The 72,089-nt window shown below is 40.2% G+C and overlaps 4 protein-coding genes across 6 annotated transcripts in view; all 4 read right to left on the reverse strand.

Moving 5' to 3' along the window:
• LOC129109776 (matrilin-2-like) overlaps positions 1–548 on the reverse strand; it is a 9,766-nt gene extending 9,218 nt beyond the window's left edge. Inside the window, exons 1-2 of the mRNA XM_054621908.1 lie at positions 422–548; positions 1–252 (exon numbers count right to left, since the gene is read on the reverse strand). The exon at positions 1–252 is cut by the window's left edge and continues 321 nt beyond it. Coding sequence (XP_054477883.1) covers positions 1–252; positions 422–548 — 379 coding nt within the window. The remainder of the gene's footprint in view (positions 253–421) is intronic.
• Positions 549–3,687: 3,139 nt separating this feature from the next.
• Positions 3,688–18,305, reverse strand: LOC129109899 (lysosomal-associated transmembrane protein 4B-like). 2 transcript variants are annotated; one of them, XM_054622048.1, is made up of 8 exons: positions 18,276–18,305; positions 16,320–16,438; positions 15,301–15,412; positions 12,678–12,751; positions 12,176–12,298; positions 11,936–12,034; positions 9,161–9,256; positions 3,688–4,848 (listed from the first exon to the last, which is right to left on the reverse strand). In XM_054622048.1, the coding sequence occupies exons 2-8, from the start codon at positions 16,413–16,415 to the stop codon at positions 4,768–4,770; spliced, it is 681 nt and encodes a 226-aa protein (XP_054478023.1). In that variant the 5' UTR covers positions 16,416–16,438; positions 18,276–18,305; the 3' UTR covers positions 3,688–4,767. The 2 variants fall into 2 exon arrangements, with proteins under 2 accessions (XP_054478023.1, XP_054478022.1); XM_054622047.1 differs by lacking the exon at positions 18,276–18,305 and adding an exon at positions 16,553–16,557.
• Positions 18,306–18,839: 534 nt separating this feature from the next.
• cep162 (centrosomal protein 162) lies at positions 18,840–45,786 on the reverse strand. 2 transcript variants are annotated; one of them, XM_054621434.1, is made up of 29 exons: positions 45,723–45,786; positions 44,608–44,709; positions 43,869–43,986; positions 39,032–39,172; positions 38,186–38,363; positions 36,434–36,519; positions 36,271–36,341; positions 35,183–35,213; positions 34,636–34,710; positions 33,650–33,856; positions 32,640–32,721; positions 31,367–31,643; positions 30,983–31,214; positions 30,528–30,673; positions 29,997–30,131; positions 29,681–29,812; positions 28,670–28,782; positions 28,382–28,481; positions 27,936–28,062; positions 27,633–27,796; positions 25,416–25,520; positions 25,066–25,302; positions 24,007–24,228; positions 23,501–23,801; positions 22,842–22,974; positions 22,616–22,757; positions 22,431–22,529; positions 21,644–21,778; positions 18,840–19,894 (listed from the first exon to the last, which is right to left on the reverse strand). In XM_054621434.1, exons 2-29 carry the CDS (start codon positions 44,665–44,667, stop codon positions 19,718–19,720), a joined length of 4,026 nt encoding a protein of 1,341 aa, XP_054477409.1. In that variant the 5' UTR covers positions 44,668–44,709; positions 45,723–45,786; the 3' UTR covers positions 18,840–19,717. The 2 variants fall into 2 exon arrangements, with proteins under 2 accessions (XP_054477409.1, XP_054477407.1); XM_054621432.1 differs by having other exon boundaries at positions 30,528–30,676.
• Positions 45,787–57,616: 11,830 nt separating this feature from the next.
• On the reverse strand, positions 57,617–58,512 carry si:ch211-198c19.1 (uncharacterized protein LOC100151013 homolog). The gene is made up of 2 exons (XM_054622226.1): positions 58,389–58,512; positions 57,617–58,302 (listed from the first exon to the last, which is right to left on the reverse strand). The coding sequence occupies exon 2, from the start codon at positions 58,289–58,291 to the stop codon at positions 57,764–57,766; it is 528 nt and encodes a 175-aa protein (XP_054478201.1). The 5' UTR covers positions 58,292–58,302; positions 58,389–58,512; the 3' UTR covers positions 57,617–57,763.
• Positions 58,513–72,089: the final 13,577 nt, after the last annotated feature.

The following is a 72,089-nucleotide window of genomic DNA, read 5'->3' on the forward strand; positions in this document are numbered from 1 at the left end:
TAGCGAGGTGCTTCATGCTCCTCACCGCCTGCTCCACCTCGGCCTTGGTAGTGTAGGTGTTGAGGGAGAACTCGGGCTGGACCACGCTGCCGTACTGCAGCAGGCCGACCCGCGTGGCGTCTGGCCCCACCTTGAGGAACTGAAGCAGGTTGACGATGAAGGCCTTGACCTTCTCGTAGTCGTTGGGGCGGATGCTTCGGGAGCTGTCGATGACAAAGATGAAATCCAGCGGCATGGCTTTGCAGGGGTTCTCTGTGATCAAAGACATGGAGGATTTGTGATCAGGAAACCATATGCTGCAAACTCACAGCTCAATCTGGGGTAATATCTAAACTAGATTCTAGAAAATGTTCCACTTTGTATCTTAGATAGTAAATACAGTTGGTATAACGTACATTTTGGTCACCAAGTGGTGACTTACCCGCTGGTCTGGTTTGGACAGTGGTCTCATTCCGGCCTCTGGTTGCGACGGGTCTGGGACGCCGTCTGTCTAGTCGGACTGCGTTACAGCACAACAGGCAGAAGAGGCCGAGGACCAGGGACCTCATTCTGATGTCACAAGATGTGACAACTGCAGCGTTAAGAGAGAGAAAGAGAAAGGAAAGCACAAGAGCAAGAACTGATAGAAACACTCCCACAATGCACTGCAAGCAGAGAACAAGTCTGCATGGAACAGCAAAGACAGAGACAGAGACAGAGAGAGGCAATAAGGCAAGAGGAAAATAGCAAACACAAGTACATGTGTTATTTTCATCACATCATTTTCTTTTTGAAAATGTTCCATCCACATCTAAATCTGCATCAAACACAATGACAGTCAATCCTGTTAAGTGTCTGGTGGTTGCCATGGTGTTTGGAGAACACCACAACTCTATTGCGTTTTGAACAAGGATGAATTTTGCCAAAACATATAAGGGTCAGACTAATAATCAATAATGTATAGCATTAAAATGTATTGTGCTGCTGGATCACCACCTTATTGTGAAATGCCATCAGAATAAACAAATTTGTGTGAGACAAGAAACACAAAAATACATGCTTGTTAATAAAAATGAAATGGGCTTAACAAATAACCACATGGAGGCGCTATTTAAACCAAAAATCTAATTCTTCTCCCTTTCCCCATGTGCCATCTCTAACTGCCTCTAACCAGCAGACAATCAAGCATGCAGGACTGAAAACACAACCTCCTTGTTGTAGGAAACTGATATAGCCACTCTGTAAGGTGAATAGTGAAATGCTACGTTTAAGTAAATGATGAGGGGTGATATAAATAGGGAGAACTTTCACCTCCTGCAAATTTGACCTCCTCAGTTTCAGATTTCACATTTTAGTACGTATCGATGTTACGCACACAGCATTGGTTTTCTGGCGCCATAGGAAAAAGCTCATATAGTGTGACTGTAAATGCAACATATTGACTTATCAATCTATTTCAGCATGCGTTTTGTTTCTAACGCATGTGGGCTCCACTAGAGAGTCAAGTTTTCCCATCTCCCGTCAAATGAAGTTGACAAAACTCTCCATGAATGAGCTTTTGGGTGTTTTTCCGCACAGGTGTTTTAAAGTGATTTAGGAGAGTCTGAAAAGAACCACATACTGTTTCCCTATCCAGTTCTCAGGAGAGCTGTTACATGTCATATCCGCTGCTGTCTGAAACCTGTCTGTGAGCGCTGTAGAAATAGCAAATATGTCCACATTCAAAAGCAGAATGACGTTGCATTGGTTCTGTAGGACAAATGTTAGTTCTAAGGCAACATGTAAGATGTTAGAACTTAAGGATTTCTTAATGGAGCTCTGAACGTCTCCCTCAGCTCTGTCCAGGTTGATGACACTGACCCGGGCGGTATACGGTAGCAGCTGACCTGAGACCTGCAGGGGTCACATATCCATTTCGCACCCCACAGAGCTGATGACCTCTGCCACACGTCTGACAGAGCTTTCTTCATCAGTTATCCATCAGTGTAACAAATGTACTATCTATTTTTTTATTTTTTTATTCATGAGGCTCTGGATCGACCTGTCAGAGGAAAAAAGGCTGCCTGAGTCAGTGTCCTCTAAAAACATACTTTTATTTTTTTAAAGTGACAAAGACCTGCGTACTGTACCAGAGTACCAGGCCTAAATGTTCTTCACTACCCATAAGTCAGTCCAGTATCCCTGTCATGTGTCGACAGATGAAAGATTTAATGTATACATTATTTGGAGAAAAAAATAATTTAAAACTAATTTAAAACTGATACACCAGTGGCAAAGCCAGCATTTGAAACATGTTATTATCCTTTAGGTTTTAAATATTAATTATTACAGCAATTTCACAAATTGTGTATGTGACTGAATTGGTGGGATTCCGTCACAGAGCAACCCCTCTCATGAGGGAAAGCCAAGACTGTGTGTTTACTACGAAACACGGAAACAGCGTGTACCTATCCGTGTTTTATGGGACCTGATCTCTGTTGTACTCATTCCCCGCCTTTAATGGCTTTTCATGATGCAAGTGATGGAAACTACGATAAAGTGCAACCTTAAAGTAAATACAGAATACAGGTCCCAGCTGGTGATTCCTCAGTTGTTTTTTTACCATGTGCTTTAAAAAGAATAATAAGTTATTCAAAAAATAAAACAAGTATGTTCCAATTATTTAAGTAGAATTGCAGTGCTCCGTCACTCAATAGACTATCAGGAAAACATATCTAAAACTACTTACCCCGTTATAAAAAGCAACAACTGCTGCGATCAAAGTTTCTCAATAAATCCCAGCACTGAGTAAAGAGAGAAGTCGCAGCAGGAAGAATCAGTCACTAGTAGGTCCAGACAGTAATATACATACATCCCAGCACTCTGTCTGATTCTGTCTGTCCAGACACTTGCATTGCTCGGCCCCTCACTCCATTCCTGTTTACTCCCCCTCTGACTCAACCACGGAGACGCCTCTTGTTCAGATCAGTAAAACTGTGGATTGTTTTACCTCAATTTATCTGTGACTGAACCTCTTTAATTTTACATCTTTAACATTTCATAATGAGATCTATGGCTCATGCTGAGTTTGTTCTCACATTAAAGAATGACAATTTACATATTTGTGATGTTTTCCATTGAGTGAAGCTGATATTTTTCTTGTTTGACATCAGACTTTGAACAGAGAGAATGTTTTTATTAGGTGTAAATGCTTAAAAGGTAGATGTTGTCCATTTTTCCCCCAATGTTGTACACAATGAGAAATTATTAAAGATGACCAGAATACACTGTTATAAAGCTGGCAGTTTAAACATGTTTGAAGGCTTTCCTGCAAGAGAAAATACATGTTTATTGTCCTGCAGTCTAACAGGTCACAGCAGCTGCCAAAGAGGTGTTTTGTTAATGTCAAGTGATGCTTGGATGAACTTCTCACATCCCTTTTGGAGCAGCTGTCTATGGAAAGACCTGGGAGGTAGAGTCATCAAAATTCTAACCACTCTGGCGTTACCTGCCTTCCACACAATGAGCACATTTACTCTGAACACAGTCACCTCTTACCAATAGTTTCCAGGGACACATCTGCCCTTTAGGCAACAGAAACATTTTTCTAACAAAACTTTGAATTCAGGCACACGCTCGTACCTCACATTCAAAATAAAACACAACCATCTGTCAGTGAAATTAGACTTTTAATACACAAATAAATGTCACATTCAGCAGCAGCCCTTGTGTGTCCTTGCACAACATTTTGTGGACCATGAAGCAGCCGGCCAATAGCTGCATCTGGTGGAGCAGACTTGTGTGTTTACACAGAACAGAAGTTCCCGTTGGTTTTGATTACAAAAACACAACCAGGGCCCGTATTTACTGAGCTCCTGGACGTAGAGAGGCCCCGATCCGGAGTCACTGCACCGGGTTCCCTCCAGCGACTCATTCATAGTTACATCGAAGAGCAAACTGATTCCAGATCAGCGCTACTTCTGTGCTTTCATAATAGATAAATAGCCTCCCAATTAGACTTTTCTTGTCATTCAGTAGAAACACACAGTTACATTTAAAAGTTATGCACAACTCAACACTCCTGATAACACAAAACAAATGGTTTGTAGTTAAATAAAAGAAGGTGATATGTTCAGTATACACTAGGTTGCTCTGTGATCATGTCAGAATACAGGCAAACACGTTTCTTTGGGACAACTTCCCGTCAAGGTGACACTTCACACATGGGTCTATGAAGGGCGCCCCATCAGAGAGAAAGCTATGAATAAAGGCAATCCGACCCTGATCACGAGCAGAGACGAGACAAACGGGAAACGAGCGACGATGGTTCCCTCGTCGCTCTGGGCAATAATATAATTTGTGCATAAGTTAGATATGACTATCAAAGGTAGCACAACAAAATACTATTACGGTTACACACACACACACAGCGTAACTAGAATCAATACAAATATATAGAATCTAAAACTTTCTAGTGCCTTTTTGCACCCAGGTTCAAATGCATTGAAATGCACATCACATCCGGAAACAGAAACAGAATGGACACATGGATGAGGAATAGCGAGAATATGAGCTCACCAATAACAGGAAGGGATGAGAGGTCACGTGGTGGTTGAGATGTGTGCATGTGCATACGTGTGCGAGATGATTTTGTACGCGTCGGTGCATGCATGGGTGTACTGGAATGTCTGTGAAGATACAATATATCCATGGATATAGTGTACACTGGAGAGGCAGTGTGGTGCATAAATCTTGCTGGGGGGGGTTATTAACAGAAAGGGCCCAGTCAGCAGGATGCTGGGAATGTTTTCATGCTGTAGCGGTGGAATACGGGGGAGGAGCCTTCTTGGGAGGGACGCTGACGCTGTCATCATACGGAGGCAGCAGCACCTGGGGATGAAGAGCAAAGAGGAGGAAAAACAGTTTTTGGTTGAATGAGTTGACTTTGAAAATGCAGGTACAAAATAAATAGTGTCAAATAGTATAACATGATACTCTGTCAATTGCTTTTGGTTTAAGTTACAACATATTACACCAGCTTTGTTGCAGTGTCAAACAGAAGAATTAAACAGTAAAAAGGGTACTTTGGATTAAAAGGGGCAGTGTGTAGGATTTGGTGACATCTAGCGGCGAGGTTTCAAATTGCAACCAACTGAAACTTCTATCGTGTGCAAAGCGTGAAGTAGAACTACGGTGGTCGACGCGCAAATGCGGTTTGTCCCTTCTGGGCTACTGTAGAAACACAGCGATGATTTTTTCTAATTGATTAACTGATCAAAACCACAGGATTTAACCAACACTGGTTCGATTATGTAACATTTACAAAGAACAGTACAGTATGTAACGCAAGGCATCTATATTCGTATGCCACATTTCATTAATTCAGAGAGAATTAAACTGGTGGACAGGAAGCACTTTGACAAGAAAACAACATACTACATTACATGAAAGGAATAGAATAAAATGGCAAACGTAAACCTTAAAACAGCAAGGTTTAATTAAGTACAATTACAAACTGAAGTGTTTTTATAGACTGTGTGACATATATTAGCGTAGTAGGGTGGTGTCAAAAAGATGGCGTATGATATATTATTTTCTTTTTGCCAAAGGTAGGATTGTCTTATTGTTGAGATAGCAGGGTCTTTATTTATTTGTATTGTATATATTTTTTATTATCTTCTTAATATACAAGTAACATTAAATATATTCCTTTTGTAAACGTCATTGATCATAAAAGGTGCATTTGACATATGCAGAGGACAACAATCATGCTTCTGTACTAGAGATTTTTTTCTACTTCACAATAGAACCTTGTCAGTTTTGAGAAACAGCGAAAAATTGTTTACTACTTATTTTGCGTCAGAACAGAACTGTGTATGTATTCAACTAATGGATGAAGCATGTGTGCGTTCCTCTGTTTTGGCCATTGTTTACAAATCCTCATGTGCTGTTTATTCTATGTTAAAATGATTGTTCCTTTAACATGGTAAGTTTGAAATCTGGGCTGATTTGAGATAATAGTTGGGAGGGTCCAGAACAAATATTTATAACCTTAGGGAGGGTTTTTAAAAAGTAAAACGTAAGGTTAAGACACATGCTGCAGGATTTTCATGGACCAAAAGATTAATTGAGAAAATAGTAAACAGGGAGGGAATAATGCAAAAAAAAAAAAAAGAAAAGAAAAGACTGTAGCAGCCTTATGACCAACCAAACAGCTTCCTTTCTGCTCATCTCAACCAGGAAGCAAGGCTGAGACTGTGCAGAGGCAGAACATGTCAGGTGTGACTCAACATTCTGGTTCTGCTGTTGACACCATGGCTAACAGAAATGTAGGCTCGCTCAGTGGTTCACTTGACTTCATATACAAAAACACCATGTGTCTGTCCTGTGTCTCCCATGTTTTAAACAATGAGTCATTGAGGGTTTTTTAGTCAATAAGGACAGACTCAGTCTTTCCTCTGAGAAGGTGAACCATACTAATCTTTAAAGGCTGACATGGACATCAGGTAATCCATAACCTTTAAAAGCCTCTGCTAGGGACAAGATCCTCCTACATGGATCAATGCCCCCTTGAACTAGAGTGACCTGTAATTGACAGAAACAACTATTCACCTAAGTCTAACTTTTTATGCAGGATAAGGAGCTTTAGCATCACTTTTTTAGCACCAAATCATGTATATAGCTATCGTGAGGTTATTTAAGACCGTTTCATAAGCTTTTAATCTTAAAACGAAACATTAAAAAGACAGTTTCTAGTCATCCAACTCATGGAGTTTTAGCATTAGCGTAAGCTTGCGTAAGCAAGCTACAGCAGATTAAATCTGCTAGCGCCAGCCGTCATTTCATTGGTTAGAAATTAAAAACCTGTAGGAAATCATAGACTAAATGTTTCAAAGATTACTAAGAATTTCGAATGGCAAATCTGCACCAGTTATCACTGTGAACTGCTTATGTCCTGAGCGAGAATGGCAAGATGGACAGTAAACCGACTTCTTTTGGCATTAGCATTAGCTTACTTTAGTTAGCTAAAGTTAATGAAATCTGCTTATTTCATTGGTGAGAAATAAGAACCCTGTGAGAAATCAATAACTTTTTTGTTTCGAAAATTACTACGAATTTCGAATGGTAAAATTGCACCAGTTATAACTGTGAAAGACTTATGGAACAGAAATATTGACGGTTGGTCCTTATTTTAAGGAGCGTGGCTCAGCAAACGGTTAGGTCATCACCCATACTAACCCCATAAAGAGAAATAATGCTCATTTTGTTCTACGAGGCATTTCAATGGTTACCTATTGTTGCTCCTTTATTGAAAATAAAGCACCTGACTGAGTGGGTATGAGTGACTGTTCTGAATGTGTGCAGGAATTTGGCTCATACGGAACCCATTAGTTGACCTTTGACCTAACTGCTGTATTAGTGATGTATAGACATGCAAGCTGCCACAAACCTGCCTGTGGGGAGCTCTCATTGAATACGTCAGGCTCTAAGTGAAAAACCATATACCTGCAGAGGTGAGTCTAATGTCAGGAAATAAAAGGGCAGTTTTTTCTTGTACTTTGAACTAATGACGTGAGTGAACTCCCGTTCCTCTCTTTATAGCTCAGGTATTTTACCCATCAGGATGTTTCTTAAAATCTCTAAACATTGCATAAAGCCACATGGTTTTCAAAGGTGTCGAGTGTGGTGGGTTGTTTCAAATTGTGTGGATTGTTGCACGCAGAGCAGGCTGAGGAGTGCAGGTTACTCAACTGTGAAACCCAACTTAGTAAGGTCAGCAATAGAGACAGATATTCACAGCTCCTGAAGTGTTCATGCTGAAAAACACTTTTCTTGATGGTCATAACAGGTCATTAGTGTTTTTGCTGCCTACTTTCTGTCAAAGTAAAAGTAGTTATAATAAGTGTGTGGGCAGGGGGGTAACAGCGGTCAGGGGGCCAGCGCTGAGCAACAGGACACCGACCAAGAAACACCCAGACGGAGCTCACTTACTGTGCTACTACCGTGCCTCCGCCACCATTATAATGACTTTCCCAGCGTGGAGCCCCATCTGTCTGTACAAGCGTGTCCAATCATCCATGCTAGCTTGTGGAAAACTTCCTGCTACTACAGCCCGTCTGTATACTTCCTCCCTCCCCCGACATGATGACTTTACAGTTGTCAGACTGCCCTGAGTTGTTTTTTTTCCCCCACAGGAATTGTTTTGTTGCCTTTGATCAGTTATTGTTTCATGTTGATGTCTAGATGACAATATAGACATAAAGTATAATTGAATGGACTATTTTGTAATATATTGCACACATGCACACAGTGATTCTTTTTTTTTCTCTTTACATTTAATCAACATATGCTGACTTTGATCTGCTAGTTAGACATTCTAATCCTTTTTGGAAATATTTATTTTAAAGTATTATTTCAGCTGTACACTGCGAGTGAGGAATGAGTGACGTCTTGTCTGTCTGTAGTATGCAACGGCTCATTGGGAAACATTATGAACATTTACACAGGTGGTCTGACAGGGGAAAAAAGTTGATAGAAAAACAAATTATTTCTTTTTTTTTTACTGTAGTGTGACTTCCCAGGAATATGAACAGCTAAATGAAGCCTAGAGCAAAGACTAAGAACAAATGTCAATGCTCTTCTATCTTCTGTTTAACTGATAAGTCTGGTGATGTTCAAATGTTTTCCTATTATCAACCAAACCAACACCAAGACCAAACCAACAACTTTTAATCCTAAAACTAACAAGTTGTGCCTGTGTAACTGAAGCCTGATATTTTTATTGTTCTGTGCCATAGAGCTCCGTTGTTGCCCAAAATCAATGTCAAATCACCAATGAGCCACACCGTTACACAGCACACATGTTCCCTTATTACCATGTACATGGAGGTTTATTTTTGAAAGCAATATCACGTACACTGTCCTGCTGCTATAAACACTCAGTGATGCACTAAATGTCAAACTCCTGTTTGAATTAAGTCTTAAAAAAACTACAGTGCCCAGCTGTTTTAGGAAACTCCTGGGGCTTATTTAAAAAAATACATTGACAGTAAAAACGAATGGGCTTGGGGCCAACACAACAGACAGGCGGGAGAACACTAACACACAGTTTTCCTTGGTTTTTAACAGGATTTGTGGACAATGACAAAAATACAGGATATGATATCGCCATCCACATATCAGCAGAGGATATGTGACTTACCGTGGTGTCATTGGTCGTGACATAGAGCAGGATTTCTGAAGCACCCCGGCCGCTCACATATCTATAGCAGTTCCACACACATGCTATCAGGTAGGCCTGAAATCAGACAGAAAGAGAACAAAATAATTTATTTGGTTAATGAGGCTAAGTAAACATATTAAGCTTCACATCACAACACACAAAGGGTTGTTAGCCACGCTAGTGCCACGGCTCTATGGATGGTTGGGTTAGTCTGTCCACCACTTTGGTCAAGACTGAAATACCTCAACAACTATTTGATGGATCGCCATAACATTTCGTACCGACATTCATGTCCTTCTTGGGATTAATTGTAACAACTTTACATTTTAGCACCGTCATGCGGTCAAAAAACTAGTTTGCCCAATACTTAAGATTATGAAACAATAGCTACAAAATCAATAACATTTCAATATGCCTCACCTGTATTCTGAGCTTATTAGCATGCTAACACGCTAAGTTAAGATGGAGAAAGTGGTTTCAACTGTGAGCATGTTAATTTAGTCTAGTTACAGTATATAAAGGCATCAAGTTAAGTAGTATAGTATTTTCAGGAAACCAGCTTTTCCCCATTCTAATGTTAAATAATGAGGTCATCTCATTCCCAGAGAAGGTGTGGTGGAAATGTAACATTCCTGTCCTACATTTTCGGTACAAAACAGACACAGAGGGCACCATGATAACATGCATCACGTAGGCTCTAATAAAAGTATGTTATTCTAAGAAACTCTCACTAACAGAGAAAAAGAACACATAAAATACAGATAACAATCCACTTGTTGAATTCAGAGTCTTTCTAAAGGCTATTCAGCACCTTACTTCAGGTTAGCAAAAAAAGTTCCTGTCATCCAGGAATCATCTGGTTCTCAACAGGGAGCTTGCTACTGAAACTCCCCGGCCAAACAACACCATCTGCTGAATCCATCCTCTGGCATCAACCAAAGCCAGACTGAGCTGCTATAGTAACCCAATTAAGATCCGTTTGAGAGAGAGCAGAGAGCAATCAATTTAGCTCCCATTCCACTGAGAAAACTGTGAGATAATGATGCTGATTGTGCAAAGAAAATATTTCCATCAGATTCTGGGAGTACTACATGGGGTTTCCAATGTAAAAATCTAAAAGTTTGTTTTATAATTTCAGACTGTACATTGGATTTTTTGAATGAAATGTTTTCAGTTGTCAGCAAAGCTCCATCATAACTACAACAACATATCTGACGGATTGACTGTAGTTACACAATACAAACCCCGTACAAATGAACTACACTGAGTCTACCACCATGCTAGCAGCTCTGTGAGGCTAGACTTAAACACAGCATTGCTTTGAGCTAAAGGCTAACGTCAGCATGCTAACATGCTAATGCTCAGGAGGAAATGTTTATTATGTTCGCCATTTTAGTTGGCAGACAGGAATGTTATTAGTTTTGCAGGTATTTGGCCATAAATCAAATAGGACAAATATACATTTTTACCTGATGATAATGATAGTAATAAAAATGTATGATATTACATTTATTCATATAGCACTTTAAAAACCAGACGTGTTAAAACAAAAGATCACAGAACATATCAATAACAACAATAGTTAAACGGTAAAACGAGATGATAAAAACACACAAATGGACGTATGAATACATACGTAAATCCAGACAATGCTTCACTATATATGAACATAAATGCATATACATACATAACATTGGGACCTTATAGAATGTCATCAAAAAATGATGATGGTGCTAGTCAGGGGATACTATAGTTATTACAATTTATTCTAAGGAGATCATGAATGTATCAATGGTATCAATGATAATTAATCCAATATTTGTAGATATATTTCACTTTAATTTACAACTTCATGGTGGTGCTGAAGCGAAACTTTAGGGGATCATCCAAGTGAGTAGGATACATCATCTGGGAACCAGGAATGTCTGTGCAATATTTTGCGCCAACCAGTAGATGTAAATGTTGAAATATTTCACTAGATAAGTGAAAACTTTTACTTGCTGGTGGCTGAAAAGTCAGTGGATCACCAAAGTCATTAGGATTCATCCTCTGGGTGCCAAGAGGTTCTGTACCATATGTCATGGCAATCCATCCAATAGCTGTTGAGATAATTAAGCCTGGCCCGAGAGGAAGATCGTCTGACACTGCCAGCCCTCGAGCTATGCTGCCTGGCTAAAGAGATACAAGTGACTGACAAGTAATTTGTGGCTGCGACATTAAATCCTTCCCCCGAATGTGGGAAAGCTGACAGCGACGAAGTACATATCAGTAGATCCCTTTCTACTTTCAGAAACGGTTTTACCCACGTATTTCACAGTCACTTTAACATGACAGTAGGAAATGCACAGGTGTAAATAATTTGTTCAGTATTGTGCAAGCTGCTCACTGTCACAGTATCATGGCTCACTGGGACACTAGTGCTTTTTTGAAACTATAAGTCAAAAATGTCTACGGGGGAAAAGCCTACTGGACAGCATCTGTTGTGCGATGCATGACTCAAAAGAAAAAAACTAAGATGATTTGAAAGTGATACCTTGGGGATCATAAAAATATTTGCTTAATACAAACAGTAAAGCCACATCTGGACAGAAAGTTAAATAAAATAAGCAGGTGCCTGTGTAACAATGTTGCATTGTACATCTTTTCTGTTTTAAGAAAATGTGTTGTGCTGCAAATATAAGCCTGGCAGGCCTGCAAAGAACTATAAAGTGCTGCTAAACGTTTGGTGAAGATATGCAAATGAAGGCGCATTACCTTGAAGCTGAGAATAGAACCGATGAAGAGCAGCACGATGAGGACCAAGCACACGTTACTGAGAGCAGCGATCTCCTCTTTGTAGGGGAAGTTATCAGGCTGCAGGGAGTAATGAAAAAACATAAGCAGCAGACAGTTCATTTTAAGTAAAAGGAGAACCGGTCGCTAGATAGCAGAGGCATCTGTAGCTGTATTTCGATCTATTTTTCTGCGAAGAGTAAAACATTTGAGGTTTCTCACCAGCTGCTGCAGGTAATCCTGTACTGTGTTTGGGTAAACCACGATGCTGACAGCGACCAGGGTGTTGAGTGCAAAGTCAAATATTTGGTAGCAGAAGAACGGGATGATCCAGGCTGCACGCAGCTGAAACAGAGATATGTGTTTTTTTTAGGTAGTTATGGTGATGTATTTATATGAGAGCAGTAGAGAAACAAGCTGAGCTCCTTGACCAACTCTGTGGACATAAATCAGAGCTTGAACTGGGTCACATACAGTGTTCAGGATAATAAAATTGATGGCGATGGTTATTGGATCCGTTCTATTTTCAAAGACTTCAAAAATAGATGTAGTGTAAGTATTTAAAGCAGTAGCGTGGCAACATTCATATCTTTTTCAAACAGTTTGAAAACCGTTTATGTTATGGAAATGAACACATGAAGATTCTCTGAACTGACAAACAAAATCAGCATTAATTGTAATCAGCAGCGCTGTGCGAGTATCGTCTTATGAATCATTAGTTTACCTTGTATGCACCATATGTTGCCATCCCACATATCAGTATCATCAGCAGAGAGATGGCTGAGGCGATGCACATGTCTGAGGCAGAGAGAGGAGAAGTTAAAAGTCAGAGTAAGGTCACTTTGGCTCCGGCAAGTGATTTGGATTTTCAAATCAAATTTGTGAAAATGTTCACATCATGTTAAGCTGAAAAACTAATTCTGCAAAAGAGATAAACGACAAGCCGCATCTGTCAACCAGACATGAATTAAGCTCTACGCTCCATGTCAGCCTGACCTCATATCAAAATAACTAATCATTGAGTTACATAAGCACAGCGCCGGGCAAATACCTACACACAAGTTTATGTGGCGGTACTGGGAAACATTGATCCGTCCTGTGACCCATTAGAATGCCATGCACATCTATAATGTGAAACCCTGAGTCACAGGATGATTCACATTTGCTCATAAAAGTGTATGAAGAGGCAATACACAGTATAAGCACGTCAAGTCGATACGGACACTCCTATAATCACTCTCCTTTTAGCTCTGTTTTTGGTCCCCACCAACTCCTGAGAGAAATGTATTTCACCTCAGCTTCTAAATGCTCCACTTTGTTCTATCTCAATAGAAACAGTTGTCTGCTGCTGCGGAAAACACAATATGGATACGTTCACAATGCAAGCTTTAGTGCAGTGGAAGCCAGCGAGTATGAAAACAAGGATGAGGATAAAGAGAGCCAAATGTTTAATGGTGTCTTTTTGTGGAGCTATGGCTGCTATTTCAGTACAGAGGTGTGTGTATGTGGATGCAGAAGAGTTGGGATTGTTATGAGAATGGCTTCCCGGTGCAGAATTGGGCCAAATATCGATCTAGACTGACATGAAAGTTGCATGGATTTTGATACGATTCCAGACTCTGTAAAAAGCAATTAATTCTGAGCTCTTCAGCGCAACCAAAGTTATTCTCCTGAGCCCAACAGTCAAATTACAAAAGTTCTTTGAAACTTCCACTGAACTGCAGGCTGCTGAACACAGAGCAGAGGCTGTAAAAATGTTTATAGTTAAAAAATAAAAATAAAAATAAAAATATATATATATATATATAAATATATAACACATGGAGCCTCCATTTATTTCTAAAATTGGTAACACATTTTATATACAACTTGGAAACAAGTTGTATATAAAGATTCCATTGTTTGATAATGTTTATAAAATAAAATATCAAAGAAATTCAACTTTTTTTAACTTTTTTATGATTAATACTAAGGTAACTTTTATCATACTGCAAAAATACATGTTTTAGTTTTCTCTACTTCTAGCCATGGTTGGGCCGTTTCCATAGAGTTGCAGGACTTTTATATGTATTATATTATATTATATAATGCAGTGAAAATCAAGGCCACAGAGAGAAAAATGTAACCGGAGCAAAATACTCCCGGAAAGTGCTTGGGGTTCAGAGGGTTAAGGACCAAATATGCAAGTGGCCCAAACCTGAAAAGATCAGATTCCATTTGATCTGAGCTGTTCACACTGTTATGAAACATAGCGATCTGTGTCTGATATGTACAAATAAAAATCGAATTCAGGCCACTTTTGCCTGCAGTGTGAGCGTAGCTATGAGAGCGGCAAACTATCTATTTGAAAAAAGTTCAATTAGTGTGACGTGGTACAAGAAATCAACATTTTGTCCACAAATAGCAGGGGAATATGCTTTGTCTGTCTCACAGCTTTATGTCCTCTTTTGAAAATGTGATGCTGTGACTGGCTGCTGTGCAGGCTTTGATGCTGTATTCAATTATATGTTTGAGCCAATGCCCGAAAAAAAGAACAACAAACAAAAGCACGGCATCAAACACATGCTGAGCTATTTGGCTTAAAATAAAATAAATATCTGATTTATTATTCAGCGGAATAAGCTGCATATTTCCAACCCCGTATGGAGTGGCAGAAGGTTAAAAATTCAGAGAAACACAAAATAGCTGTGAATACAGCTTGTTGTCTGTCAAATCGGAATATTCAACAACCCTAAATGAAATAAGCAATATCATAGTGTTCTTGTTCCTACGGACAGGCTGACTGTGTTCCTGATGCATGGTCCGGCCCAGCCTGCAGCATCATAGGACACCCTTATCCCTCAGAACTGGGACAACACAGTCCTTCCCAATCAGAGGCGACCAGCAGCGTGTGCTGCGGCCCACCTCCAGTCAGACTGGTCCAGTGTTCACTGGTCTGGTAGGCATGGCATTTTCAAAAGGCTCTGCACAGATGGACATCAGGCTTGTCTGTGGCTGTGGCCGTTTGGTTATAAAATAAGGAGGTGCTGACCATCGTCTAGACAAACATGTCATGTGTGAGGTCCCGCTAATAACTAAATAAATTGTTCTATTAGTCAATCGACAACCCTGCAAGCAGAGATGAAGTCATCTGTCACGGTCAGCTGTAGGAGATTCAGTTTAAGGTAGAACAAAAACACTGCAGAGGTTTCAGACAGAATGCAAACAAGCTGTTAACCTGAACAAATGTTATTATATGAAACAGAAACCTTCAGATAGTAGAATGCAAAAATAATAAGAACTACACAGCCAATAATAGTAATGTGAGGCCACATATAGTACATTTAGTGGCCCTCTGGGCTACTTACTGGCGTCATCCATGACATCCAGGTCATTAGCCAACTCAGCGCTGGTCAGGTGGTACTGCTCAGGATCACTGAGCGCTGTGAGCAGGATGAGTAACACCACGGCATTGATGAGCTTAGGGAGACGAGGACAGAAGAGGACATATGGGTAGATAGAGGCAACAACATGGACGGGGGGAGGGGGGTTAAAAGCAGAACGGTGAGCAGGAAAAAAGGCAGATGCTGAAGGTATTCTGACATGTCATTTTTTAAACATTTCACAATGCACATGTTAACACAGTGGCTCTAGAAACCCCAAACGTGATAAGAACTTTTCCTAGAGATGTGTTTAATGACATATCTGCAGTAAAAGCTCTAAATCCAGGCACATACATAAGGCTTTGTATTGGTCTGGCTGACGCAGCTCATTATGCAGATGACTCATACATCCCCATTGATCAGGTGAATGTAACGGAACATTCTCTGCAGTCAATGGGCCGGACACAAAAGCTGCTACCTGGAGAGGCCAAATGCTGATTTATTCATATGGAGGATTTTTCCACAAGGGGTGTTGGGTTTAGTTAACCCTCTCGTCTGCACATTCAGATAAACACAGGGATGCAGTCAAAAGAGTGTACATTTTCATGTTCTGATTAAGTAAGAACATGTTGGAAAATACCACATTATGAGTTATTACTTAAGGTTCCTTAGGGTAAGAACAATGATGTATAAAATAAAGGATGTAGAGGAGGATAAACCCATATGGAATTCAGTGACTAATGCTCATTTATATATACAGGAGGCTCCTTTATAGGCCCCTATATACCTCAGTACTGAAAGTATAACGAAATTATATCATTTCAAGATTAAAAAAGAAATTTAAACATTTTCTGTAAGTAAAAAAAGATCTGCTTTATAATGAGAATAGCACGCATGTTAACGCTGCACACATTCTGAACGCTTCCTGATGAAGTCATGTTCTCCTGCTGGTTTCTGGATGCCTCCACACAGACGGTGAGTGACGGACGATAGGCGGTGCTTACCATGTACCAGACCCCGAGGATGATGGTTCCTGTGCGGACATGGCAGCACAGGCAGCAGCTCGCGGAGAACCAGCGGTCCCACGGGGAGATCATCATCTTGTCCGCTTGTCTGCTCACAACTGCGCGAGCATTAAAGCGAAGAAGACGTTTATAAAAGAACGAAAGTGCGCGCGCTGCCCAGTCACGCCCGCTGAGCGTTGTTCCTCGTTAATGACCAACGGGCTCCGACTGACCTGTCCGGTGCTTATCACCGCGAGCGGCTTAACGGAACGGAGCGGCGTCAAGCTAGCGTCAGTGAAAAATGCGTTTTCCGGTTTCAAAATAAAACCCCTTTAATTAATTCGTGTTGACGTTGTTTAGTATGAAAAATGTTTAGGCATAACCACATTCCATTCTCTCATTTATGATCTAAATGCAATCTATCAATATACACACACCATTATTAGTTACTCTGAATCAGATATTGAACAATGTGTGTCTGTTGTCTCCAATATTGCATCATTGCAACTAACTATTAATTGATAACTCAACTATCAATTAATCTACCAATCATTTCCCAGATTAATCGATAGTTGTTTAGTCTACTACATGTTCAGAAATAGTCTGACATTGCCAATGAACGTTTCTCAGAATCCAGGTGAACCCGCACAAAACGGGGCCTGAAAGAGGCGTACGCCACTTCCCACGCAAACGTTGTGCACCTGTACGGGAACTCTGACACATGCGGTCGAACAGTTTGGAGACACACATAGTGGGGGTGTTGAACTGAAGTCAGATTGAACAAATGAAATGTGAGAGGCATTTCATTTCACTTCATTGCATATGTTACTTTAAATGACGTGTCTTCATCATAGACAGTCAAACCAGCAGTGTCAGTTGCGCTTCTAGTACTAGTGAGCTTTAACTTTTCCACAAGCACCTTTCAGTTGTAAAGAGACACAAACCAACCACGGAGGGAAAATAAACCAAAACAACCGACAGAAGAGGAACAAAATCACGTTAGCTGAGTTTCAAATCTGGCAGGAGATTTCAATTTTCGAGCAACTTTAATTCCCCTATTTTTTTGATGAGTAAAATCGCTGCAGTGAACATGAATTTATCCATTAATTTATGGTTTATTCCATAGGGACAGATACAACATACTGAACTCAAACTGAACAGCTATCCGATGCCAGTATCAGAGCTCAGTGGAGTCACCATGGTGACTGTCACACACTCTGCCTTCTCCACTCACCTCACCTGGAAAATGTTCACCACCTACACATGGGGATTGTGTCAACTAGCAAAGTCTGGAAATAAAACCAGGGCGAGGTCTCATACAATCACTCCATATCCTCATTATCAGTCATTATCAAAATAACAAAAGAAAACATAAATGAATGAATAAATTAAATTCCTGTGTGATGTTTTCCTATCAAACTTTCTTTATTTAAAGGACATCCAGGTAGGTGGATCCACTGATAGTAGTGGTCATTTTGTAAGCAATCAGTCTGATTGCTGTAAACATATAAATACTGTGGTGACAGTTGTAATGTGTAATGCTTGGACAATAGATGTAAATGGAAGAATTAGGAGGGAACGAGTTCCTCCTCTCGGTAGTTGGCGTGAATCCCCGTAAAGAACCATTGATCAGCAGGCTTCATAAGGTGCTTTGCATTGACCATTTCTGGTTGAATGTGGGTGTGTAGAGGACGGGATGTGAGGCAGATCCAGCTGCGCATATAAAGGTTGATTTGGGATTTATAAAACTGGCAGGCGTACGCAAGGTTTTATAAATCTGAATATTTTTTGGCATACGAACATTTACTCATTTGTATATATGCAAACATTAAGCGGGGATCCTACACACTGTTTTCTAAATGGAACCCCATTGACAGTTAAAGAAAACACAGTCATTAGTGTCAGAGGTTCAGCACACGAGGCAAAAGACAGTCCGAGAAAAGCAGAGTACATTACCAGGTAAAGAAGATCAGAGGGAGAAATTACTGGAACGTTTAAAACGGAGGTTCTAAGAATAACTGGCACAGATATAGGGGAGCACACAGACTAAATAATCCAGGGAGGAGGAGGGGTAATTAGGAACAGGTAAAGCTGATTAGGGCGGGAAACACAGAAGGTTGTCCGGAATGAGAAGGAGAAATGAGTGACAAAATAAAACAGGAAACCCCAAAGATTCAGGAAGGACAAAGGTAAGGAAGTACTGAATGTAATGAATGGTTTAGTTAGGAACGAATGGGTTGTGTAGTGTACGGATCAGCTGCAAGCACATCTCTCAAAAAGGTAGATAATAATCAATATCAGGCTTTGAGGTTGTCTACGGTGCATTTAAAACAACCCAAATAGCGACATTGAAATAAAGCCACAGTATGGCATGTCAAAAAAGTCATAAAATAGTCAAAGTATAGTACTTTGAAAAAATGTTGTCAAAGTCATACAAAAACCATAGAAAAGTATGTCAACAAAGTCATTGTGTAGTATGTCGAAAAAAATCCTGAAAAGTCATAGTATAGTATTGTTCTGTGTTGTTTTTTATTTATAATTTGGTTTTCTGCTATTATCCACAGAGCTCTTTCACCAGAGATGAGCTCATAAACATGAGGGAAACAACTCCAGCCTACTCACTTCACCCTTTTTATAGGGCTGACACAAGACAGACAACCATTCACACCTAAGGTTTGATTAACCGGCACAGTGTTTTGGTGATTCTTAAGATGAATTTTAAGATGAAACACATTTCACAACAGATTTTACCAGATGAAAAAACACTTACCCGTTAAACCAAACCAGAGGCAGGGGCAAACCCTGAATAAGCAATATGACTGTTTAAGAGTGGTGCACGGGTCAGGGTTTTTATTGCCCACACCCAAATGACCTGTTACGGGAGCCAACCCGCATGGCCCAACATGGAAACCAGCAACTTTATGCATTATAGTAGCATTATTGTCAGGACTGACTCAAGGGCAGTGACAGGCGGACTGGAGCACCGTGGCAAAAGGGGAAAGAGATGGTGAACGACTGCATGCAGTGTTTCTGTTAGTTATTAATAACTTACTCTGAACGCTGCGCTGTCACTTTTAACACCAAAACCGTGATATTTTACAGTAAGTTCAAGAAGACTGGCCCATCCCTACTGTTTAGCGTCCAGAAGAATGCAAATCCTTAATAAATACCCCCCTAAATCTTCTTACATAATAAATCCTGTGCATTAAGATTAGCTTACTTCAAAAGTTGACACCGTCAGTTCTATCACAGTTTGGACATTTATTTCACTTAATCTTAAATAAGTTACAATAATTTAAATACAAAATAGATACCAAATACAAAATATAAACAAAAATATATTGAAGCCTTATTTCTATTTGTATGTGTAAATAATAAGTCCTGCTGATCTGAAGGGGTTAGGAGTGGGGGAGGACCACTCCCTGTCTTTGGAGATGTCTCAGGATGTCCAGGATGGAGTCCAGCTCCAGACGGAAAGCCTCCAGCTCTCTGCTCTTGTCCTGAGCCAGACGCTTCCAGCTCTCCAGCTCTGACTGCTGATCGGCCTCTAACGTCTGCCACGAACACCCAATCATCTGCAGGGGGAGGGAGGGGGAGTTACTCTGTTCAGAATACTCTCCAGGGTCTTCAATTACATTACATTACATTACATTACAGTCATTTAGCAGACGCTTTTATCCAAAGCGACTTACAGGAAGTGTATTCAACATAGGTATTCAAGAGAACTACTAGTCACCAGAAGTCATAAGTGCATCTCCTTTCTTAAACAAGCATCTCAAAGCATAAGCCAGAGCAAAAGTATAGTGCAGAGGCAAATTACTACGAAAACAATAATTGCAACAGACTAATCCGAATATAATAAGTGCTACAAACTACTACGAATAGGATAAGTGCAGTAAACAAATACAAATTCAATAAGTGCAGCGAACTGATACGAATACAGTAAGTGCAGCAACTAATACAAGTGCAATAAGTCTACGAGGAAGGCTCAGGGTAGTACTTCAGTTTTCAGCCTGCGCCTAAAGATGGGCAGCGACTCTGCTGTCCTGACGTCAGTGGGGAGTTCATTCCACCACTGAGGGGCCAGGACAGAAAAAAGCTGTGACCGGGTGGATCGGCCGCAGGGACCTCTGAGCGACGGGGCAACCAATCGCCCCGAGGCAGCAGAGCGAAGTGGTCGGGCGGGGTGTAGGGCTTGACCATGGCCTGGAGATAGGAAGGAGCTGTTCCTTTCACTGCCCTGTAGGCTAGCACCAGAGTCTTAAACTGGGTGCGAGCTCTTACAGGGAGCCAGTGTAGAGAACGGAGAAGGGAAGTTGTGTGAGAGAACTTGGGGCGATTGAACACCAGACGAGCTGCAGCTTTCTGGACGAGCTCCAGAGGTCTGATGGCCGACGCCGGGGCTCCAGCAATTGTGTGGGCTAGTAGTAAATCAGGACTAAACTCATCAGCCATCTCACGATACACTGTCCATCTCTGACACTGTAATCTGCATCTGCCATCTCTGTCACCAGTAAGGCATCAGATATATTTGTTGGTCCTGTTCCAGTACAGTAACTTTAGTGGTGCTTGTTTTTCCCAGCTTTGGCTCAGCTGGTCTAGATTCGGTCATGTGTACTTTCTTTTCTATTCTGTCCAAATCCTATTGTGGGTGGAGCTTCTATTAATTTAATGATACTGTCGTATACAGTGCCCTGCAAAAGTATTCACACCCTTTGATGTTTTTCCTTTTTTGTTGCATTACAACCCAGAGTTAAAATAGATTTTTATTTGGATTTCAAGTAAAGGAACTACACAGATTAGTTGAAGTGAAATGAAAAAAAGTATTTAAAACTAAAAAGGGGGGATGTATTCACCCCCTTTGCTTTGAAGCCTCTAAACAAGATCTGGTGCCGCCAATTACCTTCAGAAGTTACATGATTAAATGGAAAGAATATGGCACCACAATAAACCTGCAAAGAGAGGACCAATACTCATGGACCAGGTTAAGAGGACATTAAAGAGACCAAAGAGATAACCCTGACGGCACCTGAAAGCTCTACAGAGGAGACTAGAGTATCTGCTCATGTACACATAACAGAGCTGGGCTTTATGGGAGAGTGGCCAGACAAAATTAAGCTATTGCTTAAATTGCATTTTAGAGTTTACCAAGAGGCATGTGAGAGACTTCTAAAGGGTTAAATTCATTTAGTTTTTCTTCCCTTAAGGTCCTATAATGTAAAATGCCTCCATGTGACTCAAGAGAACAAAATCAAAATCAACCCCCCAAAACTAAAGGTAATTTAAACATGATATATAATCATTCATTGTGCCATCATCTGTACCTGCTGCAGCTCCTTCTCTCTGTGCTGGTGTCTGAGCTCCATGTTGACGATCTTCCTCTCCAGGCCACACAGCAGCTTCACCTCTGGATTCTGAGCTTCTTTAGCTTCCTTCAGCTCCTTCAGCAGTCTGGTCAGCTGATCACAAAGCAGTGACTTATTGTTAACACAATGGAAACAATACAAAACTAAAGAATGACATTTTTTTTATCTTGGTTATAAAAAACTGAGCTCTATTGATTTCTAAAGATATGCTGTTTGAAAAAAATCCATAACACATTTTATGCCATTTTGCTGTGTACATCCCTGCATTGAAACTCAGGCATCCATTTTTGCATTTTGGAAGACACAGTGCGAGTAGGTTTTGGAAACATGTTCTGACTTTTGACTTACATTCTCAAAACCAAAATACCAAATTGTCCCAAATATTGATTTTCAATAGACATTCTTCTTTGGCTCTCTGAACCTGGTGGAAAATAATATTGCTAGCTCATGTTACATCTGCTAAAAAGATGCTGTTAATACAAGATCCCCATTTCATCACATTTCACTTTTCTTTGTCTCTATCTACTTTCATTGAAGTATGTTGCATGTAGTGTCTTCATTTTGTGAGAGCCTTGTGATGTGTATCTGGTGCCTTCATATATTTAAATTATGTTTTTGTGCATTTAAGAAATACTGCATGGTAAAATAATCCAGAGGATAAACAATAAGCATTTTTACATGATATTCTTATAAATCAATAACAAATGAAATGTTTCTGCATTCAAAGGGCTCGGGCTACCATCACCTGCTTCTGTAGAGCGTCCTCTCGGGTCCTGGATATTGCCAGAGCATCCTTAGATCCCTGAACCTCTTTCAGCTGGTCTTGCAAATGTTTCACTGTGATCTGCAGGTAAATGTGAAAGGTTGAAGCAACCGCATCATTTTGAGGACTTCCTGTTGACATGTTGTGACTAGTGAGCGAGCTCGTACCTCCTGAGTGTTGAGCTTATTGGCCAGTTCAGCAACCTTTGAGGAGGAGTGTTCCAGGGCATGGGTTGCACGCAGCTGGTCCAGCACCCTGAGGTGCTCCGCTCTCATGGAAGACAGCTGCTCTGCAGAGCGCTCCTTTATCCTAACAGATAACATAGAATTCAGCTAACTGATCTCATCCGTGCTCTGCAGAAAAATCAGTTGATGTGTTCGTACTGATACAGACCTGCACAGCTCCTCCTTGGCTTGTTCAGCCTCAGATCTTAACTCCTCCCTCTCCTGCTCACTCTGCAGATGCAGCAGCTCCACACGCTGCTTCAGAACCTCGTTCTCCTGCACCACCTCCGAGATGTGACTGCCTGTCAAAAAGATGCAGCAATAATAAGATGTGAGTGTTCAACTGTTCAAGTGTGAGGCTCCCTCAGGCGTAGTATGAAACACATACAGCAGTAAATATACTTTGACAGTTCAACAACAAGACTAGCTAGCTTTTCATCCACGTCATTGTCCCCAAATCAATATGCCGATTTTCATGAACAAATGAGCGGCTATGTGTGTTGTCGGCTGTAGCCTGAAGTAGTGAGTTAAGTAGCGAATGGGATTTGAGACAAACGCTTACTATGTGTGTCATTAAGTTCAGAGAGAGAGAGTTACTTCTTGCAGCTTGTGTGTTACAGGCACCACCATGTGGTGCTCAAAGGATGAGGCACTGAAGGACTACACTGGAAAGAAGACTTTTAAATATAGTATTTTTCATTTAATGCAGCCAACGCATTAATTCATAACAGTGAACGGACAGTTTAACTGGAACTACTTTGTAAGTGTCCAACGGACATCCTGCTGCCAATCAGAATCGAGTATTCGCCCAAATGTCCACATCCATACCTGCGAAGACGGTGGGCTGGTAGGTCTTCTCGTACTGAGCAGCTGGAAATGTTTCTTCCCCTGCTGCTGAAGCAGAACAGATTGTTTTGGCTGGTTGTCTCTTCGTCTCTGTAGAACGGGTTTCTGGTCGTGGGTTGGGGACAGACAGCAGGTTCCTCCTCTCCTTCTGCAGTCTCTCCACAGTGCGGCAAAGCTCCTGAACGGTCCGCGTCTTGGAGGCCAGGTCATTGTTCAGCCGCTCTATCCGGGCGCCAAATGCTGCCTCTGCTTGGCGCTGGTGTCGGCCTGGACTGGGTTGGGCCTGTGAAGGGAAGTGAGATTTCATTTTCAGCCTCTAGGATTTGCCTAATAATCATATAAAGACCAATATCTTACAAAGTCTGCAAAGAATCTCACATCTCTGTGAGTTGTGTTCTTCTATACACCTTGTATCGACACATCTCCACAGACCACACAGAGCTAACAGTGGATCTAAACTAGATAAGGTGATTTTGCATGTTAATGACCTGGGTAGCTCCTATTCCATCCGTGTGTTTGAGCTGCTGCTGTAGAGACTCAATCTGGTCCTGGAGACATTTTTCTTTCTCCTGATGGCTTTCCTTCACACGCTGCAACTCCTTCTCCAGTGTTCCAGGCTGAGATATCCTTTGCTCGGGCCCCGCTGCGTCCAGCTGCTGTTTCTGTTCCAGCTGCTGCTCCAGCTCTGAGATCTGCTGCTCATAGCGGAGCTAAACGGTGCACACAGACACACAATTTAATACTTTCTTAAATCAATTTGCAAAGTTTGTTTTGCATGATACTTTGATGCAGTTTATGACAATGTGTTTGTCCCTGGTGTACATAAATCTAGTTTTAAAATTCAGACAAAGAAAATCCAGGCACTAGAGATCAACTTGAGCAATTCATTGTAAAACCAAAGAGATGTTAATTGATTATATATATATATTAGTCTTACACATATTTTCTGAGGTAATATGCAATGTTTTATTCAGAAAAGTATAGACTGGCCAGTTAGCAGAAAAGTCTTGGTGGAGTGTGTAACGTTTGTCTCCACCCTCTGGCAGTGAGAGTGATTACAAAAAAAGATTTGCCGTAGTGAAGCCAGCATTAGGTGCATGCGCCAGAAAATGACATAATCACAGCATGCACGTTGTGCGTGAAGGATATGCAAGTGTCATGCACCTCTGAATTTTATAACTTGGCACAACTACTTCATTGATAAAAACACTATTTACATGTCAAAGGATTATACGAAGAATAAAAATTTGCTTTTAAAACAGGAGGTCTTAAAAATCTAAATTTCTCTCCTGCAGGAGGGCTCTTGGAAGCTTCTTAGGACTTTAGGCCACAAGCTTCTGCAATTCTCCTAGCTGCTGCTTCCTCACTATGGTCCCCCCCATACAACATCTTCACTGAGCATAGGTTACATGTGTGCAGTTTAAAAAGTGCTGTTTTAACAATAACTATAATACTATATTGATCTTGCATGGTCATTTTAATTGTTGACACTGAGAGATGACAACATAATATAGCAGTTATAACAGCTGTATTGACTTTAGCTTTACCTTGATCCTTTGGAACTGCTGCTCCATGGCCCGCAGGCCGCGCTTGGCCTCCTCATCGTGACCCTCCAGCTCAGCCTCCAGACGCTGGATCCTGCTCTCCAGCAGAGCGGTGATCCTGCTGGGTGGGGACGGCTTGGCGGCTAAATCCTCTTGACAGCCAGCCGCGGCTGCAGCGTAGATCAGAGCAGGAAGGGAGTTTGGGTTTCTGCGTCTTAGAATCTGCTCCAGCTCCTTCACCTGTCAAAGACAGAAAGACTCTTAAGAAATAATGGATAGGCATAAAGTGGAGGGGGAAGGGAGAGAGAGTGTAACAAGTGTGATAAGTCAGCTTGTTTGTTTGTGTGACAGACCTGTCGCTCAAGGTCCTGCATCCTCCTGGTGTCCACTGTTTTCTCTTTGGTCTTCCTCTGCTGCTCACTGCTTCTTTTGCCCACATCCAGTTTCAGTCTCTCTACCTGAAAGAGGAGACAAGCTGTCAATTCCAACACAGTAACAGCATTAAAACTGTTAAACGGCTTTCTGTCACACATCATAGCTGATACTAGAGCTGAACCATTTTTTTTTTTGGATGATATTGCAAATGCAATATGTATTGCAATATTAGAGTGAATCATTATTTTTACATCATTTTTTCCATTTTCATTAAAATCATTAAAATTATTATGGTGTCAATTTTGCTGGGATCTGTACCAAACAAAGGTGTTTTCTATAGTCTGTAGAATATGATGTGTAGGTCAGGACATCTCTGCAGCAACACAACACTGTATTTAAAAAAGTATTTTGACTTTCACAAATCACATCCTAGAATTTGAAAATTGTAGTAGGCCATATTGTGATTTCGAAAAATCTATTTTTTATGTTCAGCCCTTGCTGATACTGCAAGAAGTCACTTTCTTTTAGCAGCTGCAGCCTAACAAGCCCACATGGCAGGCACACTTAAAATTAGCGTTCAGTTATCATAAAAACTTTAGCTGTGATTGCGTGATACACATGGTTGTATATATTTCCAAGATACTGTTTTAATGCAAAAGCCTCTGTCATCTGTCGTGCTGCCATTAACTGTCCACATTGATGAGTTGGAACCCATGGTTCTGCCTCCAAAGCTGTGCTTGGACCGTTGCTTGTTTTTCATCTTGGCATGATGATGTGTCTTCTTTTAAAAAAAAGAAAAAGCTCCCTTGTGCCTCATGAACACTGATGAAGTTTGCATTCAGTATTTGAATGTCTCTACTGCCCTCTGCTGGGCAACACTGAAATACATCATACCTCTTCTCTTAGTTTTCTGTGTTGTGATTTAAACGTAGAATGGAAAATTCATGTCACATCGAAAAACAATTCATTGTTCTTTATTTAGTTATTTGAAATCTCCCATACTGTACAGCTCCTACAAACCCTTTAACTAGCCAGCATTGTTACAGTTTAAAGAAAAAAAAAAAACTTATTTCTGGTTGCAGTCCATGCTGTTCTTTATGACAACAGTTCTTTGTCTTTTTGAACCAACTTTTTTTTATAATTCTGTCCTACAGACAAAAGCATTTTTTAAATCTGTACACCACATCCCAAACACAAAGCACCACCACTCTCACTCCAATCTGGGTCATGTCCACGTATCAAGTAATATGCAAACAGAAATCCTCTCTCAGGGTGTGGAGAGTTCTATTACATTCTTTCTGACCACCACAGAGGAAATCGTGTGACAGTCATTTTGAATGAATAGGACCGTAGGTACAAGTTTGAGAGTGAGATGGGCATGCAACAGACAGTAGAGCTGCAGTTATGTGTGAGTTTAAAGCATGCTGTAATGTTGACAATGCACACAGCTGTAATGATGAAAACTAAGTCATATGACACAGGGAAGTTGGAGCTAAGTTTGTGGTTGGATTTAAAACTAAAACTGGGTGTTAAGTTGTTCTTCAAATCCATAATGTTTATGATTAATATGTCACTATTAATCTGTATGGAGGAGTGTGGTGAAACACTCAAACCTACGCATGTCCATACTAACAAATTATGCCACAAACCTGCAAAAATGACAACTTGTCCTTAGCACAATAGAACAATGATGATGGAACACATCACAAAGCAGTAATAGTCTTGTGCACGAAAAGGTTTTTTTAATTAAAAATATATATATTTTTTTTCTTAAAGGTCTATTGTTTTAACTCTGACAATTGTCAGGATCTGAAGGAACATTCTTTGGGGGTCCATTTGAGTCGGACTGATTTGTGGCTTTTCAAGTCCTTACTGTGTTTTTAACCCTGCACTGTTTATACAAGCTGACCCAGTAACTGAGCTTCAGATGTGATCCAGACTAGTTGATGGTGGATGGATACCGAAGGTAAATGGTAAATTGACTGTACTTGTATAGCGCTTTTCTAGTTTTCCGACAACTCAGAGCGCTTTTACACTACATGTCATCATTCACCCATTCATACACTGATGGCAGTGGCTACCATGCAAGCCATCTTCTAACTTAGCATTCACTCCCATTCACAAACTGATGGCAAAGCATTTTGGGTTAAGTGTCTTGCCCAAGGACACACCGATAAGAGGTAAGAGAGCCTCACCTGCTCTTTGAGTTGGTGGATCTCAGCTGTAGCAGCCTTCAGTCTGCAAGCATCTCTGTCCAGCAGCTCCTGGTTCTCAGCAAACCACTGCAGCTTCTTCTTCAGGGCTGCCACTTCTTCTCTGTGCTTGTCCTCCAATACCCGCATCTCAAAAGTTTTGTCACCTGACACATTCAGAATATGGATACACATTGTCAGTTAAACTAAAGATTGCTTACACATATGCAGTACAAAAGTCTGTAAGAAACTTGGTCTTTGGATTTATATTCTAAAATGCTGGCACTGTTCTGGATCCAGTTTTACCTGAGGCAGACACAGCCTGAGCTTTAGCTAGGTCCCTCTCTTTCTTCATCAGCTCCAGGTCGACCTCCAGAGCCTGCTTTTCTTGCTTCAGTCTGTGGAAGTCCTCAGACAGCTTGGCCTCATTCCTCTGCACACACAAACACATCTCTTTAGTAACTGAGGGGGCTGAAACAGAACTCAAGTCAGCGCTTAAGAAACAACAACATGTGCACATGTGCCCTCAGTAATGATGAATGAATGAACCCTTGGTTGTATAGATGTAATTGCAATCTTCACAAGTTGTATGGTAAAAAGAAGAAAGACAATGACTCATTCACTGTTGGTAGTTTAGAATATCTGAATGTGTACATGTAGTTCTAGTACATTCTGTAGTTAACTCTCAGTGTATGGGCTGGAGAATAGAATAGGTCACCCTTCTGAACGGTTTCAGTGACTGTGGTACCTACCTGAAATGTATTAAGTTGAGCTAACAAGTCTGTAATGCGTTGTGTGTGATCCATTAAGCACACATTTCCCACAGTCCTTGAGGTTTTACTCAGCTGCTCCCTGGTGAAGATGGAAAAATGCCATTCAGAATACAAATATTTAATAATACATTACCTTAAAAAAATAAATCTAAAAATCATATATAGGCCAACATTGATTTTACACGCACATTCTTACTTGAAAGACATTCACAAGCAAACATGTATTCACATCGGTAACTCTCTGACAAACACCTTTACTGAACCCACCTGGTGAAAGCCAGCTCATTCAGCAGCCTCTGGTTTTCATTAAACATGGCCTCTTCGTTGGCTTTACTCTTAGCCTGCTGAGCCTTCATCTGCAAATACAGCTTCTCATTCTCCTGTAAAAGAAACCTTCGTTTTACTGCACTGAAACAGCACAAGTATTTAAAATACAAGAGGAAAAAGAAGCAGAAAAGCAAAGATGGAAAAAAAGATAACTGCACTGCATCATGCGATTGAGACATGAGTTATGATTTTTGATGGCAGTCCCCTCATTCATGTTAAGAATGAATAAATTAGGCCAATGAGCAGGCACAATGGGAAAGTTTTACCCCTAATGGAATGTAACATTATCTCAGTCAGACTACAAGGTCATTTAGGCTGTGACCCAATCCCCTCCCTCGTCCACACATTCACTTCTCCCTTCTCACTTACTCTGTAGTCAGCAGAAAATTGACATTTTTACTTTTAAGCCCCTTTTAATCAACAGGAACTTCCACAAGGACCAGGAACCTTTTGAAGAATTCATTGTGTTTGAACTGCAGGGACCAAGGTCTAACAAGTTCCAGAGACATTAACTCCCAAAAAGTCCCTGGTTGGATTGTAGTATTTTCTGAAAATTAAAAGAATTTTCAAGGTTTGGGGTTGCAAGGATGACCATTGCTGCTTGGTCAGACACACAAAGCCGCTGCTTCAACTCTTGTACTACCTGATTCATTTAACAAGGAAGTACTCTAGTATCGATTTAGGTCGAAGGGAGAGAATTTCTCTTGGTTTGAAAACACTAAATGTAAAGTTAGGTCTTTTTGTCTGCATACCGGCACCCTAACACAGGAAGGACTTTTCTCTAAACCCTAAGAGTCGACGAGCTTTGAATTACAGGGTATCAGAAAAAAATATCCCAAAACAGATTTGATTAAATGAAGATACAAGTGAAAACCACACACAGATTAACCACTGACAGGAATGAACAGTGAAGGCGACCACATTTAGAGATACGCGTTCAGGGAGACCAACCTGCTGGTAACCTTTAATGAGCGTCTCCTGTTCTTTTATTTCTTTATCAATCTGCTGGAGCTTTTCCTCTGAAGCAGAGTCAGTGGCCTCGGCCCATCTCTTCTTCTGACTGGCTTCTTCTGCACTTCGCAGCTGAGGAGAGAAAAAAACCACACAGCTTATTTCTACTTTTGATCTAGCGTTGTTGCTACAACAAATGTCCTGACTTTCTATTTGCATCTAATCAAATAAAGGAGTCTACAGCCAACAATAAGATGGCAAGGCATTGTATAAATGTTTTGTGTTGAAAGTTCCTGAGCTGTGAGTGTTTGACCACCTTGCTTTGCAGAAGGTAGTTCTGCTGTCTGAGTGAGTTGAGCTCCTCTGCGCCTTCCTTCATCATCTGCAGCTCCCTCTCTTTGTGAGCCAGCTGGACTCTCAGCTCCTCCACCAGAGAGCCGTCCTCCTCTCTCTGGAAGTCAGACATCAACACTGACATCACATGACTCATAAATGCGTATGTGTAGCTGAATGTTTCGATTTTAGATCTAATTCTTCTGGATTGCATCTATAGTCATGTGGATCATCAATAAGAGCTCAGCGCTAAAACAAGACCTTAGCGGCTACAGACTACTCACCTACAAATGGGAAGATTCAAGACAACAAAACATCAAAAACTGCTGGGATTTTCTGTGCATTTGGACTTGAATTGAAATGTTTTCATAATAATTTGCATGTTTTATTGCATGCTTCCTTAATTTGCTCTGATGGCGACAGAGCTGGACACACACTTTGTGCTGAGTTAGCATTATATAACGTATGTCATTCAAACACTCAAAAGTCAGCTGGAGATTTAGTATTTTCCTACGTTATTTGGAAGATGATGTGTCGGTCTGGTGACTTCCTGTGTGTCTGTGGCGCCTTGGTGACTGCTGGTGTTTATCTGCTGTTGGAGGACAGCCACCAAGGACTGAACAGATGCCACCAGTTCACCGCTCACCTTCAGACCAGGCTCTGCTAATCCAACAGACAGATAAGGCATCTTTATACATCTTATGCATCTTAAACAGCTCCAAACATGACATGTTGATGGCACACCTCAACACCATGCTCCTGAATTATGAAGACACGAAGGGACTCAGAAGTTCGAAAATGAATTCCAAAGATAACAAATAACGTGAAAAAGATAGAAACTTTGTGTTAAATTAAAAGCAAAGAAAAATAAATGTGTAAACCTTTTGTAGCGAGAGACACATCCCTTTATCTAAAATAGTCAGAGCTGTTTAATTACTTGATATTTAATGTGTGAGTGCCACTAGTAACCTGTGTGGTCCTCTTTTTCTTGGCGCTTTGTGACTTTGGCTTTCTCTGGTGAATGCTGCAGAGGATGGGAAACAGAAGGCTGGGTTTTGGCTGAGGCAGCAGCTCTGCTCAGCCCTGAGGATCTAGAAGTCACTGCTGTCCTCCCCTCCACTCTCCTGCCTCTCACAGGAGCCACGGTGGGTTTCCTCACTGAAGATGTAGAGGAATGAGAAACAGTGGATCCGTGGGAGGCCTGGGGGAAACATTAGGCCCACTTTATTTCAGTAACAGCAGACTACTACAGCCTAGGCTTTACTCTATTGGATCTGATCCCATCCACAAAGTGTTCCGTCTGATACGATAACAAATCCAAGCAATCCTGAAATGGAGAAAAAGTTTTCTCACCTGTTGTTTCTTAGCTTTGCCAGCCTGAGAAAACGTGGAAGAAGAGTATTTGTTCTGATCCTGCATCAGCTTCTCTACTTCCTGTCTGATGCTCCACGTCAGATTGGGAGGGTCTGGGGAGCTGGAGGGGGGGCTGGTCAACCCCCTGGCTGCCTGTGTCCCCGCTACAGGGTCAGGCTTTTCTGCTCGCTTCAGTTGTGAGTCTGGAGAAGTCACATCTGGGAAAGTCCTTTCCAAGAAGCGGGATGTATTTTCTTGGTCCTCAAGTCCTATAGCACTGTAATCAGCAAATGTTAAGAGATAACCACGCTGAAACTGTTTCAAAAACATGTTGTGTTACTGTTGTTATTGTTATCGGTAATATGGCTTGATTAAATATCAGATTGATGGAAAGATATTGTTGTTATTTGCATGTTTAAAACAAATACACAGGCTAGGCCTTGGGGCACAGAGAAAGCAACTGGTAGGCTTATTATTAGGTATCATTATTAGCATGATTTAGGCTTATTATTATTATCAGATATTTTGGTAAACTGTCGACCAAAATAATCCAATACAAATTAATATTGAATCTTCTTCAGTCACATGATACCTGCAGTGAGCGGGGAGCGTGAGCGGAAGGATTTTGCAGAGAGGATTTTTTTTTTTTTAAGTGGAGCATCGCGTTATCGGCAGCTTCCTGAGTGAGACCGACCAAGAATTTATCTGAGTATTGCGCACACAGCACCTGCATAGGATTGTTTCACAATCTTGTTACCGAAACATTTCCAATAATTCCAGAGCGTTGTTAAGTTCAAAAGTCAACATATGATGCGAAAAGATAGATGTAATAATTTCCAAAATTCACAACATGCTTTTATTTAAATAAATATTCTGCTTCATTTCATATTTGCTGGTGTGTTACACAGTTTGCTCTTCCACTCCTCACATGCAAATGATGCACCTGTATAAAGTTATATTATTTAAAGAAGTTGGATTAAATGATTTAAAAAAAAAAAAAAAAAGACTAGCTCATTTAGTCTGATGAATCACTTAATTCAAATTGTGTCACATTTTTTGAGGATTTTTTTTTTTAGGGTCATAAAATATGAAGACAGACATTCAAAGCTTCATTTGAAAGTGATATTAGTTCAGTTGACAACTCTGTCTGAACTGGATTACAGTTTTATTTCTATGCATGCTCTACCATCAATACTGTTTTTACATGTTCATAACATGTACAGAACCGTTTTGGGAAGTCTTCGTTTTGCACAATTCCTAGTAGAGTCCTCACCTGGCAGGCTGGAGGGTGAAGCCTCTGATGTGGTCCTCCTCTGGTCGGATGGGTCTCATCAACTCTTCTGCAGTGGGGAACTCTAGATACATGAACAAAATGTTGATTCAACATACTTGAGTCCTATTATGATCATACAGTATCTACCAGTGAAAAGGACTGCCTGAATGTTTCACTCAATTCCACTGAGAGTTGTAAAGGATACACTGGTTGTCGCTTACAAAGTAATCAGCCCCTTGTAGAGGCATCATTCCTCCAGTTAGACCAGTGAATCCTACAGACAGACAGACAGACAGACAGACGGAGTCCACCATTCCCCAAATACTCTTTACTGTTTGGTAGTCACACTTGCAAACTCTCACGATTTTCTTCAGAGACTCCTGTTATTCATTGCCCTCTCAAGGTTTCACAATTCTCATGTTTTTGCTCCTTTCATGACAAATTTTAGCATGACAACAATACAGCTATGTTTTTTCCTGAAGGAACAGATCTGCTCGCTCCACAACGCGGTTTGAGCTCCGCCCCCCACATTACAGTGCGCAGTGTCCAAAGTTGGTCTTCGCTCGGCGCGGCAGTAGATTAGAAATAATGCGTTCAGAGCGCAGTGCTGCCGGTGACACCTTATGTCTGTAAGGAGCCTCCAGTGAGGGAGCGACAGAGACAGAAATGGAGAGTAGGCATACTAAGAGAAAGAAATACTCAAGCATAGGGGGAAAAATTAAAAAGTTAAACTAATGAATATAAGTTTAGAGATTTAAGCAAAGTTCATGTTAGAGGGCCAAATTATTTTTTTTCTTCCTGAGATATAAAAGTGAAATAAAAAGTATTTAACATAAGAATGCTGTTGCAATGTTGTTATTATTTTATTATTTTCATTCTTTAAAAGTTACAAGAATGCAGGAAACAGACACTCTGAAACTCTAATATTATTTTGGGGGAGAACCCCCAGACACTCTGCTCTGGTTATGAAATCCTCCCCAATGTAGGAATGTATGTTGTTGGTGTCTGACCTGAGTCGTTGGTAGAAGCCGGCTGAAGAGTCTGTGTGGCATGTTGAGGAGGGGAGGATGGAGACACAGGTCTGCTGATCCTCCCCCTCCCTTCCAGAGATGAATGATGGTGACGATGGTCATCTGAATCTTCCACGACATGGATCTGTCTGTAGGCCTCATGAAGAGCCTCCATGTCTGAGGCTCCACTCTGAACATACGACTGGCCTGTACAGAAAACTAGTTTAGAGTACTCTGATACAAAATACAATGCAAGATAAAACTTAAATCACACAAGTTGTCATTTTCTGCCGCTAGTGGTCTCTCAATCATAATTATGGGATAATGAAATCACACAACACAACAAAATATATAACATAGGTCTAGTCATTTTAATGCTGAAAAATTACATATATCTTAAAATGAATGGTGAGGTCTTGGATTTGACTAATAAGAAACAAAGGAAGCTATGTGATTTATTGTACGAAAATACATACAGTTTGCTGTTTGAAGGAGGAAACACTTCATCAGAATGTAAGCTATGATTTTCTAAGACTGAAATGTCTAAAGAATGATATTTATCTCAATATTTAATTAAAAAAAATGGAACACTTATATATATATATATATATATATTATTAATTTGTAACAGTCAGTCTGCTCATTAATATGTATCTATCTGGTTGCTCTAGATCTAGAATCTTCAAGAATGAGTATGCTACTTTTTTCCAAAAGGATGAGATGGCATTAAAGATCCATTGTGAACCAATCGTGATAATGAATGGAGCAATACATTTCAAAAATGGGCAATAGTATGACACTGGCTGCCCTTAAATAAAGCTTGTTCTCTGCACATTTGGAATATTTATTGTTATATATAAAATGCAAATTCCATGAAACAAAATAATCTTGTTAACTTCCAGACTGCATCATACAGTCTGGTGCGTGTTTTGTTTTAGGCTCGTGGACTCTGTTCATCCTTACTTGTCCCTATTAGTTAGTGTTACCTCTGTCCAGTGGCCCTGCTGCGTCCTTTTTTCTGTCTTCTCCCCCTGTGTCATCCAGGGAATCATGGAGAGAAACTGAGACAAAAGTACAGTTAAAGTTTGTCTTTTCAGATTGGCTGTCAAAACATATCGTTATTCATGGTAACAACCCACTATAGCAGTTTAGTATAGCAGTAAAGCACTAATATATAGTTTGAGTAGGCAGTCTGTAATTTCAAACAACACTAATGAGCACATTTAATGAGCACCGTTAAAGGGAGCCTGAGATCTGAGATTTTCATTGCTAACGACTGCTTCTCTGTAATTATTGGTCACATAATAATAGAGAACGTGGAACTTGAGACATTTGAATAAGATTACACATTAACATTGATTATTAGTATTATTATGTCTTCATTACTTAAATGTGTTAGTGCTGTGTACGGCTTGTTTGTCTCAGGCTTCTGAGACTGACAAACCCAATTCCACTTTCTCTTTGACTGTAAGATTGTATTCCTCCAAACACCCACACATGACCTCAGTGAAACACCAAGTCTTTTTATCTTACCTTTGGCAAGAATAAGAGAGATTTTGGACTTCTGAAAAAAAGAAAAAAATGAATTACTGAATCATGTAGCAAGATGTCTCATTAATGTCATCACCAATTATATTGACCCTGTTTGCTGCTCTGATACCATCCAGTGAATATAAAGCATGTTAACAGCAGGTAAACTCTTTTCATCTTGAGGAAGTACGGCAGCTAATCATCGAATGTGGATTTTTTTATTTCCCTTGTGTCATTTTTGTTGTGTATAGAATATATCCTTATCAGCGATTATCTTTAAACTGTGTTTACTTCCTCTGTAACAAGACGGACAACTTATTTTTTAGTTTACACCTCAGCCCTCCCCTGGGGTCGGCACACTAGAACTATGAAGATACAGCTGAGATTATTGGTGCAGTCCAATACCCAAACTATCATATTAGTATGCCAGAAAAAAGACTTTACATTACATTACATTACATTACAGTCATTTAGCAGACGCTTTTATCCAAAGCGACTTACAGGACTTAACATGTCCCAATACATAGAATGCTATTTGCTGAAAATACCAGGATGTTCTACTGCATAGTGGCACATTTTGCAGTATGCAAGCATTTTGCAGTCTGATGACAGCTCATTGACAGCTATGGACTGCTACAGTCATAAGGGCAAGAGGGTCAAAGTTCAAGACGCAAAGTTATGACCAAGTAGTATGTCTCAACTGAATGCATACTACATACAACAGTATGTACTTTGTAAGGGCAGCTTAAGTACGTACTAAAAGTTAAAAAGTATGCAATGTTTGAAGGCAGCTTCCTTAAAAAAAGAATCTTTAACGAACAAGTTAATTAATAATGCACACAATATGTTATCTTGTTACATTTCGCGCAACAAGTTTTTATACAGGGGTTACCATTTCCCACAAATATACGGCCATCTGGCACATGACTGCGGTTCCATACTAAGGTCACATGATGACAACTGAGCCAATCACCGTGTAGTCATGTAGTTGATAGCTCTAAAAGAGTTGGTGAGTGGACTGGGTTTATCCATAAAGTCCTAATTTATAAAAGGACATTTTCTGAGTAAAATCATAGATTTTAACTACAAACCTCCTCCAGCTGCTCTTTTCCGTTCTCCTCTTCCTCAAAATCTTCACTGTAATGTGGAGATCCTGTAAAGGCTGAGAGAGAAAAGATCTGATTGAGAATCACACAAAACAGACAGAGATAAAGGAAACAGAAAGAGAGGGTTACCAACGTTTACTAGTCTTACCTGGAGACTCTCTGACCGTCTCTGGGACTCTGGCCTTCCTTTCATCATCATCATCATCACTCTGCTCCACCACTTCCTCAACTCTCCTGGAGGGACAATATTCATTCTCATTACATTACAGTCACAACCTTGATCTTCAAGGGCAGAACAGCAGCAAAGACTCTGTATCCAAGACTCCAGAAGTAAGCATGAGGTCTGCAAGTATGCAATTCCACTGGGATAACTTCCAGCACACCTGGTAAGGGCTGATGAACTGCTAATAAAGCCCCATTCAGACAAAGTTAATATCATCGAGGGAGGAGTGTCGTAAAATATCTACCCCGAACCTCAGAAATTAAACATAGTTTTCATAACAGCATTTAATCATCAAAGTTAAACAAGATTCGTCTAGTCAACCCAAACCATCCAGACTGAAATAGAACTTTAGATCCTGCCTTGCATACTTCTGGTTATATACTTTATTTTTCACTTATCCTAAGCTACATTCGTAAACCTCATCAAAGCTTCAATTAAATAAAAAAATACATTGGATACAGCCTTAGTGTTTCCAGCCGTTGGATTGATTATGACCATAGGCTGCACTCCAATGTTAAACACGACTGTGTCAATATACTTATTTTCCTCAACAAGAAAAAGTTGGTAGAAATAGAGACACCGAGATATTGTTGTAACTACTCTCTTGTTGCAGCGTTTCATTTTGTTGATTGGGGAATCTTTCTTATAAAACTAGTTGTAAACTGAGATTATTTTTACAAGTGCACTCTGCATGTAAACCATTATTCAATTATATTCAGTGTATTTATTACATCTAGGCCTCTGCATCTCTATTCATAGGCTACGCAATGCTCTCAGAGAATATACAATATGTTGTTTGTTTTTGAAATTACGATTAATACATACAAAACCAGTCTATGATGGAACGGGCTTACAATTTGCAACCCATCAACCTTTGCAACTCAGTAGTCGCCAGGAAATTTCTCCCACTCCAACAGCTTCCCCAGAATCTTTATACAGGTCTTCGCAGGTAAACATCCTCAGATGAACAGTGTAACACCACCTATAATAGAGTGTATTCTCTCATAAATCTCCATGACTGTTTAATCCCCTCGACCACCTCACATCTAAGTCATGAACTTCTTTAAATAAAAGGAGAACTATGTTGACTTTCAACCGTTCTCTGTATCTTTGCAGAACATCAACCATTTGCACATACCACCCGCATTGCAACGATTACAAAGCTGGTTGAAAATCAAAAAAAGTTTCCCTTTAACAAGATGTTTTTTTTGTCATTCACTACTTTCTGTCTTAGTATACAATGACAAAGGGTTGACAGCTGCAGTAATACCACTAATTATAGTGCCATTATGATATATTTTTGCAAGAAAGCAGGACTTGAAGCTCTGTGATTTGAAATACGGTTTGTATTCCTTCTGATTAATGGCAGAATAGGTGGTCATTTAAAGTAATTAAAAGGTGTGAAGTTAATGATCAGATTTAAAAAAACAAAAAAAACAACGCGTGTACATTCATCAAGTTGAAACAAGCCATTCACAGCAAGTTTGTGCTGATTTCAATCATGTTTAGTCTAGGAAACCAAAATATTGTGTTGGCACCAAAACATCTTCCATTGTGTGTGTGTTATTGTCTGTAACAAAAGAGCATCGAGTGACACCTTCAGGATTGATCTGTTCAGACTACTTCTGTCCTTCAGTGCTTAGAGGGTGTAATATAACAGCATGGCTGCATACATACCTGAGGATAGTAGCGATGGCAGAACTGGTTGAGCCCAGCTCTCGGTTCAGCTTGGAGTAATCTATAGCTGATGGAGCTCCTGCCTCTAGTTGGGCAAAGAACCTGGCTTTCTCCTCCTCTTCCTCTATAGTGTCCAAGCCGATAGCGGTCGTGTTAGCAGCTGCTACCATCACTGAGTCTGCACAAAGAGAGCACAAGTGTGACTCTTCTACAATGAAACATTATGGAAAAGGTTGGGCAGCTGCAGATGTCTGTTTTTCTAAAAAAAACCTTTCAAATCTAGAATGATTGTATGCCTCCACAAATCAGTCATGTTGCAGTTTACGTCCATGTCTGTCCAAAATGTCATCACTTCATAATTTTACCCTGTTAGACATTTGTGTGAAATAGTCATAATTAGCATATGAATTCTCTTTTTTTTTTTGACCCCCTAGTTATTATCAGTTCATCCAGGTGTCCAGGTGGACATTTGTCCCAAACTCACAGAAATTCCCTCAAGAAGTTCCTGAGAAATCCCATTCAGGAGAATGGGGTGGACGTGAGGACGCGGTGACCTTTGACCTTAAAATCAAATCAGTTCATCTCTGAGTATAAGTGGGCGATTACGCCACATTTAAAAAAAAGTTCACTAAAGGTGTTCCCACAGACATCGCAAGAATGGAACGAATGTGAGCTAACAGTGATCTTGACCTTTGATCATCCTTGAGTGTAGTTGGACATTTGTGTGGTTTGAAGAAATTCCCTCAAGAAGTTCCTGAGATATTGCTTTAACGTGAAAAGAACTGACAGACTGACGTAGAAACCAAAAACATAATGCTGCCGGCCACAGCTACCACCATGACTCACCCTCTAGCTCAATACCGTCTCTGCTGATATCAACTGCTTTCAGCCCAGCTTCCTTCAAACCAGCATCTCCTGGATCCTCTTCCTCCTGTTGAACAGACTTCCTCAAAGACTTCCTGAAAGTCTTCCCAGATCCCAGCAGTCCTGGAGGAAAGGGTCATAGAGAAGCATGAGTCAACCTTATTCAGAGATTAGGACTAATACCTGAAAGTAGGTAGATAATCTATTTATTATTCTTAAAAGGTAATTATTCTAGAGCCTCTATTCCTCTTGTGTCAACTGTCGTTCAACACTGAGGACATCCAGCTGCAGGTGAGGACTGATTGTGAGTACAAGTTGATGGAACCTGGATGAATCTGTGTTTGACTCAAGCCGTGATGGCTGACAAAGGTCTATATAACCAGAAACAGTGTGTGAATAATTAGGACATTTTCACAGAATGAATATCCTTCCTCTCCTTTCTGTACCCACTTCTGCTCATCTGTCAGTGAAGACACAACTTACTAGATGTTTGTCTTTCTTTTTCCTGCATGAGGCTTTTTGGTCATCCTTAATATACCACATGCTAGATGATGATAAATGTCACAATTTATGTGCCCTCATTATGTTAAGATGGCTGGAGGACACACACTGTGTACTACTAATACGCATGGCCCCGTATTGCCACCCACTGTCCACTACCTGTTCAGTTCTTATAGTAATACAAAAAAAATTCTAAAGTTAAATTGGAAACATTTAAGTTAAAAGGAAGGTAAAGGAAATTACTAGTTTATCAAAATATTTTACAAATAACCTCCTATGTAATAGATATATCTAATGCATCGGTAAGAAGACATACAAGACTTTTAGTTTCATGTGGCAGGTAGAAAAACTTTAACATACAAAATGAAAACTAAAAGATGAATGGACACAAAGACAAAAACACAACAGAACTAGTGGTGCTAGTGATATCCATCACTCTACTGCTGAGGGACTAGTGCTCTGCTACCAGAGGGTTTGAGGGTTTGAGTTGAAGTTACCATCGTCACTGTCCCCCTGGGAATGACTATCAGTGCTGGCTGGTGAAGTGTCATCAGAGAGTGTCTCATCAGGGCTCCTCTCATCTGACACACACGAGAGGCTTTCACTGCTCACACTGTCAGAGCCATCAGACGGAGTTCTGTGTCTCTCCACGGTTTGGGAAACCTCAGAGACTGTATCTTTGTGGGTTGTTCCCAACTGAACCGGTTTACCAAGAGCTTTGCAGCGAGCTTTGGGGACTGGTTTATAAAAGGGCTCCGAGCTGACGACTTCAGACAGGAGGAAGAAAAAAAGAGGAAATAATGTTGGTGCACTGTCAAATTAAATCTGGAATAGCTATAAGAATGTGACATCTAAACTACACCAGGCTTTGTTTACATTCATCTACACACACTGGCCAGCTTTTATTTAAAAATCCCCTGCCATCAATTGTGATTTTACAACAGAGTGCTGTCCATTAATAAAAAGGCAAATATTAACAGTTTCACAGAAGGAATAGAAAAAGAAGGGGGGGGGGGCTCCCCTTCCTCTTTAGCCCATTTATTTGACACAGTCATCTGGGTGGACTGGATTAATCTTATTTTACTTCAGTTTGGCAGCGACCTGTCTTCACAGTAAGCCCGCCCTAACGTGGTCTAAAAGATCGCTACGCTCTCCATAGTGATGCGCTCACCGTTGCTGCTCTCAGTCTCAGACTTATTGGCTTTGATAAATCTGCTTTTGGCCATGTCTGCTTGGGAAAGAGCGTAAACAGAAAAAGGGACAGCTTTTCAAAACAGACAAATACAAAGCTGTGAAATGAACACACACTATTCTACAGAATTGCATATTTTTCCTTGTTACATAGTAGCAGTGAGGGATATTTGATGACTAGATGCTATGTTACAATATCTCACAAAGGGCAACACTTCCCAAGGACTAATTAAGACTCAAATGGGTCTTATATTGCTTTTATAAGGTTACTGGTAACCAACATTTTTGAATAACCTTACAGGTCGCTTTCACAAGCAATAGTCTGTTTGGCTATACGGAATCAGAGTTTAATCTGGTTTATTTTCACAGTGCATGCATTAAAGCCGCCCTGATAAAAACATAATTTGCTGAGGGGCGGGTCAGAAGAAGCAAATTAATTTAGGTCTTGAAAGCTTCTGTGCAGGGAATTGCAGAAATTGCAAAATTTGCTTGGAATGGTCTGAGACCACCTCAGGCAAGCGGTCTCCGACCGGTTGTTTTAGTCTGCACCTCAGTAAGATTACTGCGTTCCCTACTGCCCTAATTTACCACACCAGGGGTTGAACGGCACCAGAAATTGATTAAAACAGATTAAATGTTGGTTTGTGAAAGCACCCTTAAAGACCAAATAGAGTAAATAACTCTTTACTCTGCAGGATCCACACACAAGCTGCTGGACACGTGTGTTCCACTGCTTGCTGAACATAAAGAGGAGAGTTCAGGGAAAGAAAGTTCCTAATATCCGCTGAGCCAGGCTGACAGGACGGTGTTATGAGAGAAGCAGAAAGAAAACAGCCTTTTGGAAGCACCATGCTTGGAACTGGACGAGGAGGGACAGTCATGAGAGATCAGTCAGAAGTTTAGAGCAGGACAGAGAGAGGAAGGTAATGTCGATGAGTAGGATGGAGACACAAGCATGTACAAAAAAAAAAGAATACACTTTTGTTTCTATTGGAAACTTCGACCTGAGCTAACCAGCCAGAATAGCTTTAAACAAGTCTAAGCCCCCAGTGGCTTTATGAGGCTGTATTCAATACCAAACAATAGACATATTGACTAATCTGCAGATTATTTTAAGTTATTAATTATTTTATTTATTTATCAAAAAGTAGTGCAAGGTGATATTTTTTGATAGCTTGTTTTGTTCGACCAACAATCCAAAACTCAAATATATTCAATTGACTATCAATACAATTTGAAGAAAGCTGCATATCCATCAATTAACTAATGCTTTCAGTTCTAATAATAACATCAACAATCAGTTATCAGTAATCCGCATCTTACCTGAATACAGCATCAAATTACACAATTCCAAGAAATGGTAATTGTAAAGCACAATAGTGGACATGCATGTCAGTGTCATTACAAGTGTATGTTGTAACTGGCAATTAGCTCCTGGAGGAGGATAGATCTTAAGTTACATCTTTACTCTTAAATGAAACTAACTTCTATGGTACAACCAGCTTTTTCCAAGTTACAGTGAACCTCCCACACTACATTCAAACTAAGCTTTATTTGAACAAGCAAAAAGCTGGTGCAACAGCAGCATTCTCATTTTGATATTCAAAGAGACATTTGCCACATTGAATGTGCATGTCCAATAAGTGTTGATGGTAAATGTAGTCAATTGAAGCAATACATTCCTCAGTGCGTGCTATATCAACTGAGAAAACCTGTTCCCGTTTACCTGCTGCAAAATCTTTTGTTGTTCCTGCATCAAGCGCTGCCATTTGATGTGACTTAGTAAGAGTCGAGGAAGAACTACAGGCTGTTGTTTCATCTTGGATTTTCTGGGAAGCCAGGGGGCGCCATGCTCTAGATGCTGATCAAAAACAGAACTTATTCTTTGACTTCACTTGTATTGCAAACAGCGGAGCTGGCGTCCAAAAATATAAGTGCAGAGGATGTTATGGACGAGGATACATTTTAAATAGTTTTTGCTGACTTGGATATTCAGCCGTATGATTCGAGACAGAGTATATGGCTGAAGAGATGCAGTGGAGAGAGGGAGTGCGAAGAGGCGATGTCGGACGGAAGCTTGCGCGCAATTCATCCTGGTAAATGTAGGCACTGCCGGCACAGCTCTGTGAGCAGGAAAAATCTGTTTTCTGGGTCAATACAGCACACACTGAGGAATTTGTTGCTTCAACAAACTACATTTACCATTTAAGGACTACTTATTGGACATCCACAAATAAAGTGCAGAATTTTCCCTTTAGAGCCAATGAAAACAATCAAAGTCTGCTTCATCAGGACTGAGTGTGGATTGACATTAACCAAACATCCTTTTCAGATATCAGACAAAACTGTCAACTAAGTGGAGTGGGTGGATTCAAAGTTCTGAACCCAGGTAACAAAAAACACATCACATTCTGATTCAAGCGTGGTTTAATCCTGACTGGAAGATAGAAGGGTGTGACATCACCCTTTTCCATCTGAGTCCAACCCACTTCAAACCAGTGAGAAGAGCCAAGACAAAAACAGTCAAATAAAATCTCTTATGTGAAAGACTAGTGTACTAACTTTGGCAGAGAATAGCATGCTCATGTAAAACACATCTCTCGGAGTTAGAAGCTGTTTGAGAAAATATGTTTTCACATTTGGGATGTAGACATTTAACATTTAACTACACTATAATTATCATAATAAATAGTCCCGCTACATGTATATGTCGATTCAGCCCAGTCCATATTCACATTCATCCAATCCATAGTGCATAAAGTATTGAATAAACTGAGGTAGATTATACGTCTGAATACCAATTGTACCTTATGTATAGCAGCATAGAAGAGGAATTATAATGCCATTCTGTCTCCTCCTCTCTCAGATATTCCCCTGTGAGCCAGTGACCTCCATTTGGTTTTTCCATTACAGACTTTATGGGCACTTGATTAGTGCAAGCTAATAATTGCCGTTATAAAATCCCATAACATATGCCCAAATCCCCTTTAGCTTCCTCCCTGGACGGCAGAGCTCAAACGCTGACAAAACTGCAGCCACAGACACATTGTCATTCTGGAAGAGTGCCAGACTAACATGTCCAGCATGATGGGTGTTATTTCATGGAGAATCCTCTCCTCATTATTACCTTTCCCTGTTCCTCCACCGCTGGGTTCTTCATCTTGCCACCAAGGCACTGCTGCTTTCTGTGCTGCTTTCTGAATGCTTTTAGCACCGGAATGCTTGTCAGAGTCATCTGAAACAGACTGGAAATCAGGAAACCAGGTTCACATCAGAGAGAGGCCATCAGGATAAGACTGTGAATATTAAACCATAAGTCTGATACTCATTCTTCTATAAGGATTATAGCACTTTTAAAGAAGAGAAGTTAACATCCAGTAAGTGTTATAATTTGTGAGAAAGCTGGAGGTGGAGTTCGGACAGAATGACACGTGCTTTCAGTCAGCTGCCATGTTGAGAATTCAGGGTCACTCATTCCAGTCTAACCTCTTTGTGCCTCTGTAAATTTTACGTTCAGACAGTAGTAGGGGTTTCACAGAATTGTTGACAAAACCACTTGTCAACACTTTGCATCATTGAAGACGAATGGTTCAGGTGGAGTGAAGAACAACAGAATGCTAAATAAGTATTAGAACAATTGAGTGAATAAATAAATAAATAACATTTTTGTCTGAATGACGGAAAGACGTCACTTTAACAGACAGGTGAAGACAGTAAAGTGGCCTAACCATGTTTGAAAAAGGCTTATAAAGCATTTTTTACAGATGAATCCCTCTTTCCATACAGTGCGATTCATGCAACCCTAAATGCATGACATGATAATCTAAGAACAGTAACGTAGTGGCCTGTACATTATGTTACATTACCTCCTTCATGAACTGCTCAAACTGTTCATCAAGTTCCTCCTTGGTCAGTCTGTGAGACATCGTAATACTGTCCACTCCATCAGCCAATAGGAACCCAGACAACTGACAAAGACAAAAAAAATTAGGGAAAGAAATTACACCTCATGTGTGTAGCATTTTTTTTTTTAAACAAACTTTATGACATAAGTAAAGACTTAAATGTCCAATGTGATCATGTGTATCGCTCTGTTCTTTTCTTTGTGAATAACAACACAAAATACTGGCAATCAATGAGAAAGATAATCAGTAGGCCTATTTGGTGCAGATATTCATTTGGAGTAAATAACTGGAGAGAACACCTACCCTCCCGACTTATTTTAAGTGAAGATTAAATACTGTAAAATATTGCCACAACTTTATGACTTTGTGAAAAGATTTAGGCTTTATGTATTAAATATCACCCGGTTCTAATCCAGACAAGAAAAACAGAAATCCCTTAGACAGCATTCATCAGAAGTGTTGCGAAAACAGTTCAAACTAATTCAATTTCAATTATAAGTGTTACTGCTTGTTTTCATTCATTCAGAAATTAATTTAAGGAATTAAGATATTTACAAAGCTTTTATAAATACGTTATATTACGAGTGGCATAAATGGCTTTAATTGGATAAGATATGCCTATATCTTATGGACGGTATTTGTGAATGTAAATAACAGGCTAAGCAAGCACTGTAATCAAATATTTCAAGTTATTATTTCCTTTGTCAATAAACATGCAATACACAAATAAGCACCAGGACTACTCTGGCGATCGCATAAACAACTGGTAAAAAAAAAAAGGGGACATTTTACAGATGTTAAATGCTGCTTGCTACAACATCTTATGCCGAATCTTTCATAACAAACTAAAGATTAATAGAGCGAGAGCCAGGGGGGCATTATTATTTTGAAGCAAGTTTTACCTCACTTCCGGTGTTTTTCAGCACAATTGATGGAGCTAGCGGTAGCTAAGCACTTTATCTCCTTAGATTAGCTAGTAACGTTAGCTGGCTAGAAGAGTCTAACTGAATGGATTTACGCTATACACACTACACGTTCATTAGCGTGCCTGTTTTAGTCTTGCTTCGACAACTCACATAAAAGACTCGATTTTGGTAGGTCTCTGTCCTCTCAACTGAACACTTGTTGATTGGGACTTTCTCCGGCTTGGTTAGCTGGTTTGAGTGTCCGTCAGTTCCCGCAACAGCACCCGGGTGACGAAACTAACCCGATTGGCTAAAAACAAATACGTCATAAGAAATGATAACCAATGGACTGACGGCTAAGTTGGGAAATGTTTGTGGTAATAATATGGTCAAAAATATGTGGACGCCATGTACTTCTGTACAGGTAGAACTCTGATGCGAAACACGGAAAATACTTGACCACCACTTTTGTTTTTTGTATTTTGTCTTCCTCTCTCCTGCCTTAAAGTGTTGTTCAAACATTTAAATGCATTTATTGCTGTACTTTTAAATTACGTTTAAAGATGATGTGACATTCTTTAAAGCTGAAACAATTACTCGATTAATCGGCAAGTCAATCAACAAGAAATTAATCAGCAACAGTTTTGATAAATGATTAGTCATTTGAGTAATCTTTTACTTAAACATGCCATGCATTACCTAGGATTTGTTGCTTTTCTCCTGTCTTATGTAATAGTAAAGTAAATATCTTCGAGTTTTGGATTATTTGCTGGTACACATCAAGACACTCGAAGATTTTAATATGAGTTTTAGGAAATTGTGATGGCCATTTTGACTACTTTTGGACACTTTCTGATACAACAAACGACTAATCAAGAAAATAATAGACCGGTTAATCGATTATGACATTAATTGTTAGTTGCAGCTCACATTCACAGTGTGATCAATTGGTGATTGAATAATTATGCACATTTCCTTAACATTTATGTTATCAATTACCCAATTTCTATGTGACACTTCACATCACATTTTTCTGTTGGTACACTCACACCTTCACTTTTATATTCCTAAAACCATTTGTGATAAAAAAACAAACAAACATCGTCCATCATGTCCATGTAGAATAAATGAAAATTTGATAACTAGCCAGCATGTGACGGTCCTTTTAAAGCCTTTGTGCCGATGATAAGAGTTTCCCTTACTGTATAACTGTCCAAGACACATGTTCAAGTCCCACCTATTGTGATTAAGTTATTCAATGTTCTGATGTTGCTGATTCATTTTTAATAAAGCAACATTTCTTCTTCCTGAAGAGTCATACTGAATACATTTTTAGTTAAATCAGTGATTTGGCCATAAAGAAAATATATCCCTAAGAGTTGGAAATTATGGTTATTATTTAACCATAGCAGGAGTGTTTCTGGAGAAGTGACTTGTCATATTTATTTTCACTTGGTGGCAGTATTGAGCCGAGTTTCAGTCCTGTCTTCAATGTGTCTGTGTGCCTTGGAAGGGCAGTCCGTCAGCAGAGATCAGTAGTAATCTAATAAACCCTGCCCTGTTCGCTTTTTCTCTCCCTTCCAGAGGTCAGGACGGATCCATATAAACTCTGTTTTCACCTGCCTCCCTATATGGCTCTGTCTCTCACAACCTTGCACACACGCTCACACTGTGCGTCAAGGATACAAGGAGGGGAAGAGTCACGGCTGCTCTGCTTTTTGCTGATCTGTGCTGCAGCCTCATTCCAGTTTATGTGCCCTTAAAACATTTTTGATGGTCATACAGCAAACATAATGCTCTACTCACACAATGTCTGGTTATACTATACTCTTTTTGGGGGTATAGTATATCAATCAAACAAATCATATGTTTGATGTGTTTTCTGATCTGAACAAAGACACGGGAAGATATCTATATAACTAGATATTAGGCCCTTTTCAATTTCTGTGGAACTCATGAATGATGTAATGTCTGGTTCCATTGCAATTCCTCCCGTCCTACGAATATCCGCTGCCGTTTCCATTCACTTCCGTTGAAGTCCGTTTGAAGGAAAAATTCAAGCATGATTTCCACATGACAGTGCGAAGCCCGGCAAGCTCGAAACTTTGGCCGTGCTCATTGGGCCAATAGAAACACTGCTGCACTGTGTTTGAAAACTGTATCATCATTAGACAACCTAGCATGTTTAATGACTTTACTTAGTACATAGCACAGAGTCAGTAAGTATGATGGATGGCTAAAGCTAACAGTGCAGACCTGGACCACTGCTGTAAGAGTGACATCAATAATGTAGCACTTGGAAAGAAACGTGTATACTTTTACATGGGATATATTAATACATATTAGTGGTTGTACTTCTTAGCTTGAACTGAAAGAAGCACTCAGTAGTGATTTATTAATGCGCTTCCAAAAAGTCAGTGGACCCACAAGAGACAGCCTCTTTTGTAGATTTAACATCCTCTAAACCTAGAATGAGCCGAGATTAGATTTTGTGTTTTTGGGGTGTTACTGGCTGCTAAAATCACAAATAGGCATAAGGGTAGTCAACTTTAAGCTTGTCGATGACCTCCAAGGCAGCCTCACAGAGCTGCTAGTACGGCTGTAGACTCATAGTCTTAGTAAAGTAAAGAAGTTCAGTTTATTAAAGAATGAATGAAAATGCAAGAAAAGGAAGAAAAAATATTTCAGATTGAAATACATTAGGAGACAAATGAGCATATTATTTAATTAATAGATCTATAATTTCATCAGAAAGTCTATGATTTGTGTTTCAAATTACTGTTCTTGCAGACTGAGCTGAAGATTGAAATATCAATAGAGCCTAGGAAAAAAGTATTGGTGATCTGTGATCAGTCCTTAAATGCAAATTTAAGAACAATCAAATACTCCTGACCTTTCGTTTAGAAGCAGTCAGATATAAATGTCCCCTGCTTTTCACTTGTCTGTTTCAAACACAAATGAGTGAAGAAGGGGAAGGAATACCAGTCATGAATTAGAGAATTAAAAGGAGGAGCTAACAGTGATCAACACGTCTCCCCAATCAGCTGAATGAAAGCCTAACCTCTAGGGTTGCACAGGCCCATCAGCGTTGCATCCGACTGTGTCGCTCCGTGATAACAGGCTGACTGATTGAGATGCATGAACGCTGGTCATGTGCATCTCCAACGTAGACGCACCGGTTCCCCGCCCTAATGAGGGCTTCGTCCTCTCCTGTCACACTGACATTGGGATCAACGTCTCCACCATGAAATCTGGACGGCTAACCTCCTCTTCCCACCCACTAGCTCTTTATACTGATTCATATTCATGTGCAGAAGCTTCTTATAGAAAAGTGGCTCATGAGGATGCACTTCCATAGCAGATAATTGGAGCAACCGTCAGTGAGATGTGAGAGCACCTTCCTCAGCGTTTGACGTCCTGTTTTTGATTTAGGGTATTAGAATCCAGAGTGGATGCCATGCGTTTGACTTGAAGTTTGGTAGATTTCCAGCTTCGCCTCAGATAACCTCACAATGCTGGATTAATTTGATTAATTTGATTTTGAAACTGAAGTAGCACAGTTGAAAACCACGAAAAAGTGAGAACAATTGTGGCCGTGAAGCATGCAGGGAAGTTGAACCCGTTGAATTTGCACGGCAGACTAAAACGCTGCTTGAGACATGCTGACCTCTGAGAGAAAATCTGACAGGGAGGAGTCTCCATTGGAGGCAAAGTCACATTATCCACTTTTATACAACACCACTCTGGCTGAATACCAAACCAGCAAAGAAGAGATGGCTAGCAGTAAGTCTTAAATCTCACCTGTGCTAGAGGTAAGTAGCTCAGTAGCTTGTATTGCCCTCCTTAAAGTTGATAAGCCTGCCTTAGCACCAAAACCAGCAGACACTTAAGCAGAAACTGACTTGGCCCTTATCCCCCACCCTCAACCCACAGGGTACTTACACTCCAAGCATGTAAACAAAAAAACCCCCACTGTAAGCGGCCTCCTGTTACCTATATCACAGGTTCAGAGTCATTCCACTTTAAACAATGCAAGATCCCCCTAATTTCCAACCCTAATAAGACTGTACACCAAAGCAATTGCTGAAATAATATTAAGCTAGAAATCAAGCGCAAAAGAAAATAGGCTCTCGATGGCAAAAAACACAAGCAATCACAATCAAATGGATTGTCAAAAAGCCAGCAATTAATCCAGATAGTTTCCATGAATCTAATCACTGAAAGCACATGAAATATAACAAATAACAATTCACTGCAAAAGAAAACTGTGGCAACAACTACAGCAAGTACAATACATAAAACTTGAGCCAAAAACTGGGGCTGTAAACTGTTATGGATGTTTAATTCGGACAATTAATTGTGAAGAAAGTTAAAAAAAAATTTGGTCCAAATATATTAAGCTTAGGGTTTTGTTTGTACCCATATTCTTTACAGTTAAGCTAAGTGGGAGCTGCAAGTAGGGGTTTTAGGACAAAACTCAGCAATAGTGGTCACTGTAAATGGCATGTACTGTATCACCACTGAGGAGTGACACCTATAGTAGCTAGTAGACCAACTACCTGTCTTCTTGATGTGGTGAATAAAATTATTTATCACGACCATTGAAGGTGCAATGTTTAATATCTGGCCAGAATTTTAGATTAAAACATTGTCAACAGAATGTTCATGTCCGTGTGCAGTCCAACATGAATCGACAAAGATGTAGAGCTGCTAGTTTGAACTAAAAAAAAAATACAATAAAAAATCAAAACAGTAATCTAATTAAAATGGCTGAAATCAGAAAACCAGTGGTTAACTTGAAATCAGCCAGCACATACCCCGGCGCCGGGATTCTGATCCCGGTTAAACCCTGTTGGATCAGCAAACTCTCTATTGCAGCCGCGGGGAGGACAAGATAAAAGTAAGGCTCATTTTCTGGAGTCTGCCACTTTAAATTTACTCCAATAAACACAAACTGTGCTTCACTTTAAGTTCAGCTCAGCCATTGCCATATTGAGAGCCGAGTGGACGCAATAGATATATGATCTGAATTTCAATTCAGCTGATTTAAAGCAAGCATAGGTGGAGTTGCGGGTTTCAGTGTCCGTGCTCTCACACAATGTTGTGTGTCTGTGCTTAAACAATGCACGGGAACATTATAGATGAAGATGATGCAACTAATAGGAATTGACACTTGTATCATTTTGATATCCGAAAGTGACATTTGATCAATAATTAACAGCTAACAAGTAACCCTAGAGGGAAATGTAAACCAACCCTGTATTTCAGGTACAGCCGTTTCATTTTAGACACTGATACTGAAAATACTGATCTCTGAGATGAAGGAAGAAATTAAGACGAATGATACAATCAAGAGATAAATGGGTGAAAAAAAAAAATGTCACACTGGAGAACCAACAGTTCATCTAAACCTCATCGGCTTGAAGCTCATTCCAGTGATGGATTGGTTCTGTCTGCACTATCCGCTTTGCTGGGAAAAAGCTCACGTCTGGTGAATCCTCTCTCACTTTCTTCTCGGGCAGGCCACATAATGTCTGTTAGAGCTAAAAAAAAAGAAAAACACCATGATTGTGGGGAGGCTCCCTGTTCCCCCCCGGGCCGGGTGTCTGATATGAGAGCTTACCCGATGGCCACTGACGAGGATGACACGCCTCAGACTTCCTTGTTTGCTCATCTCAGCTCTCGTTGAGAAATCTTCCCTGATGCCATCCCTAACAGTTCTGTGCTCGTGCCCACACAGTTAAGCGTGCCACGCCAAGTAGGTCAGACGTTCATTCAATTTCATCCTCACCAATCTGTGCTGCGTGTCAAGCACTCTCTCGTTTTTGTGCGTTTTTAACCAAGAAATTACAATTTGGAATTTTATCAAAATAGATCAGATTCTCTCTATCTATCTCTCTTGCCATTTTTAATATATTTTGATGCCTGCCAATGCCATATGGGGAAGGGATTAGATATTGTTTTTCTCTAGGGGAAAGTGGGGTGATTTAAGCTGGTGAAGAAGCGGTGCCATCCGCCTTTGGCTTCCAGAGAACTGCACTCAAAATTGGCCATGAGTCCTTTATTTGATCTAATTGATTAGGGAGGCACAGGAAAAAAAGTGAAAACACAAAAGTTAAAGGCTGTTTTTTTTCTGGCCTTTTAAAGTTTTTTAATATGTGTTAGCATCCATCGAAAGTCCCATTTGTGTCCACCTGATGAATGAATTTTCCATAGCCTTAACCATGTGTATTAGTAGTCTATTCCAAGCAGCGTCTATGTTTTTGCCAAAAAGCTATGTGTTAATGCATCAAAGACGCATTGAAACCCGATTGTTCAAACCACATCATAGTTTAATAGGTTTAAAAACATCCTTTATTCCTCCCAACTGTAACTACGTCAGTAAACAATGTCTGTCCTCTGTGATGATGGCTGCTAGAGTTACACTGAAATCAGCTGTCGTCTCTCTCTGTCACGTTAAAGAGACACATCATACTGAATGATCTGCTTGGAGAGAGCATTGATCTGTTAAGAGGTAATAGAACTTTTGTCTCACCCAAACAGTTCATGAACAACTATTGGTGTAACTTAACTGCCACCTTCTTCTGGTCATTTGTTAGCTACCAAACCGCTTTAGGTGCAGCACCACCACCTTCCGGTCTGGACCCCAATGTAGACACATATTTGAGGCTAAGCATAAGTGTATTAAATCGTATCTGGATTTCCTCTGGATACAACACACCTGAAATGACAAGTGTAACTGGGACTAAAACAAGTCATAATGTCTGCTGTTTTAAAGAAAGCCCTATTGGGAGCAGGTGTCTTGTGATCAGACTGGTCTCATCCAGTATTTGTAGCACAAGCTAAAAAAAAGAATACTTCAGTAACAGCACTTCTGTTGTTATTTCAACCCAAACAACAATCTATTCCTAAACCAAACCAAGTGGTTTTGTTGCCTAAACCTAACTAAGTATTTTATAATCAACCTAAACCTGACTGAGTGTCTTGTGAAAAGGGAAGTTTATTTTGAAGACTGATTGCATGTAACTTGTAAACATTGTAAATCTCTAGTTTCAAGTTTTCTTCAATATAGCATGATGTTCATTTAGTAAATTATGGTCCATTTAGAGTCAAACAAACCAGTATCCTTTTGGGCGGGCTTACTATGATCGCTTCCAGAGCTGTATACATCCTCTTTATGTCACTCCTCTGTATTCCAAATATTCAAGAAAAAAAGTCAAGATGGCGATGGCCGTATTCCAAGATGACGGCAGCCAAATAGTTGAAATGAAGGCTTTAAATGGCAGTCCACAAACCAGTGGGTGACGTCACGATGACTACGTCAACTTTATGGCCAATCCCCAAAGACTCCACTTTTAAAATGAACAGAAATCAACATGTTTCCAGCCTGGTACAAAAATGGTTTTCTATAGCTAATATTCCAGTCCATGACTGTACAGGGGCTGAATTTCTTATCTTCTTATACTAATCCATTAGATTATATTTAAAGTGATACAAAATTAGGGGCGTGGCTGCTTTGAGTGACAGGTGTGTGCTGTCTCCTCTCCTGTGTATCCGAGGTTTACCTCAGCCCCACCGACGATCCATCTCTGTGCTCAATTGTGAGTTGAGGATGGCTACGGCCGGAGCCATCTGCTTTGAAAATCAGATGGTTACATCACAGAGGGTATGTCCATATTCTATACGGTCTATGATTTCCCCCTTATAATCTTTGATCCTCAGTTGAACCTTTATCTGGCACTAATCGCACACCACTGTTGGCAAGTTAAATTTTTCAAATGGTTTATTTTAGACTTACAAGGTAATTTAAAGAGGATGCACAACATCCTGAAATACCAGGATGAGTCACACTGAATTATAACATCCTGTAAATCATTACCTTGTGACATCACCGCTTTAAAGTAAGAGCTGCTGCTCTGACCCCGCTCTCCCCCACAGGCCCGTTTAAACACTCCAGTGATAAACCCCGTGCTGCAGACAGGGTGGAGGTTGTGTGTGTGTGTCCCGGTATGAGCGTGTGTGTTTCAGCTCTGAGGATCTACCTACGTATGCCATCCGTGTCATATTTACTCCCCCAGTCACACGTATGGTGTCTGGATTGGTGTTTGAGAATAGTATACCCCCACTTAGCTCTGTATTTATATTAAATATTAAATCCAATTTAAATACAAAATTACCATATGAAATATTAACCGACAGTGTAAATATTTAATGCGAGCCCTTTACCATAGGCCCAGCATTCATTACCATGCAGTGCTGGAATTTAATGGGCAATTTCCCCAGAGACCGTGTGTGTGGGTTTCCTCCTGTCCTCGGAGCTGCAGCAGGGGACGCTGTTGCACCGCGTCTCTCTTGGGGAGCTTGTTCAAAAAGAAACACATCAAGAAAGAGAGGATGAGACGAGCTCAGGGACACATTTTGAGGAACTGAAAGATTCAGATTTACTATTTGTTTTCATTCCCTTTTTCATTTGTAGGTGTATGGAAATGAGAGAAATTGTATGACAGTGTCATAACAGCTGTGTGACGTTAGGGGCAACTGCCCAGTATGTTGCCCAGTGTGTTGACTTAATGCATGCTGGGACAAACTGAGTAAAAAATCTGGAGAGGGGAACAGAGAAGTGACTAAAACCATAAATCAGACACTTTCCTATTCATTCATCTTCTGCACATTAAAGCAAAATGGAAAAACAACCAGCTTTGCCAGTAGGGGTCAGGAATACACTACTTGACAAAGGTTTTTCTTTAAATACAGTTGGGGGAGAGGGACGCGCCTGGCTGATTCTATTTGCTTCTCTCTCTGATTGATCGCTTCAACACATGTGTTGACGTCTACAGTACAAGGGGATTTCCATTTAAGCCCTTACACTACACAAGGTACACATTAGACTGTATGTGACGTCCTTCAGGTCAGACCCATGGACCAGAACCCAACAATTCCCCATGAAATTCAACAGTCAGGGAAGGTGCCACTTCTTTCTAGTTCCCCACACCCCATACCCCCAAAAAATGAAAGGAATTAGAGCTGATGTTTCTGGAGGGAGAAATCCAAAAGATGAAGAGGGGAGATGAACTTAAGAGAGGAGACAGAGAAAGTTGCGAGTCGAAGAAATTAGCTTTATGGAGTGTCGGGGGAGGAGGTGTAGGGTTAGAGATGCATGGGCACGCAGCTCCTCTGAGGGAAAGGCAGGGAGGAACATTAATCATTGGGAGACATCTGTTCATTCTGCCGCTTTACAATTCTGTCAAAGAGCTCGGACTCCCCCCCTCCCCACACACAACCCTCCAAACCATCCACTCAGAGAAATTCTGTCCTCCGTTAAGCATGGACAGGCAGAGTGAAACATCAGAGCCTGCATCCACTAAGAGCAGCCTTCAGTTTGATTTCCATTCGAGCCCATTTAAGATGAACAAAACAAGGGGACGGGGGAGAGGAGTGCAGTGTGTAAATCAGTGCTATTATCTGCATTCAGCTGGTTTTATGAAGCAAGAGACTTGCTGTCATGGAGGAAACAGCCTCTACACGCTGACACACACACACACACACACACACACACACACACACACACACACACACACCACACACACACACACACACACACACACACACACACACACACACACACACACACACACACACACACTCACACAGGCATTCACATCTGTCATTTTAGGGGACATTACATTGACTTACATCCATTCTTTGGAGCATTAAGCTTGACAAAAAATTGATGCAATAGCAAAGCTTGCCCCAATCTGAAACTAACCTGAATTAAATCACAAATCTGTTAAACTTCTGATGACTTTGTGCCAAAAATAATTAGGGAGCATTTGGAAATGCGAAATTCTTTCCTCAAATATGATTTAAAGCAAAATACATTTTGTGAAATAAGCCTCATATTAAAAAGTTAGCACAGTATATGTGGTGTAGAAATGAATAATGTAAAAATAATGCTCCTTGACCATGCAAGGATTATGAGGTAATAAAAAGTTATAGAGGGATAAATGCTGGGAAATTAAATATGGAGTCCAATTTGTGCCAGCATGAATCTGAACTGATGACTTAATGATATGTGCATTTAGTGTAAATGAATAGTGTTTGGAAACAGAATTTTTGAATATCATCAACCCCAATTTGTGTACTATTTATGTGTATTTGCAATGTGCAATTACCCCTCTATGTTATAATTTCCATCGTCATGATATAGAATACATAAACCAGTGTATGAGTTATTTTCAATCGATGCTTTGTTGTTGCTGACTGTTTTCTTTAGTGCTTTTTATTAAACGACTTGACATAATATTCTCAGAAGCCACAGCTTGTATGGATGTGGTTTATACAAGAGACCCTTGAGGGACAGCTACAATGTGCAAGGCAAAGGTCATGTGACCAAGGCAACCAAAGTTTTGGTAGCTTGGGCTGCTTGTAAAATAAACCTTGTATTGTAACAAGGTAATACGTGCATAAACTCATAATATTAATGTCCTTGAGAGTTTAAAATTGTATCCAATGGAAAAGTACACTTTCTCAAGTTAATATATAATTGACAGCAACATTACAGCCTTTATGAATACACGTGTACAAATAACTTTTACTTTTATTACTTGTTTATGTGTGGGATGGTCCGTCAAAAAACTGGCTTGAGATAATGAAATGGGCACCAATCCAGCACAATGCTAATTTAGTAAAATCATTCAGACTGATGTGTATCATTAAACATTTGATTAAAGTCCACACTTAAATACCTGACGATGATCAATAAGCCGGCAGTAACATGATAGCGGACTAGCTAGCTAATGCTAGTGCTAATGCTAGCTCAGGTACCGCTGCATTTTTGACAGTAACTCATTAAAAAGGGTTTGATGCCCGCAGTGGTCGGCACACATGTAACTCAGAAATTAACCTGTATTATTAAAACACCTTGGCCATCACAACCAATAACTAAAGATGCAGCCAAATCAACCAGGACTGAAATCAAGTTTTAACGAACAGTAAGCTGAGAGGACATGTTGGGAGTTTTGAGCCATCCGTAGGTAGTTTAACAAAATCAGGCGGTGTATCTTTAGTGCGTCACATATTTCTTCACAAAGCAAAGACCCTATACATCTCTATTATCTGCTCAGATTGGTCCTGCTTGTTCACGGGGCCCTTTCACGAGCCCTCTTATATTTTTCAGTGGGAGCATCAAATCAAATCTGAATTCAACGGTCTAAATGGTGTCCTCCCATTGGCAATGGAGGAAAGCAGAAGATGAATGAGGCCTTTCTGTGGGTTTTGACGACTGCAGGCACGAGGGTGCTTTGTCATCATAATATTGAAAGTGAATTTTGCGAGAGTCTGTGCCTTTTGGCCATGAAGGTGTGCGCTGCCCTGTTTCACAACTCATTAGAGTCAACATTTTGATTGACTGCCTGCTATTCAAGCTGATATTGGAGTTCATTTCTAAAGCTCTCTGGAACTTTCATATTGAGAGTTTTTATACTTTTTGTGTTACTTTTTTTACCTTGACATAAGGTCATAACATCTGAAATTCTCAGAAAAAAAAGACAGATATATGCAACTCATGTTTGTTTCCTGTGCTTCTCCAAGTGATTTGTCTCTTTCTTTTCCTTTACTTGTATTTTAAGATGTTTTTCGCAATTGCTATACTTGCTTCTGATTGGCCAGGTTTTCATATTGAGCCTCTAAAGCAAAACACTTTGGTGTAATATCTTGACGCTAGGTGAGCTGTGGACATAATGTCATGTTACCCAGTGACTCCTCGCTCTTATTACGTTAGTTGGACGGGTTTACATTGAAGTTAGTAGAAAGTCCATCGCTTCTCATGCAGAAGTTAAAGGATGCCTCTGTGTGGCGGCATCAGACGCTGAGAGCAACTGCCCAAGCAACGGTATTCAACGCCCTGGGAGCAAAAACACACACACACACACACACACACACACACACACACACACACACACACACACACACACACACACACACACACACACACACACACACACACACACACACACCAAAACACCAATGTGTCGGTTATTGAAGAAAAAAGAAAAATTCTCAAGCATCACATTTGCACATTTCTTTTATTGGTCATTGAATACTGTATTACTGTATAGAATACTGTATTCTGGGGTATTTTCCCAACTCAAGCCTTAAAAAGGGATCACAGAGCTATTGAAGTTGTCACAGAGATATTTTACATCAGAAGTACATCAAATTTCAAAGTTGGCTGCCGGACGTCGAAGAGATTCAATAAGATTGGAGCCAATTATGTACGTCTCTCGTGGCTTATAATGTGCAGATGCGTAGATCTGGTTGATGCGATTGGTGTTGCTGTTGTATTTCACCAAAACTCTGTCCTTGTTACTTTCGGGGTCGCTATGGTTGTAGTACCTCCTGACTTCATAAGGCAGGTCTTTGGCATGGGCGGCGTTGAGGTTTCCAATGGTGTAGTACTTGTATTGCCTTTTGTCCTTTATCACTGGAAGCAGAGGCCTGAGCCCATGGTTCTTAAACTCATGGAATCCATACACTCCAAGTGTGGGATTGCACAGAGCCACCATGTTGTTGTCCACGCAGTCCCTTACGTACCACTTCAGCAGCTTGAGGCCGTGGCGAGGCGGCGGCTGACCAAACCCGCTTTCCTGCAGGTCTTGGTCTGAGTCAAGGGTTTTCAGAGAGGTCAGAGCAACCGACAGCAACAGCGCTAAATGAAAAAAGATCTCTTTGCCGTGCGCCATGTCGAGGTAATCTATGAGAAAAAACACCAAGTCATCTTGATGAAAACATTCCACTGTACACGGGTGTAACTACAGCGCATAGCAGTCGTATCCTCACCTCTCAGTTCCTAGTACGAGGAGCAAGTTCGTCTGTAACAGCCGTCTCCAAATGTGCCTGCAACCACAGCTTAAGTCTGCACGTCCTTCTCTCTGTCTTGCCTGTGCAGGATGAAAGCCGTGTACTTGTTATTTTGACCACATGTTGAGCAATTTTGCTCTCTATTTGCCATGAAAGAGGAAGTGCTGCGTTCGCTGCACAGCTGGGGTCTGCACAAAGTTTGGTTTCAATTCAGAGTTAAGCCTCAGTTTGAAATAGCATGTATAAATGTTGACGATTGCAGAGTTAAGGTATCAAACCACTAGTATTGTGTTTACAGACTTATATGTAGGATATGTTCAACTGTGGCACCGTGCTTGCATTGTGACAGAGGGGCCAGTGCATATCAAGATTCAGGCTCAAAGGACTTTATGGTTTTTGGCACGAATGGTCACAGTTTTTACTTCTGCTATCTCTCAACATCTGCTGTCAAATGATGTGCAGCACGATATCACTGCAAAAACATAGCACAATAGTAACAGCATAACAGTTAGAGCAACTGCACATTCAGCTACCAACTGGCTGTGACTGAATGTCCTAACTATGTATATACTTAAATGTCAAATTAAGTTGAGTCAGCTATTATGTTTAATTTGTTTGAAAGTTTATCAGACCAATGCAGGAATTATATTCGCAAAAATATGTGTAAAAGAATATCTGCAGACCTTGGCAGATCAGACTGTAAGGCCGGATATTTACTTGCTTTTAACTACACGTTTGCATGGCCATCACCCATCCTGCTTGCATTTGGAGCTTTGATTGTGTACGCCCTCCAACCTTAACACGTGGTTAAAAGCAGGTACATCAACGGCCTAATGGGTAACTGTAATTTGCAGAGGCTTGCAGAGTAGTCAACAAGTACACCTTCCAAATCTCCACAATGCATCTAATTTCCTGTTGTGGAGCAGGCGTGAAACAAGACACTGGATCACAACTGGACACATTAATTAAGCAACAATAATTACATTTTTCAAGATCAAAATATAGAACATAGTCAACAGGAATTTGGATTGGTGAGGTCACACAATGCAAAACAACAAGAGCACCACCTCACACGTAGTGATCACCTAAGGACATCAAAGTAAATTCAGTGAGAATAATAAATATTAAAAACAGCATTTTCGCCTTTTTCCCATTTTTGCCCACTTGTAGTAGCTGATCAAGATTTAACCACAAGATTGACATGTGCTCAATCTTAAACTTTCTTGTGATGAATGTGTTAACAGCTGCCTCTTCCCACATCCAGCAGACATGGAGCATTGTATTGTAGTCCTGTCCCTGGACACATAATATCAGTGTGGCTAATTACTATAGTACATTGCTACAATATAATGTGCTCGTCTGGTGGCCAAAACAGTGTTTACATGATATGATTACGTGGGGACTATGCACACATCTAGTAGACAAAGAGCAACATTAGCATTCAATATTCCAACACGGACTCTCCTTTTAGCTCTGTTTTTGATCTCCACCAACTGCTGAGGGAAATATGTGTCCCTTAAGCTGCTAAATGCTCCACTGTGTTCACCAGCTAGTCTCTAACTGTGTCTGGCCACAGTTTACAGTGGGTTTATCACAGTTTTCTTTTTTTCTTCACTGAAAACAGCTTCCTGCTGCTGCTGGAAATGAGGTCGATGACAGCAGCGAGCTGAGGGGAACTTCCGGAATGATCATTCTTGCCACTGCGGGTGACATCTTAGACATTACACGTACTCATTTCATTCGTTCTTGCTGTAAAAATATTGTTTTTTTATGCTTTACTGTTATATCCCAAAATCTATAAAAGATGAAAACAAAACAGCACAATTGAGGGCATGAGGCATGTATCACTACTTAGTCAGTGAAACAATACCTTAAATGAGATTTATATTTGATAGTTTGTGTGTTTGCTTGAGTAAGTCAGACAGAGCTAATCAGGGTGAGTTTGTGTTGCTCAGGCTGAGTCCTTAGCTATGTCCCCTTACAAGGGGCTGTCTCCTTTGAGAGACACAGCCTACTATGGGGTAGCCTTCAGAGGACTGATGCTAATGGCCTAAACCTGCACCTCTTCCCCAAATAAGATGTCATCGCCATGTTCTGCCCCGCCCCCCACAGAGGCTGTGCTCGTTATTCGCAGTGGGGCAGGAGGGCCTGGTGCAAAGCGAGCCACAAAAGTGACAGGGCTGCCTGGCTGCGGAGACATGGAGGGGAATGGGTTGAGAGTAGCAACAGAGGGGTCCGCAGTCGATCAATGGCAGTATCCAACGGCTGATAAAAGGTGCCTCTGAGAGCGCAAGAGTCACGGCAACCGTGAGTGGTCCTTGAGCGGTGAATTTTTTTTTCAGCTTTCCTAGTTACAATCTGAACAGCTTTGTGCAGTGTGACGGCAAAACACACAGCTGCAAGGCTAAACAAAGAGCTAAATCATATCTCGAAGAGAAACTTCTCCTGGGGAATACATGAGAGAGCAAGTCATCCATCTCTAGGTAACTGTCTTTGCCCACAGCAATCTTGTGTTGTGTTTTCCTGTGTCTCATATATACAACTTACGTCTAATCACAGGTGTATAACAATGCTCTGTATGACTGAAGTTCAGTACTTACTCCGCCAGATGTGGTTGAAAGCCCTGGAATAAGCTATTGAGAGAGCCTTTTTCCTCTTTTGGTGTCCTGACCTTTTTTTAGAAAGATGTGATTGTCTGAAAGCTGTCCTCAGACTATTTAGCATCAGCATCCTTGCCTGTTCTGGATGTAAAGATTAACTATTTTGTCAACCCAATGGAGCACCATACATGTAATATAAATGTATAAATGAATGATTATACACAAATACATAATTGAACAACTAAATTGCAATATAATTAATGAAAGATTGTTAAAACTCAACTCTTTATTCTGAAACGTTTTTTCATCAGTCCTGCTTTAACATGAGCGGTCTGTGTATCATCAGCCTATTCAATTATTTCATTCAATCCGGTAAATTAAATTAAGTGTTTTCCTGTTTTTCATCTGGAAATTGGTATGATATAATAAATGGTTTTATTTAATCGATTTTATCAGAGACAATAACCATAATTTTCCTTATTGACCCTTTGATTTGACGTTGTACTGCAACATCTAGTGGAAGCTTAATACCTGTACGAATGAAGCATGACAGGAAGTGAGAGAGTATAAAGACCGACCCTGGATGTTCACATTTGATTTCCCACTCCCTCTGTTACCTGAACTCACCATTCATTTTACAACTAACTTTGGATAAGTCGGTTCTCCTGCAGGTTTGAGCTTAAGCAGTTAAGCTCCAGATACCTTTTAAGATGGATTCAAGATGGATGTGTTTATGTCACCAGGTGCAGGATTGGAGGTGGCAGAGAGAACATCCAACAACATACAGAGCGCTGTCAGGCATAATGATGTGTGGATAAGTACGAAGATCCATGATGAATACATGAAAATCAGTGAATTTGTCCTTTTTGATGAGCTTCTCAGTCTGGGGCTCACAGTGATGGATGCAGCCAATAAAAAGTGTAGAATTCCACTGATGTGTGTTGGTGTGCGCATGAGTGAGAATTTCATTGACATTGTCACACTTGGCAGACGTAAGTACATCTGTGCTTTTTGTGCTTCCTCGATGGAGCGGCGACATTGACTGAATCAGACTGGCAGTAAAACTTCCCCTGTGAGCCAGACTGACACTTCTATTGAGGAGCTGCCAGGCACCCCGGGGCTGGCTCTACCTCATCCCTTTACTGCAGAGTCAGCCCGCTCCCACAGCCACTCCTGAAATTACCCCGAACACTCAATTTCTCAATTTACACCTTACCCCCCCCTCCCAAACAAAATGGACTCCCATTAAACCTACCTTGCACGTAATAACGATGCCAAAGTGTTTGATATCACTGCACATGATGACACTGCGAAATGAACGTGTTCTTGCTGCACAGCTTTGGAATGGTGTGTGTGTCTCTCTCTGTGTGTGTGTGTGTGTGTGTGTGTGTGTGTGTGTGTGTGTGTGTGTGTGTGTGTGAGGGTGTGGCAGGTAAAGTCCCATTGAAACGGTAGTTTGAGCGTCCTTAGCTTCTATGCTGTGTGTTCACCAGTGAAACAGAATATTTGAGAATATTTGAGTGGTGTTCAGTTACTCAAGGGATTTAAATCAAATTCTTTGCATTTGATTGGACCTCTAAAAAGTGGGCGGACCTAGAATTTAGCAGACGACTTACAAAGGACTCTGAATCCACACACACACACACACACACCTGGATGGATGTCATGATATTATTGGTTGGTACCAGCTTACGCAGGCACACGTCATATTTAGTTTTGAAGGAAGAACATTTTCATACAAATACGTAGAAATTTATTTATTTGGTATATGTTTTTGCATATATTGTTGAGTAGGTGCCTAATATAACAAGGGAATTGATCTAAATGGGTTAAAAAGGCATTTTTCATTTCATCACAAATATTTCAACCCTTATCCTTTGAGGACAGCACATTCCATTGGCGTATTGACACACATTACATCTTCAGAACACACTATCGTCCCATTTTCTAGCCTTGATGCTAGAGCAGCAATTTTATCACATTCCCTTCCCAGCTTGGCATACTGTCCCCTGACAACTTCCTGTGTATGGACACCAAATACCACGATGATGCTCTCTGTGACGTGCCTGGTATATGCTGCATTTTAGGCCTTCAGTTCAAAATGGCAGCAACATCACACATAGACAGACCTCCACGTACCATAAAACAACAAACAGCATTTACGGCACAGACTGGAAGAAAAGCCACATGTTCAGCTGCCATAGGTACCCCGGTACCTATGTACCGGGGTATAGTTCTGTTCTAAGCATAAACTTTATAAGAAGTGGACTGAGTCACCATGACGTCCCCCATTGGTTTCTAGACTATGGTTTTTAAGCCTCAATGGTCATTGCCATCTTGGTTCTTTGGAACAAGAAGTAACACAAGAGGGTTTTGCAAAGTTCACACTGAACGTGCATTTTTCAGTCGACCAAAATGAAACAATGAACTGTTATGAAGTTGAAAAAATACTTGGAAAGGGTTTAAGTTTCAAGACAAAAACACAGACAACTCCCAGACTGGACTACGACGTTGTGATGTCAATCACAATTTAGCCAGACCCTTAAGCATACCCTGCTTTATGTTATATTTTACTCTAAATGGTACCATAATTTACAAAATGTACTAAATCCTTTTTGTACATTTGAGACATTTATTTTCTTACATGTTTCAATGTGATCACTTATTCACCAACTTTGCTTGCGATTATGGTTTTTCTTTGTGGAAAGGAGAATCATTCAGACCTCCATCACTATACCGTAGTCTGATTGCTGATGTCAAACCCATTTCATGCAATGTAACTGCACATACAAATTGCCAGCGGGCGCTGCCCTCCGTCTGTCTGGATGATTAGCTGTGCATTAACTAGGTAATTTATGTATGAGGGCACTTATTATGACCTGAGCCTCTTACCACAGATTGTCATGCCACATCTCATTTGTTGTGAGACGCTGGCGGAGTCCCCTCAGAGCAGCCATTCCATAGGCCGAGAAAACAGAGCTCAAACGCGATTGCATCTCTCAAACAGATAAAGCCACAATTAAGCGTGTTAGAGGGGAAAAAGGAATGCGGTGGAAACAATAAGTGACATTTGCTCCTGTAACCTTTCTCCATCAGTGCCAAGTGTATGAAGGCATAATGAAAATACAATTTCAATTTGAGATGCATTTCTCATCTCACTGTGTCAGACTTGAGAAATTACGTTACAAAACAAAACGACTGTGTTGGACAGATGCTTTTAGTAATGCAAATATTTCTGAGAGTTGTTCTACGGAGACATGAAAACAAGAATTAAAAAAACAAAATGTCTCAAAAGTTGTAATATACCTGATGGGTAGATAGAAAGAACCACAGAAATCAAAGAACACCATGTGCTTCAATGTCAAACAAGCAATCTCAAATATGAAAATCAATAACACAGAGGAATGACTTCTTACATTCATGAACAATGGCATTCATGACTTTGGAAGGTCAGCAGTTCTCTGAAGACACGATGTTTGATGGACTCCTCTCTCCTGCGAACACTTTCACTCACTTTTGACTTGTTCTGGGACCCAACAGCTTGGAAGTTTTCCTGCTGGGACAGGTCAAATGAAAACTGTAGTGCAATCATTTGACCATGTCCCACGTGTGTCAGTGTCCTTTCAAGACTGCTGCATTGTGATGCTAAAATTGATGGTAATGTGAGTGAATGAAGCACCAACATTGACAGCATTTGTCTTGCCATCTTGAAAGCCTTATATGAACTGGGTTGCTCTGAGGCACACAGATAATTATCAAACCCAGTCCCAATCCCAACTGGTTGCTTGTTCAATGCCCTTGGTGTCTGATACAGACGTACCGAGGCACACTTACAAAACAAGAGTTGTTCATTTTTGTGACAAAAAAAAAGTTGTAACCCCAACAATAATGTTTTCTTAAGCCTAACCAAGTACTTTTGTTGATTAACTGCGTACTTTCTTGCGTCAGTAAACTCTAAAAATGAGGTAAATCTATGTTTGAAGTTTATATTTGAAACATCACACTGTGTGCACGTATTGAACAGAAACTATACATGTTCGATGAACATTTATATTGAAAGTTTATATTGAAAAGATACTATGCATGTAAAGGCCTTTACACACAGGAAGCATTTTTTTGTGCAATTAATTTGCATTACTGTTTCTGTCACACAGAACGAAATAATTACGTAGCAAAGAAACGACATAATGTCATTTTTGGAACAAGGTTTTTTGTTTTTTTTACCTTTTGCACCACAAATGAAGGAATCAACAAATCAAGTTGTGCCGAAGGGGTTGAGTTGCGCCGCTGTTTATGAAAAAACAACAGGGAGGCTCTATAGTCTAAAATAAACTTTATTACTCCTTTCATCCTTAACAAAGGCAGCTTCCGTTCTTACCTTTCACAATAGAATCCCTTAACATATAATATTAGCAGGCTAATGTTTTGAATTTTTGTGTCAGCCTTAAGGTCCCTGACACGTCCAAACCCGAAGCTAGAGTGATACCGAGATAGCAACTAGATGGTGGAGATCAAATCAGAGCTAAAAGGACAGTGACTATTGGATTTACATTTCATCTGGATTCCAGAAGTACAGCTCTGGCTGTATGCTTATGTTGCTCTCTGTCTTCCCCATTGTTTCATTCTTGTAGTTATTAAAGCGGCATTAGAGGTTCCAGCAGACCCTTACTTTCTTACAGCTTTCTTACATCTCATACACAACTTTGAGTTTTGCACTGAATCTGAAGCCACTTTGTGATTTTCCTTTCATTTAGGCCTGCCTTTAGAAACGCTATTTTCAAGCAAAATGTGGAACTAAAACTCCAGTCTGTCACTGTACCGTAAGATTATTTCCAAACAGCTTTGTTTTCTGGTCAGTTAGAGAACCTTGACCTTATCAAATTCATGTTAATATGTATAGGAAGTGTGTGTGGGTATGTGTGAGCGTGTGTGTGTGTGTGTGTATATATAGGGCTCAGTAAGTGATGGGGAAGTATCTGGCTGGAGGGCGGCCAGCTCTGTCGATTCTGTAGATAAAACCAATGTGAAGAAAATGAGAGCAGGAGCTGATTGGACTGAGCGGGGCCCCGGCCATAAAAGGAGAAATGAAGACTAATGGCCATATGATTGGCCGGGGAGCTGGGACACAAATGTGAGGCTGGCGGCCGGGACAATGAGTAATGACAACTCTGTCCCACAATCAGGACATCCACCTACTGAGAGGATCGTTGGCCTTTTGGTCTGGATGGGCAGGCACATCGACCACACTCCCATACTATAGCTCTCTCACACACACACACACACACACACACACACACACACACACACACACACACACACACACACACACACACACACACACACACACACACACACACACACACACACCAGATGGACACAGCATGAAGGAGAGTTCTAACGCATGCACGTGAGGCATTTCACTAATGATATTTAATATGACTATTTGTCACCACTTAAAGTTATCGTTCACATCATTATCAGATAAATGAGCCTGCCCTCTTCCTCTTCTCTTATTTTCTGTCATTCCCAACTGATATTTAATAGTGATTCTGAGCAATTATAACACTAGTGACTAAACGTTCTTGGAATCGCATCCTTGATAGTGAGGATGGTATCTCAAGTCTGGTCGGCTCCTGGTCGGCTCCTACCAGGCAACCGGCACAGTTAGTGTTCAACAATTCAACATCCACTGCACCTATATGGGTCTCATTAAAGTACCTAATATCCAAGCTGTCTGAAAAAGGAACAAAATACTGTTCATTATTTCTGTTTTCCATGATTCATATTCTAAATAAATATGTGTTTGTGGTTGTGAGGCCCTGGGTGAGCTCGAAGCGCACACTCATAAAACACAGTGCAACAGTGCGACAGTTCAGCCTAAAATCAAATTCATTATTCAAAATACATATTTTCCTCTTACTTATATTGATTTTATTAGTCTAGATAGTTCTGGTGTGTGTTTCAGAGTGTTGGAGATATATTGGCCGTGGAGATGTCCACCTTTTCTCAGATATAATGGAATGAGATGGCACTCGACTTGTGGTCCTCAAAGAGCCCAGAAAACACATTTGCAAAATTCAACAAATCTCTTTCAAGAAATCACGACCCGTTTACTCAAGGTTATCCACAGACCATGTTGTGAGCAGTTTCATGTCGGGACTATTTTATTTACTCTAAATAACACCAAAACAATCTAAATCTAACCATTGTTTTCCAAAACACTGGACAAGCGCAGGTTAATTAAAATGAAATTTACTGTGGATGGATGGAGTTATATATTCACCAGACTTTAGAGTGTGAGTTGGCCAGCTGGTCTTATTTGTTAGTACTAGTGTGAGATATATAGGTTTAATTGGTTGTAAGGATATAAATTCATCATTCACCTAGAATGAACACGGTTGTATACTCATGGTTTTTCTTTAGTTTTTATGAGTAACTCATTTTATATTGTAATGTATGTAATATCAGAAACGGCCAATAGATGTCACCATTCACCACTATGGGGGTTGTCTGTGCATTGTTTTCACGCTTCTGTGTCAAGTAAGGTGAGATTTTTTATTGTAAATGCACACATTGTTCATTTAAACTGTTATGCTTGTTAGCTAAGGCTAGTGATAGATTGTAAGTCGTTGTTGTTTAATAGTTGTTGATAGCGACGTTATTAGCATTAGCCTGACGAGCTAACCTGTTGGTTACTGAGTTGTGTATAAGCATGTATATTTCAGCTTGTTTTTATTATTGTGTAGTTTGAACGATATGTAAGTTCCTCAGAAGAAGAACAGTAACGCAAGACAAGAGAAGAGTGCAACGCCATCATACACTGACGGAAGGGCAACACTAGAGTTTGCTGCTCCCCTTCACTAATATTAGCTAGTCTGTGGGTAATTAGGTATAAAGTATCAACTAAATACTTCACTTTCTTAATGGTAAGGTACTTATCATTTTGTTATTAAATGCAAATGCACCTGCCCTTTTTGAAGATAACTCAGCTGTCATGTTGATTTGTTTTAATACAGCAGCACTGAAACAATGTCTGGAATACTGTGTGCTGAACAAATAAGATGGACCCAGCCTGCAGTGTAAAACTCAGCGGTGAGATCTATGTCATCCAACTGAGATGAAACATCCTGTTTTATGGGTATGACACCCCCACATCTTCTGTCCAGAGGCAATGATGTGAGCTATTAGTTTTCCTGACTCATATCGCTGTAAAGATTAGTCACAGAAAAACCATAACTCAAAAATACTACTACTACTACTAATAATAATAATAATCTTAATTTGTATAGCACATTTCATACAGACTATGTATGAATTAAAAATGACAAATAAAGAAATAAAGTAAAAATAAATAAATACAAAATAAGTGTTTGGACATGAGTGTTTGGACATAAAAGTCTTCAAATTCTTAAACTTAACTTAACCCTTTCATGCATAGAGGTCACTACAGTGGACAGCTATTCAAATGTTGTTTTCTTGTATATGCATGGGTTTTGATGGCATAGTTGCACATCAGCCACTACAGTGAGCGCTATTGTAGTGTTTAATTAGCTTTGAAACAAGAATTCAAACTGTATTCAAAAGCAGTTTTAACCATAACTTTGTGTTACTTTTGGCTTACAGGTGAAATGTTCGAAAGTGCAGTAAACAACACAAGTGCTTAAAAAAAAAGACCCATCTAGATGATTACCATTTCAACGACCAACATGATTACACTCATTTTGTTGTCATGTTGAACCCCACAGCACAATATGATCCGTCACTGCAGACATCAAACTGTTTCTGTTTGTTTCACAGCTTTCAACCACACTTCCTGTTCACTAAAAGCAGCGATTGGCGGAGAGTCTTTATCGGTCCCCTGCTCTGCTCTGTCACTTTTTACAGGCTGTTTTCATCAGCCGTGATGCTCAGCAGTCCCTTTTCCTCAAAGAGAGCCGCCTGGATGTGCAAACCTTGTAATTCTCTCTGATTAATTAGCAGGGCTTTTTCAGCACTTTGGCCTGATGGCAGCGGTGGGAGCTCAGTAATGGCAATGTCATTTTCATGCTGCTTTAAGTGGGACTTTATTATAGGAAATAAAGTGGCTGGTACAGCTGTAAAGTGGCTGGGTGAGGGGAGTCGCTTTCTGCTCCTATATTTCTGCTTTACGTAGATAAGGGCTGGGAGGCATATTTGTTCTCCTGTTGTCAATGGAAATGACATCCTCTGGACCAACAGTGGACACACGCAGTTTAGCTGTCGTGAATACTGAATGTGAGAGTACTCTGAAGGGGCTAAATGACTGCACTGCATGACTTTTTAATCGATGAAACAACTTCACAGTCATATTTGTAATACAACCTTTTTTTGCAAACTGGTCACAGATAAGGTCAATGATGAGTTTTCCATCGAGGTCAGTATGTAATTTAGACATCAGTGAACTTCAGAGGACAATAAAGCTTAAGTTGTGACATTTTGCCACACCATAAACTCTCAAATAAAGAGCTGTACACAATAAAAGGCCAGTGATGTGGTCTGTGCAAACAATCAAAGGCCAGTAACTGAATGAAGGTGAAGGAATTCTTCAGATTTTTTTATATTTTATGGGGCGGTGCTCTCAAGTCAATTGCCTCAAGGGGCTTCTTCAAGGACAATACAGATGTCAATTAATAGTGAAAGTCAAACTGCAGTGGAAACGAAAGAAAATTACTTTCTTTTCCCGTCATGATTTCTGTGTGCAATTATTATATACTTATTGAGTAAAAAACGAATATTTAACATAACCAGTAACATTTCTCTGTCGGGTAAATGTAGTACTAATATGTATTTCTCTGTAGTATAAGTACACAGTAAGTAGTAAACAGTTGAGCTGCATATTTTTTTATTCCTTTAGGGGCCTTTTTGTAAGTTATTTCAGGGCACAATGAGTTAGAATAGTAACATAATTCAATATTTTTCATATCTTAACATCATAGTAAATCCATAGCTGCTAGGGGCCCTTTAAGTTGGGGGCCCTAGGAAGGTGCATACCTTGCCTGAAGTTGTTTGTCTGAGCAGTTCATAAGAAAGCTGCAAGCAGCAAAACAAGAGGCCAAGCTTTCAGCCTGTTCTGAACACACATGTTTTCAACGGCCACATTTAATGTGATGAAAGAGATAATGTTTCAACATAATGTGCATCCGAGAGTCAGACAGCCGTGGTTCAAATAGACAGTTTAAAGCTGTAGCATATTATTATGCTGCAAATTACAAACCAGTTGGGTGCACCAGGAAGAAAGATTAATGGGTTAGGTCACTATATTATTAATCAATTTGACATTTATTTGCAAATGAAAATAAGGTATAATATGGTTCCTAATTTGCTGAAGCCTGTTTTATACCGCTAGTATTGTAGCTAATAGAACTAGATAATAGTTTAGTCTGTTGGTGTTTATCACAGATAATATTCTATTATTAAAATGTATTTTACTTTGATTTGGCCAAAACTCGAATGATTTCCACCGATTATTGTGGTACAGTGCCAGAGCTACATGCAGTTCTTAACATTTAAATCTGCTGCATCAAGTTTAAGGTTAAGGAGCTGTAGAATGTGCAGTTGTCATTAGACATTATGTGCAGGGCACTGAGAGTTCATTGAATGATGTAATTGAATGATATTATAAAAAATATCTTCCCTTAGAATTTACAAAATAAGGCACATTCTGCCAGCATTCCTCTCTTGACTTTGGTTGCAATCCCGCAGTTCCTGAGTCGAGACAAACGCAGATGAAGAGGAGGCAGCAGGAGGTGTTCAAAGATTCATTACGGTTCCAGTCCAAATAAAGCAGTAGGTTCGGCAGGTTGGCGCCATGTAAACCCAAAGAACTTTAAACAGGGAAAGAACAAGGAACGCTAACTGAGAACAAAGGCTGAAAGGTTACTGGATGCAAAGAACGATGACAAACTGGCACAAAGAGAAGAGAGCAGAGAGACGATAAATCCATGAGTGAAGGAGGGTTATTACGAGGGACAGGTGACAACAGGGATAAAGAGGGAAAGGTGAGACAATCACTCCATAACACAAAGCCAGGAAGTAAAGTTGTCTGCAACAAATAAGGTGGAGAGTATCAAAATGAAACAGGAAACACCAACATAGCTCAAGGAGAAACAAATCAAAACCCGGAACACAAAATCCACTATAACTGATCATCTGAAGACTCATAGGGCAGAGGGCTAGACTGTGATAGACATTTATTTGCAGCATGAGTGTTGCTATTTGCTGCAATATTTGTATCATATTCTTCATATGTGGATTAGGCTGTACGCTATCTGTCCATTGAGTGCGGTAGAAGAGTCAAATGACACCAAACTCTCGCTGTTATGTGAACAAGCACACAGCCAGAGGAAGAGAACCTGGGTGAACAGAGACAGTTTCTCAACACCGTTGTGTCACCCGTTATCGTTCACTAGGGCTTTAGACTTTGCCATCTAAGGCAAAGAAAGCCTGGCTCTGTCCATAATGCTTTGTGCACCCTCAGGCTGAAAGGACAATGGGATGAAACTGTTGGATGAATAAATTAGATGAAGTTTCCCAAGCAACCAACAGTTATGATATTCATTTTTTTTTTTACTGTTGGATAAACTAATGCATCGTCATATAACGAGTTTGTATGATATCTTAGGAAAAGTTTCTCCTCATTTTTCAAAATAAACGTCTGTCTTCACAGGAAACAACCAAGTTAGGTTTAGGCAACAAAAGTGTTTAGTTAGATTTAGGAAAATATCTTTGTTTGGGTTAAAATAACTAGAGATGTGCCGTTACTGAAGTATGCAAGTTAAGTGACAAAAACATCAACGTACACTTCTCTTCCTATACGGGGAACAAAGAGCTGTCTCCTGTCTGATACATCACTGTTTGTTGGACTCCTCTCCTCCTGTGTGTTTTTTTGTGGTCTTTTTACTTCTTTCTCAGAGCAACTATGTAAAGAACTTCGGCATCCACCAGTGGGAGTATCAAAAAGGGCACTATTTACACACTGAATGTTTCGCCATACAAATACTCTACAAAAAACTTTTTTGTCACTAGAATAATTTGAAAGATGCTGCAATCACATAAATATTCC

This window comes from Anoplopoma fimbria, chromosome 20 (assembly GCF_027596085.1).
Source record: "Anoplopoma fimbria isolate UVic2021 breed Golden Eagle Sablefish chromosome 20, Afim_UVic_2022, whole genome shotgun sequence".
Classification (NCBI taxonomy): domain Eukaryota; kingdom Metazoa; phylum Chordata; class Actinopteri; order Perciformes; family Anoplopomatidae; genus Anoplopoma; species Anoplopoma fimbria.

Bases quoted from the DNA above. Each gene is read 5' to 3' on its own strand.
- LOC129109899 (XM_054622048.1), bottom strand. From the start codon at position 16,415: ATGATGATCTCCCCGTGGGACCGCTGGTTCTCCGCGAGCTGCTGCCTG. The intron at 12,752-15,300 runs GTAAGTAGCCCA...TCTCTGCCTCAG, and splicing joins GGATGTCATGGATGACGCCA to ACATGTGCATCGCCTCAGCC. The intron at 4,849-9,160 runs GTAAGTCACATA...CTTCATCCCCAG, and splicing joins TCACGACCAATGACACCACG to GTGCTGCTGCCTCCGTATGA.
- cep162 (XM_054621432.1), bottom strand. From the start codon at position 44,667: ATGTCTCACAGACTGACCAAGGAGGAACTTGATGAACAGTTTGAGCAG. The intron at 33,857-34,635 runs GTAACACTAACT...TTTTCTGTACAG, and splicing joins AGCAGGGCCACTGGACAGAG to GCCAGTCGTATGTTCAGAGT. The intron at 25,303-25,415 runs GTCTGTCACACA...TGTCTTTGACAG, and splicing joins TGCAGGACCTTGAGCGACAG to GTGAAGGAGCTGGAGCAGAT.
- si:ch211-198c19.1 (XM_054622226.1), bottom strand. From the start codon at position 58,291: ATGGCGCACGGCAAAGAGATCTTTTTTCATTTAGCGCTGTTGCTGTCG.